This window comes from Schistocerca cancellata, chromosome 9, assembly GCF_023864275.1.
Source record: "Schistocerca cancellata isolate TAMUIC-IGC-003103 chromosome 9, iqSchCanc2.1, whole genome shotgun sequence".
NCBI classification, from domain to species: Eukaryota; Metazoa; Arthropoda; class Insecta; order Orthoptera; family Acrididae; genus Schistocerca; species Schistocerca cancellata.
Window position 1 is genome coordinate 427,922,401 of NC_064634.1, and position 72,089 is coordinate 427,994,489.

The 72,089-nt window shown below is 44.8% G+C and overlaps 1 protein-coding gene across 1 annotated transcript; it reads left to right on the top strand.

Moving 5' to 3' along the window:
* Nucleotides 1–15,516: 15,516 nt before the first annotated feature.
* Nucleotides 15,517–36,615, top strand: LOC126101464 (poly [ADP-ribose] polymerase tankyrase-2-like). The gene is made up of 3 exons (XM_049912116.1): nucleotides 15,517–16,073; nucleotides 27,742–28,320; nucleotides 36,123–36,615. The coding sequence occupies exons 1-3, from the start codon at nucleotides 15,517–15,519 to the stop codon at nucleotides 36,613–36,615; spliced, it is 1,629 nt and encodes a 542-aa protein (XP_049768073.1).
* The last annotated feature ends 35,474 nt before the right edge of the window (nucleotides 36,616–72,089 follow it).

A 72,089-nucleotide genomic window follows, 5' to 3' on the forward strand; every position in this document is an offset into this window, starting at 1 on the left:
GCTCTAATTTCTTTCAGCACTCTCTGTCTGGAACCTGACTATGACCTGAAAACTGTGCCCCTTTGATTCCAGTAATCGCAGGGACTTCGTCTTGTGTACTTGTGGCCCTCCTTACGGTTTCTGCAAGGTGCTCAGCCGGCCGAAGTGGCCGAGCGGTTCTAGGCGCTACAGTCTGGAACCGCGCGACCACTACGATCGCAGGTTCGAATCCTGCCTCGAGCATGGAAGTGTGTGATGTCCTTAGGTTAGTTAGGTTTAAGTAGTTCTAAGTTCTAGGGGACTGATGACCTCAGAAGTTAAGTCCCATAGTGCTCAGAGCCATTTGAATCAACCAAGGTGCTCAACTAATCTTTCCTCCCCTCCCATTCAGAGGCAGGCCATGAATAGTGTATTACCATCCCCTCATCGCAAGAATAATCACGGGACAGATATAAGATTTTCTTTTCGTCAAAAAACAAGCCGCACAGCTCTTTGTTCACACGGCTAACAGCGGTATTAACCCAGGGCTGCAAAATTTCAACAAAGCCCATCCGAGTGTATGTTGTTGGTGTTCCTATTATCTGCAGGTCACGTTTAATGTTGTATTCTAAGTTGCTAGCGAAGCTGTTTCCTGCTCTTCCTACTATAACTACCTTATCCTCACCATCAAAAGCTGTACATAAGGCCCCTATGTCCTCGACAGGAAACCTGGCCAAGCTTGAATGTTTCTCGATGCTTGTAACTCTGGTGTTCTATGCCTAGCTTTTCTTTTAGCAAGTGCCCTACATTCCATCCGTGACTGCTCACTAGTAACAAGACTCCTTTCCTTCTATATGATTTTTCTACGGACCTAAGGTCGTTCCTACGAGTCTAATGAACCCGGTTTAGCACAAAAACGGGTTGATCCTCTTCCCCTACTGCTGATAAAAAGTTAAACTGATTGCCGACCGTAATTTTAAATTTGATATCTGAGGTTTTCACCTTTCTGCATATTGATTGTCATCTTCTCCCAGCTCCCATTGTCTTTTTCCCCTTGAACATATCTACTTCAACATAAGCCGTTTCTAATTCTGCCTGGAGGGCACATATCTTTCTACCCTGTTCCACGAGTTTCCTGTCTCGACTACATAATCTGCAACTCCGTGGAAGAGCCTCATCTGACGCTTTCTAGCTTCTCCGCTGCATTACCCCCAGTGAAACACCAACACACAGGCCTGACATACCAGGCCAATTAACCATACCAATTAACCTAGGCAACATCCACATTTGCCACACGTTACGTCAGTATTAATGAACTAAAAACCACCACAACACACTTGAACTATGAAAGGTCAAAATCAGTTAAATCTTATCTTTCGGTGAATTGTGCAGCTAACTTGCAGGCGTCAAGCAGACGTAGAATAAAACGCCCGAAGTTCGTTGAACGTAGATAGTACCAAACACGGAGTGAATAAAAACTATGAAAGTGCGATATTTTCTAACAACACTATTAAATTGACGCTGTCAGGAAATTATTTAAAGCACTGTAATGGATTCAAGACAACACATAACGTTCAAACAGCGACCGTAAGTTAACAGTAGCTTGTAAACACACCACGATTTTCTCTTAGCGTTGCTTTTGAATCGCAGGAGACGCGAAACGTTTGAAAATTGTAGAAAGCGCGATATTTATAACAACGGTATTAAGCAAGACACAATCCGGAAATTATGGCGGGCTCTGCATTGTATTCCAAATACCTCGTAACACTATGCCATTGTTGTTGTTTAAGTCAGACCGCTATAGTGGTCCGTCTGCCGCAGCTGCCAACTGCCGAGTGGGGATCCCAGACACTTGAGAAGTACTCAAGATGGGTTGCACTAGTGTTCTATATGCGGTCACCTTTATAGATGAGCTACACTTCCCTATAATTCTTCCAGTAACACGAAGACGACCATTTGCCTAACTTACTGCCGTCCTTATGTGCTCGTTCCTTTTCAGATCTCTTTGCTACCTTACGCCAAGATATTTAATTGAGATGAGCGTATCAATCACCACACTACAAATGCTGTATTCGAACAGTACGAGACTGTTTTTCCAACACATCTGTGGTAACTTACATTTGTCTCCATTTAGAGCAAGCCGCCATTCACCACACCAACCAGAAATTTTGACTAAGTCATTTCGTATCCTTCTACATTCACTCACGCAGCTTGGTGTAATATTAAGCTAGGTATACACGTGAGAGTTTGTTTGCCCTGAGAGACCTTTTGCGAGTAATCCGTGCTACGTGAAGGGCGCGACAATCAGCTCACCGACAGTGTGCGAGACGATCAAGGCCTCACATCTCAGATAGTCGCGCTCTCGGAGTTTAGACTTCTCGAGAACTACTCGCAGTAGTTAAGAAAAATTTATACTGACATTGTCATGAGAGTTGAGAATACTCATGAGTGCTGAGCGGCCGCCGGCCGGAGTGGCCGAGCGGTTAAAGGCGCTACAGTCTGGGACCGCACGACCGCTACGGTCGCAGGTTCGAATCCTGCCTCGGGCATGGATGTGTGTGATGTCCTTAGGTTAGTTAGGTTTAAGTAGTTCTAAGTTCTAGGAGACTTATGACCACAGCAGTTGAGTCCCATAGTGCTCAGAGCCATTTGAACCATTTTTCTTGCTGAGCGGCCATGCTTCGTTCAGGGTTTGTGTCATATTTCACAGTTTTACCACTGCCACATCTCAGTAACATATTTTTCTGTACTCATGCACACGTCAAATGAACTTACTCTCGAAACTGAATGTTCTGAGCCATAATTTGTGGTCGTGGCACGTTTCTGAGTGCAGAAACATCTCGTTTTCCTCGTACATGCTACATGAAACGCACCAGCTTATAGCCGGCCGGAGTGTCCGTGCGGTTCTAGGCGTTACAGTCTGGAACCTCGTGACCGCTAAGGTCGCAAGTTCGAATCCTGCCTCGGGCATGGATGTGTGTGATGTCCTTAGGTTAGATAGGTTTAAGTAGTTCTAAGTTCTAGGGGGCTGATGACCACAGCAGTTAAGTCCCGTAGCGCTCAGGGCCATTTGAACCATTTGAACCAGCTTATAGTCTATTTCGAGAACTCTAAACATCTATTTCGAGAACTCTAGACTTAAACAACGCTGTCCACTAAAGAACTTATAAAAGCATCATAGACATGTTATATAGCCAACGGCCTTGCCGTAGATCACGGAAGAGCTGTCGGGCTGGGCTAACACCTGGATGCGTGACCATCCGTCTGCCGAGCGCTGTTGGCAAGCGGGGTGCACTCAGCCCTTGTGAGGCAAACTGAGGAGCTACCTGATTGAGGAGTAGCGGCTCCGGTCTCGGAAACTGGCGTACGGCCGAGAGAGCAGTGTGCTGACCACACGCCCCTCCATATCCGCATTCAGTGACGGCTGTGGGTCCAGGATGACACGACGGCCGGTCGGTTGCGTTGGGCCTCCCAAAGCCTGTTCGGACGGAGGAGGACATCTATGGAATTAATAAACGAAAAAATCGCAACCGGGGAGACGCGATCCTACATTTACATGATGGAAAGACTCGCTCATTGTACACTGCGCAACTAACTGCTCTATAAATGTGTACTAGGATATTCGGCATGAAAATTTGTGCCGATCTTGGGGTTCGAACCCGGATTTCTCGCTTTACGCTAATGGTGGCACTAACTTCTTCGACACGAGCCACAGCCAGAACCAAAGCATCATACGTCGTTGTGCACATGTCATACCTGTACTCGTATATCCCGTTAATGTTATTCCATACAGGAGAGACATTTTAATGTTACTTAAAATCCGTCTTGATTGCAAAAAAAATTGTTTTATTATTCATATGACCGGTTTCGGTTCATTCAGAACCATCTTCAGATCTGATATTTCAGTTACAGGAGTAACCCGTCCAAATCCAGCAACTTTCAAATGCTACGTCACATGTGACGTAGCATGTGAAAGTTGCTGGATTTGGACGGGTTACTCCTGTAACTGAAATATCAGATCTGAAGATGGTTCTGAATGAACCGAAACCGGTCAAATCCAGCAACTTTCACATGCTACGTCACATGTGACGTAGCATGTGAAAGTTGCTGGATTTGGACGGGTTACTCCTGTAACTGAAATATCAGATCTGAAGATGGTTCTGAATGAACCGAAACCGGTCAAATCCAGCAACTTTCACATGCTACGTCACATGTGACGTAGCATGTGAAAGTTGCTGGATTTGGACGGGTTACTCCTGTAACTGAAATATCAGATCTGAAGATGGTTCTGAATGAACCGAAACCGGTCAAATCCAGCAACTTTCACATGCTACGTCACATGTGACGTAGCATGTGAAAGTTGCTGGATTTGGACGGGTTACTCCTGTAACTGAAATATCAGATCTGATGATGGTTCTGAATGAACCGAAATCGGTCATATGAATAATAAAAAAAATTTTTTTTTTTGCAATCAAGACGGATTTTAAGTAACATTATAAAATCACTGATCGCTGTTATCCCATAAGACATTATGTCTATTTTTGCAAAGAGACATTTTAAGTCACAGGCCCAGTATCAGTCGATAGACACGAAATTGCAGCACGCGTTGTGGAAAAATACGATGGAATTTTCCTTCGAACATGAGTGCCTCCGACCGATGACCTCAGCAATTTGGTACCATAAGACCTTAGCTAGAGTGCCTGATCGAAGGGACAGTGTATTCTTCACAACACAAGCACTGGAATTTCCTGTTTATCGACAAAAGAAGTGTCTCCCCTGTACGAGAGTAGCATAAGTATGGTATACGAACACAGATGTGACACATTGTCAACGACATATGGAAGTTTGGTTACGGCTGTTGCTAGCGAACGCAATTGACTCTCAGCCGTGTTGACCGAGCGAGGTGGCGCAGTGGTTAGCACACTGGACTCGCATTCGGGAGGACGACGGTTCAATCCCGTCTCCGGCCATCCTGATTTAGGTTTTCCGTGATTTCCCTAAATCGCTTCAGGCAAATGCCGGGATGGTTCCTTTGAAAGGGCACGGCCGATTTCCTTCCCCATCCTTCCCTCACCCGAGCTTGCGCTCCGTCTCTAATGACCTAGTTGTCGACGGGACGTTAAACACTAATCTCCTCCTCCTCCTCAGCCAAGTTGCAGAGCGGACGTGCGCCAGGCTGTGAGCGGCATTCCGTGAGCGCGCAGTTGTTCACTCGCGCAAGTAGTGTTACTGCAACAGATCACCTTGATCGACGTTGGCGCTTTCGTACAGAAAGGCCACTATAAAATCAATGTTCCGTGTCCGGTGCCCACGACCTAAGGCATACGATGCAGAGCATTTTCTCCGTGAAATAATACACGTCGAAGACCAGCCACTCCGCGGAAACACCTCTCAATCGGGTCTAGCACGATGTACCTGAAATTTGTCGATAAAGCAGCGTGCGAACGGCTTATTCATCGTCCCATCGATATATTTTCCATCATTCGGACGGCAATGTGGGCGTAGTGCCTGTCGACCATGCGGAACTCGGGGCTCGGACCATACGAATCTTCGAGATGCCACAATAGTTATGGACGACCTGCGGCTTCATGGGTAGGTACTAAGACATGTGGAAGAAAAATGGTACACGTTCCAGACGTATCCTGCTCTGAACAGAGTCCTTCAAGTGCGAACTGTAGTGCAAAAACATATCCCATCCTACGTGACCATTTATGGCTACACAACGATCATTATTTATGGAGAACAACCGCCGACTTCTTCACTTAAAACTTCCGGGCTGATAGACCGTGGTCGAACTATAAAACTCTCTCCTGACGTTTCGTCTCCCACTGCGGGAGACATCCTCGGAGGTACAGCGGCGAACTGCGAAGAGAACTCGAGGAAGCGCTGATTATATAGGCAGTACGGAGTGCGCCACTGTCGATCACGTGGCGTCGGCTATGAGATTGTCTCTGGTGATGCCAACATTCTCGACTGAAAGTAATCGATCGTCACGCTTGCGGTGCAACGCTGACATCCAAATTTTATCCAGTTTAACACCTTCGTCTTTCCTGTTAAAATTATTACGATGTTTATCAATCTCGATAGCCTCTCTACACAAGCGTGCATAATAATGCGAGGTTTATGATATGACGCTCGTCTCGCTGAATTTTATTTCATGATCACCTTCCTGGTAAACATGTTCCGCTACGGCCGATTTATCCGTGTGACCCAGGCGGCAATTCGTCTTATGTTCGACAAGACAGGTGTTCACACTTCTCTTTGTGGTACCGATGTAAACCTGTCCACAACTACAAGGAATTTTATACACCCCCCGGTGTAGCCAAAGGGTGTCGTGCATCTTTTGCCGACCTTAAAAATCCTTTCATTTTCCTGGTGGGTCTGAAAATAGTTTCCACCTCATACTTGCCTAAAACTTTACCAATGCGATCTGTGACCTTACTAATGAACGATGAAAAAACTTTGCCCCTGGGCGACTGTTGTTCGTAGTTCCTCCTGATTCTCTGCCTAGAGCGAAGTGCTCGATCTATGTTGTTGTTGTTGTGGTCTTCAGTCCTGAGACTGGTTTGATGCAGCTCTCCATGCTACTCTATCCTGTGCAAGCTTCTTCATCTCCCAGTACCTACTGCAACCTACATCCTTCTGAATCTGCTTAGTGTATTCATCTCTTGGTCTCCCTCTACGATTTTTACCCTCCACCCTGCCCTCCAATGCTAAATTTGTGATCCCTTGATGCCTCAAAACATGTCCTACCAACCGATCCCTTCTTCTAGTCAAGTTGCGCCACAAACTTCTCTTCTCCCCAATCCTATTCAATACCTCCTCATTAGTTACGTTATCTACCCACCTTATCTTCAGCATTCTTCTGTAGCACCACATTTCGAAAGCTTCTATTCTCTTCTTGTCCATACTAGTTATCGTCCATGGTTCACTTCCATACATGGCTACACTCCATACAAATACTTTCAGAAACGAGTTCCTGACACTTAAATCTATCCTCGATGTTAACAAATTTCTCTTCTTCAGAAACGATTTCCTTGCCATTGCCAGTCTACATTTTATATCCTCTCTACTTCGACCATCATCAGTTATTTTACTCCCTAAATAGCAAAACTCCTTTACTACTTTAAGTGTCTCATTTCCTAATCTAATTCCCTCAGCATCACCCGACTTAATTCGACTACATTCCATTATCCTTGTTTTACTTTTGTTGATGTTCATCTTATATCCTCCTTTCAAGACACTGTCCATTCAATTCAACTGTTCTTCCAAGTCCTTTGCTGTCTCTGACAGCATTACAATGTCATCGGCGAACCTCAAAGTTGTTACTTCTTCTCCATGAATTTTAATACCTACTCCGAATTTTTCTTTTGTTTCCTTTACTGCTTGCTCAATATACAGATTGAATAACATCGGGGATAGGCTACAACCCTGTCTCACTCCTTTCCCAACCACTGCTTCCCTTTCATGCCCCTCGACTCTTATAACTGCCATCTGGTTTCTGTACAAATTGTAAATAGCCTTTCGCTCCCTGTATTTTACCCTTGCCACCTTTAGAATGTGGAAGAGAGTATTCCAGTCAACATTGTCAAAAGCTTTCTCTAAGTCTACAAATGCTAGAAACGTAGGTTTCCCTTTTCTTAATCTTTCTTCTAAGATAAGTCGTAAGGTTAGTATTGCCTCACGTGTTCCAACATTTCTACGGAATCCAAACTGATCTTCCCCGAGGCCGGCTTCTACCAGTTTTTCCATTCGTCTGTAAAGAATTCGCGTTAGTATTTTGCAGCTGTGACTTATTAAACTGATAGTTCGGTAATTTTCACATCTGTCAACATCTGCTTTCTTTGGGATTGGAATTATTATATTCTTCTTGAAGTCTGAGGGTATTTCACCTGTCTCATACATCTTGCTCACCAGATGGTAGAGTTTTGTCAGGACTGGCTGTCCCAAGGCCGTCAGTAGTTCTAATGGAATGTTGTCTACTCCCGGGGCCTTGTTTCGACTCAGGTCTTTCAGTGCTCTGTCAAACTCTTCACGCAGTATCGTATCTCCCATTTCATCTTCATCTACATCCTCTTCCATTTCCATAATATTGTCCTCAAGTACATCGCCCTTGTATAAACCCTCTATATACTCCTTCCACCTTTCTGCCTTCCCTTCTTTGCTTAGAACTGGGTTTCCATCTGAGCTCTTGATATTCATACAAGTGGTTCTCTTCTCTCCAAAGGTCTCTTTAATTTTTCTGTAGGCAGTATCTATCTTACCCCTAGTGAGACAAGCCTCTGCATCCTTACATTTGTCCTCTAACCATCCCTGCTTAGCCATTTTGCACTTCCTGTCGATCTCATTTTTGAGACGTTTGTATTCCTTTTTGCCTGCTTCATTTACTGCATTTTCATATCTTCTCCTTTCATCAATTAAATTCAATATTTCTTCCGTTACCCAAGTATTTCTATTAGCCCTCGTCTTTTTACCTACTTGATCGTCTGCTGCTTTCACTACTTCATCCCTCAGAGCTACCCATTCTTCTTCTACTGTATTTCTTTCCCCCATTCCTGTCAATTGTTCCCTTATGCTCTCCCTGAAACTCTCTACAACCTCTCGTTCTTTCAGTTTATCCAGGTCCCATCTCCTTAAATTCCCACCTCTTTGCAGTTTCTTCAGTTTCAATCTGCAGTTCATAACCAATAGATTGTGGTCAGAGTCCACATCTGCCCCTGGAAATGTCTTACAATTTAAAACCTGGTTCCTAAATCTCTGTCTTATCATTATATAATCTATCTGATACCTTTAAGTATCTCCAGGATTCTTCTAGGTATACAACCTTCTTTTATGATTCTTGAACCAAGTGTTAGCTATGATTAAGTTATGCTCTGTGCAAAATTCTACATGGCGGCTTCCTCTTTCATTTCTTCCCCCCAATCCATATTCACCTACTATGTTTCCTTCTCTCCCTTTTCCTACTGACGAATTCCAGTCACCCATGACTATTAAATTTTCGTCTCCCTTCACTACCTGAATAATTTATTTTATCTCGTCATACATTTCATCTATTTCTTCGTCATCTGCAGAGCTAGTTGGCATATAAACTTGTACTACTGTAGTAGGCGTGGGCTTCGTGTCTATCTTGGCCACAATAATGCGTTCACTATGCTGTTTGTAGTAGCTAACCCGCACTCCTATTTTTTTATTCACTATTAAACCTACTCCTGCATTACCTCTATTTGATTTTGTATTTATAACCCTGTAATCACCTGACCAAAAGTCTTGTTCCTCCTGCCACCGAACTTCACTAATTCCCACTATATCTAACTTTAACCTATCCATTTCCCTTTTTAAATTTTCTAACCTACCTGTCCGATTAAGGGATCTGACATTCCACGCTCCGATCCGTAGAACGCCAGTTTTCTTTCTCCTGATAACGACGTCCTCCTGAGTAGTCCGTGCCGGGAGATCCGAATGGGGGACTATTTTACCTCCGGAATACTTTGCCCAAGAGGACGCCATCATCATTTAATCATACAGTAAAGCTGCATGTCCTCGGGAAAAATTACTGCTGTAGTTTCCCCTTGCTTTCAGCCGTTCGCAGTACCAGCACAGCAAGGCCGTTTTGTTTAATGTTACAAGGCCAGATCAGTCAATCATCCAGACTGTTGCCCCTGCAACTACTGAAAAGGCTGCTGCCCCTCTTCAGGAACCACATGTTTGTCTGGCCTCTCAACAGATACCTCTCCGTTGTGGTTGCACCTATGGTACGGCCATCTGTATCGCTGAGGCACGCAAGCCTCCCCACCAACGGCAAGGTCCATGGTTCATGGGGGGGCTCGATCTATATCCTTGCTAGAATAGCCATTCTTCACGAAAGTTGACCGTAGATGTTCAATCTCATCTTTTAAATAAACAGGTTCACAAAGTTTGTACGCCCTGTCTACCAAAGTTTTCATTACACCTCTTTTTTGTCTAGGGTGGTGGTTTGAATCTTTGTGTAGATAACGATCAGTATGTGTGGGCTTTCTATACACCTTATGGCCCAACGTTCCGTCCCGTCGTTTAATCACAGACACATCCAGGAAATTCAATTGCCCATTCCTTTCCGTCTCCCTAGTGAATTGGATTTTCGGATTAATGCTGTTTAAATGTGTCAGGAAGGCATCCAACTCCTCTGCTCCGTGTGTCCATACTACGAACGTGTCATCGACATAGCGATACCATCTGGCTGGTCTCTTACTGGCAGTCTGCAACGCCCGTTGTTCAAAAGTCTCCATAAATAAGTTAGCCACAGCAGGACTGAGAGGACTGCCCACAGCCACCCCGTCAATCTGTTCATAAAAGTTATTATTGTATTGAAAGTAGGTTGTGGTGAGGCAGTGTCGGAATAATGACACAATATCAGTAGGAAAAATATCCGCTATGCATAAGATAACTTCGTTTACCGGAATCATGGTAAATAACGACACAACGTCAAAACTGACGGGCCCACGCTCGTTTCCTTTAACTTGTCGATGAAATGAGCTGAATTTTTAATATGAGTGTCCGTCCTACCAACATAAGGCTGCAGCATTGAGGCAAGGTGTCTAGCTAACTCGTGTGTTGGTCCGCCTATAGCGCTGACAATTGGCCTCGACGGAATCTCAGGTTTATGAACTTTGGGTAAGCCATAAAGTCTAGGTGGATACGTTTCTGTTTTACAAAGCAGCTTCTTATCGTCGGAGCCAAATGAAGACGCTTTCACCAGTCGATTTGTCATTCTTAAAATCTTCATAGTCGGATCTTTCTGGAGTATTTTGTAATTGGAGGCCGGCCGGAGTGGCCGAGCGGTTAAAGGCGTTACAGTCTGGAACCGCACGACCGCTACGGTCGCAGGTTCGAATCCTGCCTCGGGCATGGATGTGTGTGATGTCCTTAGGTTAGTTAGGTTTAAGTAGTTCTAAGTTCTAGGGGACTTATGACCACAGCAGTTGAGTCCCATAGTGCTCAGAGCCATTTTTTGTAATTGGAGGGAACCAAAATATCATTGATTTTTCCATGATAGTCCTTACTTTTCAGTATGACAGTGGCATTACCCTTATCTGCATGAACAACAATAATGTTTTTATCTGCATTTATATCCCTCAGCGCTTTCCTTTGAGCCTGCGACAAATTACTTTTAGGTGGCTTACATGTACGTAAAATCCTAGCCGTCTCCATCCTAACTACGTCAGCGGACTGCTGTGGAAGCTGACGGATACCGGCCTCAATATTTGCTACAATATCCTTTGAGGGTACGTTTTGGGGCGTCACAGCAAAATTGCCTCCTTTCGCTAGTACAGAAATTTCAACTTTTGACAAATCTTTATCAGACAGGTTAATAACAGTTAGAGAATTGTCCTCAACTGAACTTCCCGAAATGTTGTTCTGTAAGTTATTGAACCTCTTCAAATAGGCAGAAGAAGAAGTTCAATAACTTACAGAACAACATTTCGGGAAAGATAGTACCCTCTCTCGCCTTCCTCCCCGTTTCTTTACAGGACCATCAGAGACATTATTCCTTTTTTTGTGTGGCTGGAGCCTGAAACGGTGGCAAAAATCCCTTTTATCTGGCTTTTAGTGTGAAAGTTGTGGTGGCATTACTTGTTTCTTTTGGGTTAGATAGTTTTGGGTGACTATGGGTGTTAGGGGCCAACGCCTGAAGTGGAGGAGATCTAGAGGAATTTAAAAGAAGGTCGGTAGAGAACTTACCCATTTGCCCACGAAAGGCGAAGGTCCCCAGTTCGAGTCTCGGTCTGGCACACAGTTTCAAACTGTCAGGAAGTTTCATTTTTGATATCTGCCAGTATCCTCTGTAAGATTTTTCCAGCAAAATGTAAAACTCAATTCAGAATCCTAGACACCAATGGAAATTATGCATGTGTGAAGGATGATTGTATCGTATTCCTGAACAACACAGTCACGGCAATATCACATTTACCCACCGACACCGGGCAAGCGAATTTCACCAAAAATATCTGACCCGGAAGGAAACGTAGATAATGGAAGTACGAATGCAGGTTGTAGACACAAGGTTGACAAGGTATGGAAGTCTAGGTCTGGCGTGGAGATAGGTAAGGATGGTTCTCGGGTAACTGGATCAATCTTTATTGTCTATAATACAACATACAGTCACCATTAATTTTTATTTTACAGTTTCCATTGCCAACTTTAGCCCATATAAACAAGTACTCGTCAGCATTCAATTTCTTCTTTCTTCTAGTAGTCAACACAAAAGGCATAGATGGAACAAGCGTACCATATGGAACCTTAGCTAAGAGTCCTGTTGTCTCGGCTATACTCCATATTTTCCAGGCTAAAATATTAGCATCTGGGAAGGCTTCAAGGCCACCATAATCACAGTGATTGCCCCACACTACAGCAAGTGTGAGCCATGTACTACCTCCAAACAGAGCCTGTACATCACATGTAAAGTTCAGGCGGAGCCCTCGAAACACATTCGGATCTCCAATCATGGAAAATCATGGAGTATAGCCGAGACAACAGGACTCTTAACTAAGGTTCCATATGGTACGCTTGTTCCATCTATGCCTTTTGTGTTGACTACTAGAAGAAAGAAGAAATTGAATGCTGACGAGTACTTGTTTATATGGGCTAAAGTTGGCAATGGAAACTGATTGGAGGTCCGAATGTGTTTCGAGGGCTCCGCCTGAACTTTATATGTGATGTACAGGCTCTGTTTGGAGGTAGTACATGGCTCACACTTGCTGTAGTGTGGGGCAATCACTGTGATTATGTTGGCCTTGAAGCCTTCCCAGATGGTAAGCGGGAAATCCAGGTTCGAGTTCCGGCCCAGCATAAATTTTCATTGTCGTCATTCCGTTACACATTCCATGTCTTTCATAGCAGCTGCAGTCACCGCAGTGCCTGTTCCTTAGGACATTCACGCATGTTCGAAGGAACTTTGCGCCATACTTCTTCACGACACAGGCACTGTAATTTCGTATTTGAGGCTATTGTCGCATTGATACGTACAGTGAAGTTGATGCCAGCGATGTGACGGCGAAAACGTGTTGAAGAAAGGTGCCGAGAAGTGGACTCGTGACAAAGTTGTGCAATTAATTCATTTTTACGAGAAATGGCCAGCATTAAAGAATGTACAGTTACTGGACTACAGAAACGCAGATAAGTAGCAAAGTTTATTGACTGAAATGGCTACAGTGTTTAAAACGTCGAAGAAATTTACCAGAATATTCACAATTTAATTAATCAGGCAAAGTACATAGACTAATTAACGTAGAGAAACAAGTGAAGTTATGTTTGAAAGTAATCGTTTTGGAATTCCGAAAATTGCCGTTTAACGCCAAGTAATACACCTGTAACTATAATAATTTGTGTGATGTGGCGTTATTGGTTATATTATTATATTGGCTATTGAAGAATGGAACTTCAGGAATTTACGAGTGGTTCTGTAAGTCAATACAAGTAAAAGCTTTTAAATAAATGTGTATCAGAAATGCTTCATGTATCAGATATCCGCCCTATTTGGCTTCTGAACGAGTGTGAGCATCAGGACGAAACACGATGTAATGTTATTTCACTGTAACTGATGCTTTACCAGATATTAAAGAGAATAACCGTACCTGATGCTAAATATTTTAGTGCCACAAGCAGTCTGTCTTTAACGCTAACGGATATAAGTATGACAGGTACTTACTAGGAAATTTTGGGTCGAATTATAAATGAGTATTTTTTCCGTCTCCATCGCTGTCACCCTCGTAAAATTTCGAGAATGTTGTGTATTTCCAGCGCAAGCTTTGCAATGAGCTCATTGCATGCTCCAAAGTCATCCCACCGAATAATCCCCACTCTTATCCAGCGCTAACTCTGTCGTTTACGTTTTTCCTTTCCCACCAAAAGTATTACAAGTACAGCTGCAGTCCGACGCTCTTCCAGACTCCTCCTTCAAACACAGAACTACGACTGAAAAATCTCGCTGGAGCTAAACTCTCACATCTCACAGCCTGCTATGTTTAAACGCTCCGGACAGTTGTATCGTAAGACACTCACATAGTTACAAAAAATAATCACTGATAAACTATCAGACAGTAATTAGCAGCAAAAATTCGGTCCGTAAAGTAAAAAAGTCTGCAGGTACTATCTAAGAGGGCTAATCTGACTGAAATTAATGGGCTCTCAAGTGTGAATTGCACATATGTAGAAGTTAGAAGTACTTCGTTGCCATATCGCAGGGGGAGGAAAGAATCATTTTATTTTATGGCCAAATTCCGCATTACTATTTGCCATATTCAGTGCTATCTTTTGCCAAATTCGGAGTTACTTTTTTCATTGATTCAGTGTTACTTTTTTCCAGATTCAGTGTTACGTTTTCCCGTGTTCAGTGTTACATTTTTCACGGATTTGGTGTTCTTTTTTTCCCAGATTCAGTGTTACTTCTCTGCCTCGTTCGGTGCTACTTTTTTCCTAGATTCGATGTTAATTTTTTCCCAGATTCTGAGTTACTTTATGCCAGAGTAGGTGTTACTTACTTTCACAGATTCGGTCTTGCTTTTTGTTGCTATACTGAATGTTTCGTTTGCCAGCTCTATGTAATTTTTTGCCATTGTCACTGGTTTTTGTCAATTTCGGTGTGTTTATTCTCACTTTCAGTATTTTTTTGCCAATTTCGTAGTTATTTTTTGCCAAATTCCATGTTTTTTGTCAAATTCGATGCTTTTTTGCCGTTAGCGATATTATTTTTTACCAATTTTTGGTTATTTTTTCCCAAATTCGGTGTTGCTACTCTGCTAAATACGGTGTTACTCTTTTTTGAATTACGTGCTATTTTTTGCCAATTTCTTTGCTATTTTTTGTCAAATTGGATGTCATTTTCTCCTAGATTCAGTGTTACTTTTTTCCAGTTCGGTGTTACGTTTTTTCCAGATGTGGACTTACTTTTACGCCAGCTTTAACTTTCTTGGCAGGTTCGGTCTTACTTTTTTTTCCAGATTCCGTGTTTCTTTTGCCAAATTCGATGCGATTTTTTGCCATCGTCGTTGGTTATTTTCCTAATTTCGGTGTGTTTACTGTCGATATCGGTATATATTTTGCCAGTTTACGCGGTTTTTGTCTAATTTGGTGTTATTTTTTGCTTAATTCGGTGTTTCTTGGCAAATTCGGTGCCTTTTGCTGCTTTTTATTATTTTTTACCAATTTAGGTGTAATTCATTTTGACAATTTCGGTGCTTCTTTGAAGCCAAATTATACAATGAAACGCCAAAGAAACTGATATAGGCATGCGTATTCAAATACAGAGATATGTAAACAGACAGAATATGGCGCTGTGGTCGGCAACGCCTATATAAGACAACAAGTGTCAGGCGTAGTTATTAGATCGGTTACTACTGCTACAATTACAGGTTATCAAGATTTAAGTGAGTTTTAACATGGTGTTATAGTCGGCGCACGAGCGATGGGGCACAGCATCTCCGAGGTAGCGATGAAGTTGGGATTTTTTAGCTATACAATAAATGAAATGACCTCGTTGCTGTCCTACAATGTGGTGGCGAACTGTGTTCCAGGAGGACCGCGATGGGGGAGTTGCAAGTGTCGGACCGCAGCCTGTCGGACGACCTGGCAACCCTGCTGGAGTCGGGACGCGGCGCCGACGTGGTGTTGCTGGCCGGCGGCTCGCGCCTGGCCGCGCACTCGTCCGTCCTCGCGGCGCGCAGTCCCGTGTTCGCCGCCATGTTGCGGAAGGCGGGCCGCGGAGCGTGCGTCCAAGTCCTGGGCGTGGAGGAAGAGGTCGCGAGGCAGCTGCTCCGCTTCGTCTACACCGACAAAGCGCCGCGGATCGACGACTTGGCGCTCGACTTGCTCGTCGCAGCTGACAAGATCGCTCTGCCGCTGCTGAAGGAGATGTGCGAAGAGCAAGCGGCTCGGCACATAGCGATAGAGAATGCGGCCAGTGTCGCAGCGCTCGCCTTGGAGAACTACTGTACCGCGTTGACGAACGCCGCGGTCGCTTTCATCAAGAACCATCATGCGGAGGTCATGAGGACTGACGGCTGGACAGACCTGATGCAGAAGAACACCCATGCTGCTACGGAAATCTGTCGCCTTGTAGTCGCCAGTGAGACAGAAAGCAGGTAGGAATGGTACCTCTCTTAACACCTACATTATCTGATCAGAAGTATCCACCCACCCCTGTGTAACTCAGAACTGACTGTTAGGTGACAGCAGAGGCGGACCCGCCAGCGCAAAGGGAGCCAGGAAGAATTTTTAAGAAATTGTTCAAATGGCTCTAAGCACTATGGGACTTAACATCCGAGGTCATCAGTCCCCTACGCTTAGAACTACTTAAATCTAACAACCCTAAGGACACCACACACATCCATGCGCGAGGCAGGATTCGAACCTGTGACCGTAGCAGCAGCGCGGTTCAAGACTGAAGCGCCTAGAACCGCTCGGCCACAGCGGCCGGCCCAGGAAGAATTGTGTTGTCAGTCGAGGTGCAGTAACACGAGAACAGGTAGCTCAGAAGAGCTCAGTGACTTCGAATGTGGATTAGTCACTACATGTCAACTGAGTAACCAATCCACAGGGACACCGGAGGGGGGGGGGGGCAGTAATGCGAAATACTTTTGAACCTGTTTTCTGAAAATTGTCTTGAGCAGCTGGATTGGCAGTCCATACGCAATGGTAATATCTTAGTCCTCTTAGATGCAAATACGCCGGAGTTTATCGAAAATGTCAGTATAGAAAAGGGTATTAGCAATCAAAACGTCATTATAGCAACTTAGGTTGCGAAAGTCACTAAAACAGTCAAGAAGACTTGGAGAGTCTTTCTACTAGGTAAGCAGTCGTTAGTATCTCACTTCGACAGTGAACTGACATCACTTAGTTCCAGTAAGATGGACGTAGACGAATTACAGTCAAAGTTTAAGCACATTGTAAATCGTGGTCTGGTCGGTTATAGGCCTAATAAGTAGTGCATAAAGGATGGAAAAATGGTTCAAATGGCTCTGAGCACTATGGGACTTAACTTCTGAGGTCATCAGTCCCCTAGAACTTGCAACTACTTAAACCTAACTAACCTAAGGACATCACACACATCCATGCCCGAGGCAGAATTCGAACCTGCGACCGTAGCGGTCGCGTGGTTCCGGACTGAAGCGCCTAGAACCGCTCGGCCACCCAGGCCGGCTGGGACACATTTCAGACGACTTACGAAGTTAACAGCACTATCATATCTGGATTTGACACTTGAAGAAAAATGAGCTAAAATTTCTCCACTGACATTCAGACACCTCGTCGAAAGCAGCCTCTCAAGAGCCTAAACTGTCGTAAATCCGTAGGATGCTCACACGCCAATACCGTCCGGATAGTTTTGATCAAATACTTTATGTATGTACGCTGTAGACCACTCTGTCATGCATGATATTAATGTACCATATGGTCACGATTTCCAGTTTTTGGTTATAAAGGACATGCTTATTATTTGCGGTAATAATAGACCTGTCGCTAACGGTACCCCCCTCGTGAGAAGTGGATGTTACTATGTAAGGTAAATGAAGATTAGAATACGCACAGCTCGTAATTAAACGAGCTGAGCCATTGTCAATCCAAATTATATTTTTCAATAATGTGTTGTTGTTATTGTTGTGGTCTTCAGTCCAGAGGCTGGTTTGATGCAGCTCTCCATGCTACCCTATCCTGTGCAAGCTTCTTCATTTCCCAGTACCTACTGCAACCTACATCCTTCTGAATCTGCTTAGTGTATCCATATCTTGGTCTCCCTTTACGATTTTTACCTTCCACCCTGCCCTCCAATACTTAATTGCCCCAGAACATGTTCTACCAACCGATCCCTTCTTCTAGGCAAGTTGTGCCACAAATTTCTCCTCTTCCCGATTCTATTCAATACCTCCTCATTAGTTATGTGATTTTCCCATCTAATCTTCAGCATTCTTCTGTAACACCACATTTCGAAAGCTTTTATTCTCTTCTTGTCTAAACTACACTACTGGCCATTAAAATTGCTACACCAAGAAGAAATACAGATGATAAACGGGTATTCATTGGACAAATATATTATACTAGAACTGACATGTGATTACATTTTCACGCAATTTGGGTACATAGATCCTGAGAAATCAGTACATAGAACAACCACCTCTGGCCGTAATAACGGCCTTGATACGCCTGGGCATTGAGTCAAACAGAGCTTGGACGGCGTGTACAGGTACAGTTGCCCACGCAGCTTCAACACGATACCACAGTTCATCAAGAGTAGTGACTGGCGTATTGCGACAAGCCAGTTGCTCGGCCACCATTGACCAGACGTTTTCAATTGGTGAGAGATCTAGAGAATGTGCTGGCCAGGGCAGCAGTCGAACATTTTCTGTATCCAGAAAGCCCCGTACAGGACCTGCAACATGCGGTCGTGCATTATCCTGCTGAAATGTAGGGTTTCGCAGGGATCGAATGAAGGGTAGTCACGGGTCGTAACACATCTAAAATGTAACGTCCACTGTTCAAATTGCCATCAATGTGAACAAGAGGTGACCGAGACGTGTAACCAGTGGCATCCCATAGAATCACGCCGTGTGATACGTTAGTATGGCGATGACGAATACACGCTTCCAATGTGCGTTCACCACGATGTCGCCAAACACGGATGCTTCCATCATGATGCTGTAAACAGAACCTGGATTCGTCCGATAAAATGACGTTCTGCCATTTGTGCACCCAGGTTCGTCGTTGATTACACCATTGCAGGCGCACCTGTCTGTGATGCAGCGTCAAGGGTAACTGCAGCATGATCTCCGAGCTGATAGTCCACGGTGCTGCAAACGTCGTCGAACTGTCCGTGTAGATGGTTGTGTCTTGCAAAGGTCCCTATCTGTTGACTCGGGGACCGAGACGTGGCTGCACGATCCTTTACAGCCATGCGGATAAGATGCCTGTCATCTCGACTGCTAGTGATACGAGGCCTTTGGGATCCAGCACGGCGTTCCGTATTACCCTCCTGAACCCACCGATTCCATATTTTGCTAACAGTCATCGGATCTCGACCGACGCGAGCAGCAATGTCGCGATACGATAAACCGCAATCGCGATTAGCTACAATCCGACCTTTATCAAAGTCGGAAACGTAATGGTACGCATTTCTCCTCACACGAGGCATCACAACAACGTTTCACCAGGCAACGCCGGTCAACTGCTGTTTATGTATGAGAAATCAGTTGGAAACTTTCCTGGTGTCAGCACGTTGTAGGTGTCGCCACCGGCGCCAACCTTGTGTGAATGCTCTGGAAAGCTAATCATTTGCATATCACAGTATCTTCTTCCTGTCGCTTAAATTTCGCGTCTGTAGCACGTCATCTTCGTGGTGTAGCAATTTTAATGGCCAGTAGTGTATTTATCGTCCACGTTTCACTTGCATACATACATAATGTGTTACAGAACTTAAATTACCATGAAGCATTTTGAACATTTCCCATACAGATTTAAATGATAACTTCGGACCTTTTAATTTCGGAAGATGTTTTTCGACAAGATATTACTTAGTCATAAGCAATCATAAGAAATCATGATCAGCTCCATGTAATACATGTTTTGGGGCGTGGCTGTTAAGGAGTAAAGGTCTTATTGGCTTTAAGAAGGCTTACTCGGGGCGTCCTACCAATCTCCACATGACTTTCACGTTCTCCTACTTACAATAAAACGGAATCAACAGAACTGCTGAATTCTTTAAACGATTTTCTGATGCCTTCTGCTGAAACTGATTAACGATTATACAATTTCGGTTTTAAGCTCTTTTCAGTTTTCTGAAACAGAACCATTACGCATTGGATGCGTTACTATCAGTTACGAATTTATCGTAAGAATAATCGATATCCCAGGATCTACTAGGAGGATTATAACTTACTTTACATAGCAGTCGTTAATATATCATGCCATGTACTGTTTGCTCCTACGACTGCATATAATTTTCACAAAAAAAAGTTCTTCGTAATTTTAAGAGTACTTTATTTTTGAGCAGTTGTTGCAAAGCTGTTTTGTATAGGGTGGATATTTTGAACGTACTAAAGCTAAGAAGATTATAATTATTTTTCAGAAATTCACTAATTAAGTCACATAGATTAGGTCCTTATGTATATTAACTCTCGTTCGTCATTGGTGTAAATAATGACAGCATAATGACAGCATGAAATTTCCGTAAAGTGAATTGGAAATATTTCTTCTGTTGTTATGGGAGCACGTCACTTCCGAATAACTTTTAGAAGGTTCTTACACATATAGTCGATCACAGTAGTGATACGAAACATTGATGAAAATTGAATAAAATCTTCAATGATCTGCTTAATTGCGCGATATTTCGCATTACAGTCATGTTTTATTAATGAGTATAACTGTTCTTATATGTTCTATTGCTCTAGGCTGTCCAATCACAGTAACGTTATGACCTGGCAAAAGCCTGAATAACCATCTTTTATAGAGCAGGAGGAGAGTCAGTGAGGTACTGCGAGGTACTGAGAGGGTTGAGCCATGCCGACTCCGTTGCCGAGGCCAGCTGCGTTAGGTTTCTAGGCTGTAGATTCATGGCGCGTACTGCCTGATCGCGGTTGTCACGCGGTTTCTCGTTCGGTTTCAATACAGAGAGTTTGGTGGTCAGAGGAGTACGGTAAACTCGTACTGGTGCTCTTCGAACCACGCGTGTACAGTGCGAGCTGTGTTAGACTCGTTACATTATTCTGCTGGTAGATGCCATTGTGCCAGTAAAAACAAACTGATAGATGCTCACTTATGCTCACACATGTTTCTCTGGACCATCATAAAGATCAGGAAGACTCAGAATTCGCTACATATTATTTTACTGGACATCCCTTGACCTCAAACTGAGAGGAGAGGTACGTAAATTGGAAAGTCGTTTTTGGCTATTTCTGTGGGAAAACCTCTCTAATCTACTCCAAACATTCTAAAATACACATTCACGCTTCCATATCACGCAGAAAAAGAAATCAGGACCTAGAAATGGAAAGGATAAGGCTGCTAATCTCAGCAGAAAATAAAACAAAAAATCCCACTGTATTATTCTGTCAATCATAGACATCTGTTCAAGACATGATACTCAGAGCAACAAAATCGTGCCATAAGAAAATCATGAAATCATAAAATTATGAAAAGGTGGCAATAGACGTACCTCTTTCTATTTGAATATGTTCTCTTTGCGACATTCGTTACGCCTTCTTCAACATCTTGGCAGAATTAGTCTCAGAGTATGAATTTTTCCTACCTGATGAGAAAGAGTGGTGAGTTAATTTTGTCTTATTATTAACCCTCACTGAAAAATTGCTGGTGCTTAACTTGATGTCCTTAGGTTAGTTAGGTTTAAGTAGTTCTAAGTTCTAGGAGGCTGATGACCTCAGATGTTAAGTCCCATAGTGCTCAGAGCCATTTGAACCATTTTGCTCAACTTGATTGTTCATTCCTTTTAACTGACACTTGATATGTTTACTAGACCAAATACAATACATTCAACTAGTATTCACAACACTGGAACACATACAACCCTCAATATACAGGGTGTTACAAAAAGGTACGGCCAAACTTTCAGGAAACATTCCTCACACACAAAGAAAGAAAATATGTTATGTGGACATGTGTCCGGAAACGCTTACTCTCCATGTTAGAGCTCATTTTATTACTTCTCTTCAAATCACATTAATCATGGAATGGAAACACACAGCAACAGAACGTACCAGCGTGACTTCAAACACTTTGTTACAGGAAATGTTCAAAATGTCCTCCGTTAGCGAGGATAAACACATCCACCCTCCGTCGCATGGGATCCCTGATGCGCTGATGCAGCCTTGGAGAATGGCGTATTGTATCACAGCCGCCCACAATACGAGCACGAAGAGTCTCTACATTTGGTACCGGGGTTGCGTAGACAAGAGCTTTCAAATGCCCCCATAAATGAAAGTCAAGAGGGTTGAGGTCAGGAGAGCGTGGAGGCCATGAAATTGGTCCGCCTCTACCAATCTATCGGTCACCGAATCTGTTGTTGAGAAGCGTACGAACACTTCGACTGCAATGTGCAGGAGCTCCATCGTGCATGAACCACATGTTGTGTCGTACTTGTAAAGGCACATGTTCTAGCAGCACAGGTAGAGTATCCCGTACGAAATCATGATAACGTGCTCCATTGAGCGTAGGTGGAAGAAAATGGGGCCCAATCAAGACATCACCAACAATGCCTGCCCAAACGTTCACAGAAAATCTGTGTTGATGACGTGATTGCACAATTGCGTACGGATTCACGTCAGCCCACACATGTTGATTGTGAAAATTTACAATTTGATCATGTTGGTATGGAGCCTCATCCGTAAAGAGAACATTTGCACTGAAATGAGGATTGACACATTATTGGATGAATCATTCGCAGAAGTGTACCCGTGGAGGCCAATCAGCTGTTGATAGTGCCTGCACACGCTGTACATGGTACGGAAACACCTGGTTCTCCCGTAGCATTCTACATACAGTGACGCGGTCAACGTTACCTTGTACAGCAGCAACTTCTCTGACGCTGACATTAGGGTTATCGTCAACTGAACGAAGAATTGCCTCGTCCATTGCAGGTGTCCTCGTCGTTTTAGGTCTTCCCCAGTTGCGAGTCATAGGCTGGAATGTTCCGTGCTCCCTAAGACGCCGATCAATTGCTTCGAACGTCTTCCTGTCGGGACACCTTCGTTCTAGAAATCTGTTTCGATACAAACGTACCGCGCCACGGCTATTGCCCCGTGCTAATCCATACATCAAATGGGCATCTGCCAACTCCGCATTTTTAAATATTGCACTGACTGCAAAACCACGTTCGTGACGAACACTAACCTGTTGACGCTACGTACTGATGTGCTTGATGCTAGTACTGTAGAGCAATGAGTCGCATGTCAACACAAGCACCGAAGTCAACACATCCTTCCTTCAATTGGGCCAACTGGCGGTGAATCGAGGAAGTACAGTACATACTGACGGAACTAAAATGAGCTCTAACATGGAAAGTAAGCGTTTCCGGACACATGTCCACATAACATCTTTTCTTTATTTGTGTGTGAGGAATGTTTCCTGAAAGTTTGGCCGTACCCTTTTGTAACACCCTATATAACAGTCTTTCTGCTTACCGCGACAGGGCAAAATGCATACAGCAAAGAGAATAGAACACTGACAATGTATCCGCCCCTGGTAGCTGAATGGTCACTGGCACGGTGGCTCAGCGTGTTCAGTCAGAGAGCTGGTTGGCCTCTGCAGTAAAAAAAACTGAGTGGAAGGATCAACAAACGAACTTGAACGGATGTCATGTGACGTCCGGAATGACCAAACACAACGATCAATAACGAACAAAATGAAAAAAAAGGTCAGCGTGACGAATGGTCAATCCTCTGAGTCCGGGTTCGATTCCCTGGTCCAGGGACTAGGTGTTGCGCTATCCTCATCATCACTATATCATCCTCATCGACTGCAGGTCGCCGAAGTGGCGTCAAATTGAAAGATCAGCACCCGGCGAACGGTCTGCACGACGGGGGGCCCTAGCCATACGATTAAATAAACACTGACTTTGTGAAAACCTGTTCTTTAGGTAGTCTGAAAGCTTTAATTAACAACATAAATGACAATAACTTCAAATGTAACTGCGTAATAGAAACATTTCTAAATAAATTGATTATGGGAAAAAAATTTGTTTTCTTAGAAAAACGGCATTTTTCGCATTCAGTTTCTATTTACATCCGTAGTCTGTATAAAAACACAAATAAACGTCGTTTAAACTACAAACCACGTGCATAAAAATGAAGTTGCAGGTTGATCTTTATTGGCTTGCTAGTAAATATACAGAATGTATCGTGTTGTTTTCTAAATGTGATAGACTGAAAGGGAAGGAAGAGATGAACAGGCAGAGACGAGAAGGGGGGGGGGGGAGGGGGAGCTGGTCACAGACAGGGGGAGGAAGAGATAGACAGAGAGGACGAAGATGGACAAAGAAGTGGTGGAGGAAACGGACAGAGACAGGGAAGAGAAGAAGATGAAGAGAGGAGAAAGGAGAGAGGGGAAGATGGACAAAAGAGATGTGGAAGAGTAGGTGAAAAGAGAGTGGAGGAGAAGATGGTCTTAGAGGAGAGGAAGAGGAGGTAGAGGTGGGGAGGAGGAGATGGATTTAGAGGGGAGAAGGGAGTGATAGAGGATTGGGGGAGATAGAGGGGGGGGGGGGGGAGAAGCAGATGGACAGAGGGGCAGCGTATCATTGACCAGATCCATTAAAGCCAGCCTTCCAAGGTGAGGCGGCAGCAATAGCGGACGACAGCAGCTGACAACGGTCAATAACTGCGCTCGTGTTTTCAAAACAATGTACGTCATGCCTCTGCACTAGAGTACGCGGAAACGGAATTTTACTTCAGTTACCCAGCATATGCATCGTACCTTCGAAAAAGCTACAATCCCCTCTCACCCCTCCTCCCTGACCCATCCGCGCCCCTTGAAGGTGTCCACAGATAGAAGCGAAACGTCTGCTTTCAACATATTATAAAAGTGTATGTATGTATATACGTACGTATGTTCTACACCTCTTTTTGAACTACTGGGTAGATTTCAACGAAACTTTGGATATACGTTACTTACTGTCTTAAAAGAACAACTGTGAGGGTGAGAACCACCAACCTCTCAAAGGGATAGAGGTGGGGGTGAAAAAGAAGCGTAGCTGACGACGTGCAAAAAGCCTGACTATATTCGTCCATTCAGTGAGAATGAGAGGACATAATGACTTGTAACTAACTTTACACATAATTACAAACCTTAACGAGACTATATCATCGACACTTCATTTTCGTTGCTCATGCACCAAAACTAATGCATGATCTTTTAATTTATGACTTCTGTACAACTGACTCTACTCGAAACACATTTTGCACACACTATTCAGATATATGACTGAATGTACTTGCAAAAATATAGCATTGAACGACATATAGTTCAGGAGCTATTACGTCTTAAACACCAAGATGCGTGAAAACTATCAGATCATGCATGACATTTTTATTCAGTACTTCTTTCTTAATGACTCTACTCGCAAAAAAATTCTTAGCCTGTATCCACATATATCACTGTATGTGCCTGCAGAATTACATCACTGTACGACATATAGTTCAGGAGATGAGACGTCATAATGATTGATCTGCGTGAAAAGAAACTTATGTCTGTCTGCGTGAAAACTACCAGATCATGCATGACATTTTTATTTAGTACTTCTTTCCTAGTGACTCTACTCGCAAAAAAATTCTTAGCCTGTATCCACATATATCACTGTATGTGCCTGCAAAATTACATCACTGTACGACATATAGTTCAGGAGATGAGGCGTCATAATCATTGATCTGCGTGAAAAATAAACTTATGTCGAAATTCGCAAGAGACAGAGGTAAAATATGTGTACAAATACGTGTAAAATATGATAAATATATGCGACGTATATAAAACTTGTAGAAAAACTGGTAATAAAAAGGGGTTAGGCAGGGATCTAGTCTTTCACTCCCACTGTTCAATCTATGGATCGAAAAACCAATGACGGAAATAAAAGAAGGTCCCAGAATGGGATTAAAATTCAAGGTGAAAAACTGGTAATAAAAAGGGGTTAGGCAGGGATCTAGTCTTTCACTCCCACTGTTCAATCTATGGATCGAAAAACCAATGACGGAAATAAAAGAAGGTCCCAGAATGGGATTAAAATTCAAGGTGAAGGATATGAATGATAGGATTTGCTGAAGACATTGCTATCCTCAGTGAAACCGAAGAAAAATTACAGGATCTGTTGAACAGAATGAGGAGTCTGATGATTATAGAACATGGATTGAGAGCAAATCGAACAGGGAGGAAAGCAATGAGAAGTAGCATAAATGAGAACAGCGAGAAACGTAATATCAAAATTGGGGATCACGAAATAGACGAAGCTAAGAAATTCTGTTACCTATGCAGCAAAATAACCCATGACGGATGGAGCAAGGAGGACATGAAAAGCAAACTAGCGCTGGCAAAAAGAGCATTCCTTACCAACACAAATTTTTCTAGTATCAAACGTAGGCCTTAATTTGACGAATAAATTTCTGAGGATATACGTTTTTAGGACAGCATGTATAGTCATGAGATATGGACTGTGGGAAAATCGGAACAGAAGGGAATCGTACCATTTGAGATGTGGTGCTGCTGAAGAATGTTGAAAATTTAGTGGTCTGATAAGGTAAGGAATAGGAGGTTCTCCGCAGAATCGGGGAGGAAAGAAATAATAGAAGATAAGAAGAAGGGAAAGGATGACAGAACACATGTTAAGAAAATGGTTCAAATGGCTCTGAGCACTATGGGACTTAACTTCTGAGGTCATCAGTCCCCTAGAACTTAGAATTCCGTAAACCTAACTAACCTAAGGACATCACACACATCCATTCCCGAGGCAGGATTCGAACGGTCGCAGGTTCGAATCCTGCCTCAGGCATGGATGTGTGTGATGTCCTTAGGTTAGTTAGGTTTAAGTAGTTCCAAGTTCTAGGGGACTGATGACCTCAGAAGTTAAGTCTCATAGTGCTCAGAGCCATTTGAACACATCCATGCCCGAGGCAGGATTCTAACTTGCGACCATAGCAGCTGCATGGTTCTGGACTGAAGCGCCTAGAACCGCTCGGTCACCGCGGCCGGCACACGTGTTAAGGGTATGACTTCCATGGTACTAGAGGGAGCTGCAGAGGGTAAAACAGTGGAGGAAAACGGAGATTGGAATAAATCCAGATAATAAACGAGAACTTAGGATGCAAGAGTTATTCGGAAACCAAGAGGTTAGCGCAGGAGAGGAATTCGTGACGGGCCGTATCAAAAAAGGCAAAAGACCGATGACCCCCCCCCCCCCCAAAGAAAAAGTGACACGTGTGTACATCGGCAAAGTCACAGGTAAGAAGCTCCTCCTAAATCCTTGGATCGATTTGAACCAAACTTGGCATAAATATTAGTTACTGCCTGGAAATAAATATTTTGGGCTAAGAACCTCAGAGAGATTGCAATACATCCAGCAGATAGTTGAGACCATAAGTTGCAAGGGCTAATCTGAGATGAAGAGGTTGCCACATGAGAGGAATTCGTGGTGGGCCGCATCAAACCAGTCAAAAGACTGATGACTCAAAAAAAAAAAGGCTGTTGGAATGAAATGGTAAGCCAGAAAGAGAAAGGAAGGAGGAGATGGACAGGCAGATGAGAAGGTGGGAGATGGACACAGATAGGGGGAGGAAGAGATAGACAGAGAGAGGAGGAAGGAGATGGACTAAGAGGGGGTGGAGGAAATGGACAGACAGGGAAGAGAAGAAAATGAACAGAGAGAGGAGAAAGGAGAGAGAAGAAGATGGACAAAAGAAAGGGGGAAGAGGAGGTGAAAATTGAGAGGTGGAGGAGGAGATGGTCTTAGAGGAGAGGAAGAGGAGATAGAGGAGGGGAGGAGGAGATGGATTTAGAGGGGAGAAGGAGGTCATAAAGGAGTGGAGGAGGAGATAGAGGGGGGAGGAGCAGATGGACAGAGGGGCAGGAGATGATCGACAGAGAGTGGGGGCTGAGTAGGTAGGCAGAGAGAGGGGGAAGGACGAGATGGGCAGAGAAAGGGAAAAGAAGGAGATGGACTCATAAAGATTGGAATTAATACGGTAACTCTGAGTCCTCAGGTAGTATTTTAATGATGTTTCCAGCCTTGATAGCTTAGATTTTACAATAACAGTAGTATGTTTGCAGTGCTGCGACGAGACGGCTTCGGGACGGCAGAGGCACGCTGGCGGCCGACCTGTCCGCACTGCTGGAGTCCGCAGACTTCTCTGACGTCAACCTGGTGGTGGGCGGCTCTCGCCTTCCAGCCCACAGCGCGCTGTTGCGCTCCCGCAGCCCAGTCTTCTCCAGCATGCTCGAGGATGCTTCCGACGGCTGCCTCCACGTACACGACGTAGAGGAGGGCACGCTTCGGAGGCTGCTGAACTTCCTGTACACTGACCGGCTGCCGCCGCCGGAGGCTCTCTCCGATAGCATGCTCACGGCGGCCCACTTGTTCGGCCTGCCCGTCCTTAAGAAGCACGCCGAGCTCGAGTCCGTCAAGAGGCTCGGCGTGGAGAACGCGGCCGCCACCGCCGTGCTGGCCGCGACCCACGGCTGCCCCCTGCTGGAGACCGTGGCCGTCGACTTCATCAGGCGGCACATCACCGAAGTCATGGCCACGGACGGCTGGAAGGCTGCACTGCGCAACAACACGGAAACCGCTGTGCGGATATGCAGTCTCGTGGCCTCGGCAGGAGCACCAGCTGGCACTGCGACTTCTGGCAGGTTCGAATTCTGTGTCTGCATCTGTTGTATTTTTCCTTCATTTGTTATTTTATAGTCCAGCACATTATAATGGCGTGCAGATAAGAAGCTGGTGATGGGATGGTGCTCATTGCCGTCACATGAAGCCCCAGGCAATAGAATCATTTTGCCGCACCTTTCTGTGGCGTACGCTTTAGAGTGCGCGTAGAACAGAAATGCAAAAGAGTCTTTAATAGCCACTTTTTTCTTTATTTAATGACAATAATAGGTAAGTTAGATCATCAGATCCACCTGGAAAAGATGAAAAGAATGTGCAAACTTATCAGTGAGAGCGTTTTAAGTTACAACAGTGTTATTAGTATTCTTGCCGTACATGGCCTGAGAAGAAGCTAAAAATACACTGCCAAAAAATATGCAACATCCTGAAGGGTTTGTCAGTGACACCAGGATGTAATACATGCTTACTGAGAGGCTATAGTGTTAGTGATTCATTTGTGTTGCGTTGTTTTAGGGGGGGGGGGGTGACCAAACAGCGAGGTCATCGATCTCATCAGATTAGGGAAGGACAGGAAAGGAAGTCGGCCGTGCCCTTTCAATATAACCATCCTAGCATTTTCCTCGAGCGGTTTAGAGAAATCACGGAAAACCTAAATCCGGGTGGGCGGCCGCGGGATTGAACCTTCGTCCTCCCGATTGCGAGTCCAGTGTACTAACCACTGCGCCACCTCGCTCGGTGGTGATACATTTGTCACGGTCATTAGCGATCAGATGGCGTTCAGGAATCCTGTCTGTACTCTCACTGCTTTGACACTGTAGGCAGTAACTGGTCGAGTTTATAGGTGAACAGTGTCTGCAACATTCATTCTGGAGTATAGTCATGCCCCACTGACGAGTGCGAACTCCTGTTGAACAGTTCCAAGCATTTGAAAGGGGTCACACGGAGGGCCAGCAGGAAGCTTGATGGCGTACCGATGGACTGCTGTGCATGTTGGGCTTAGTTCACCGGTGTGCGTCACTGCTTTCAGCAGTGGTCTTGCGGAACATTCACACAAGCGCCGACCAGGTTCTGGATGTCTTCGTAGTACATGCCCCAGTGGAAAATCGTAACAAACATACCGCTGCCCGATCGTCGAACAAACTCCCGTATGGACGACATAGTAATAAACATCCCTGGCGTAGAGAAACAACTGAAAAAGTTGAAAAGAAATAAGTCACCTGGCCCGAGTGGAATTCCAGTTCCATTTCACGAAGAGTACTCGACGGCATTGACCCCTTACTTAGCTTGCAGCTATCGAGAAACTCTCTCCCAGCACAAAGCCGCAAGCACAGGTGACTCTTGTACCTAAGAAGGATCAAACAACGGCCCCACAAAATTATGTATATACTCTTAACATCGGTTTGTTGCAGAATTCTTGTACATATTCTCAGTTCGAATATAGTAAATTTCCTCGAGACCGAGGAGCCTATATCCACGAATCAGTACGGTTTTAGAAAGCATGGCTCTTGCGAAACTCAGCTTGCCCTGTCCTCAGATGACCTGCTGTGAACTATGGATGAAGGATCACAGGTAAGTAACAAATTTCTAGATTTCCGAAAAGCTTCTGAGACGGTGCCCCGCTGAAGATTCTTAACGAAGGTATGAGCATATTGAATAGGTTCCCTGACATGTGACTGGTTTGAAGATTACTTAAGTAATTGGACAGTATGTTGTTGTTGACGGCGAGAGCTCGTCAAAGACAAGGGTATCGTCAAGAGAGCGCCAGGGAAGTGTAATAGGATCGCTATAATTTTCTGTATACGGAAATGATCTGGCGGATGTCAGCCCCCAGCAGCTGAGTGGTCAGCGCGACAGAATTTCAATCCTAAGGGCCCGGGTTCGATTCCCAGCTGGGTCGGAGATTTTCTCCGCTCAGGGACTGGGTGTTGTGTTGTCCTTACCATCATCATTTCATCCCCATCGACGCGCAAGTCGCAGAAGTGGCGTCAAATCGAATGACTTGCACCCGGCGAACAGTCTACCCGACGAGAGGCCCTAGTCACTCGACATTTACTATTTTATCTGGTGGACAAGGTAGGTGTTTGTTTTTTGATGATGCTGTGGTGTACGGAAAGGTGTCGAAGTTGAGTGACCATAAGAAGATACGTCTTACAAAAAATTTCTATTTGGTGAGATGAATGGTAACTAGCAATCTAGAAAAATGCAAGTCGATTCTGATGAGCAGGAAAAACATACTCGTAATGTTCGGATACAACATTAATACTGTCCTGCTTGACATGGTCACGTCGTTTAAATATCTGGGCGTAACGTTACAAAGTGATAAGGAATTGAACGAGCGTCCGAGGATTGTGGAAGGATAGGCGAATGGTCGACTTCGGTTTATTGTGAGAATTTTAGGCAAGCGTGGTACATATGTAAAGGAGACCGCATATAGGACGCTAGTGCGACCTATTCTTGAGTTCTGCTCGAGTGCTTTGGATCCGCACCAGATTGGATTGATGGAAGACTTCTAAGCATTTCAGAAGATTCATGCTAGATTTATTACCGGTGTATTCGAATATCAGGCTAGTAATACGGAGATGTTTCGGGAACTCAAATGGGAATCCCTGGAGGGAAGGCGAAGTTCTTTTCGAGGCACATTGTTGAAAGGATTTAGAGAACTGGCGTTTGAAGCTGACTGCAGAACGATTCTACTGCCGCCAACATGTAGGAACCACGAATATAAGATACGAGAACTTATTCCTCATACGGATGCATATAGACAGTCGTTTTTTCCTCACTCTGGTTACGAGTGGAACAGGAAAGGAAGTGACTAGTAGTTCTCAAATGGCTCTGAGTACTATGGGACTCAACATCTGAGGTCATCAGTCCCCTAGAACTTAGAACTACTTGAACCTAACTAATCTAAGGACACCACACACATCCATGCCCGATGCAGGATTCTAACCTGCAACTGTAGCAGTCACGCGGTTCTGGAGTGAAGTGCCTAAAAACGCACGGCCACCACGGCCGGCACTAGTAGTTTTACAGAGTTTCCTCCGCCGCATACTGTAAGTGGCTTGCGGAAAATGTATGTAGATGTAAATGTGTACAAAGATGCATCATGTTAGTACTGATAGCCGACTAAACATCATCCACGGACTGTGCCATCAGGGACCGTTGGGAACCGTCCTCTTGCAGCAGCTCAAAATGGTTCAGATGGCTCTGAGCACTATGGGACTTAAGATCTGAGGTCATCAGTCCCCAAGAACTTAGAACTACTTAAACCTAACTAACCTAAGGACATCACACACATCCACATCCGATGCAGGATTCGAACCTGCGACCGTAGCAGTCACGCGGTTCCGGACCGAAGAGCATAGAACCGCTCGGGCACAATGGCCAGCTCTTGCAGCAGCACTACGAGTGACAGAGTCACTGCTACCTCACCTGCGAACTCATAGTCTCACTATCGATAGCTCTGACTTTGGTCATCTTTGGTGGCACTAGTGTTCAGTGTGTGTGTTATCTTTCCCGCTTCAGTCCGAGAACCGAGGTTTTGAATTTGCATGTACGCCTCCTGTCCGTTGCAGTTTGCCTTGAAAATGGCGGGGTATTCTCCCGCCGATATATCGGCGGTCGCTGAAAGTGTTACCTGGCTGAATTCTTGGAAGTTATTTGAAACTAAGATGACATATGAATTTCAGCAGGCTAACAATGAGACAACGACACCACAAAGCATGGCTACTCAGGTGTCATTAGACAGTCGGCTGGAAAGCGTAATGGCCTTCTGTTGTCGTCAGTGATGACAATATTTTATGCCTGTATGCAAGTATGGACATCCACGTATGAGTATGTGGCGTAGACCTGGTAAGCTGCCTATTCCGGAATGCATTCGTCCACAAGACATGTGCCATCCCAGGTCTCATCGTGCAGGAGCCCTCAGTTACAACTCGCAGTCGCTATTTTTTGTTTGTGCAGGTTAAAGTAACCAGTGCCCCCTACATTTCACAGGCTGTTATCCCCATGGTACTGCCATCTCTTCAACAGCAATCTATCAAAAACCGAAAAAAGTGGTCCAACTAAAACATTTCTTTACGTACTACATGAATACATAATACAAAATGGGGGTTCCTATTCAAAAATACGCAGTTGATATCTGTTTGACCTGTTGAGCGCCCATAAACCCCCCCCCCCCCCCCCTGTTTGACCTATGGAAGCGCCATCTAGCGGGACACCCATAGCGCCATCTGGTTGCCCCCTTCAAGCTAGACGAGTTTCGTTCTTTGTAGTTTTTTCGTTTGATTCTTATTTCGTGAGATATTTGACCCGGTCACTATCAATGGAGCACCCTGCATACGGACAGTACGCTCACTGATACTACATTCACCGCGAGTGTGCCTGAGTAGCAGTCATTCCTCGCCAAGTGACGCTGCTATCTCCTGGTTGGGTTTGTATCGATAGAACGTCGGTGATCATAATGTTCTGGCTGATCAATGTATACATAGTATCTACATCTACACTCCTGGAAATTGAAATAAGAACACCATGAATTCGTCGTCCCAGGAAGGGGAAACTTTATTGACACATTCCTGGGGTCAGATACATCACATGATCACACTGACAGAACCACAGGCACATAGACACAGGCAACAGAGCTTGCACAATGTCGGCACTAGTACAGTGTACATCCACCTTTCGCAGCAATGCAGGCTGCTATTTTCCCATGGAGACGATCGTAGAGATGCTGGATGTAGTCCTGTGGAACGGCTTGCCATGCCATTTCCACCTGGCGCCATTTTGACCAGCGTTCGTGTTGGACGTGCAGACCGTGTGAGACGACGCTTCATCCAGTCCCAAACATGCTCAATGGGGGACAGATCCGGAGATCTTGCTGGCCAGGGTAGTTGACTTACACCTTCTAGAGCACGTTGGGTGGCACGGGATACATGCGGACGTGCATTGTCCTGTTGGAACAGCAAGTTCCCTTGCCGGTCTAGGAATGGTAGAACGATGGGTTCGATGACGGTTTGGATGTACCGTGCACTATTCAGTGTCCCCTCGACGATCACCAGTGGTGTACGGCCAGTGTAGGAGATCGCTCCCCACACCATGATGCCGGGTGTTGGCCCTGTGTGCCTCGGTCGTATGCAGTCCTGATTGTGGCGCTCACCTGCACGGCGCCAAACACGCATACGACCATCATTGGCACCAAGGCAGAAGCGACTCTCATCGCTGAAGACGACACATCTCCATTCGTCCCTCCATTCACGCCTGTCGCGACACCACTGGAGGCGGGCTGCACGATGTTGGGGCGTGAGCGGAAGACGGCCTAACGGTGTGCGGGACCATAGCCCAGCTTCATGGAGACGGTTGCGAATGGTCCTCGCCGATACCCCAGGAGCAACAGTGTCCCTAATTTGCTGGGAAGTGGCGGTGCGGTCCCCTACGGCACTGTGTAGGATCCTACGGTCTTGGCGTGCATCCGTGCGTCGCTGCGGTCCGGTCCCAGGTCGACGGGCACGTGCACCTTCCGCCGACCACTGGCGACAACATCGATGTACTGTGGAGACCTCACGCCCCACGTGTTGAGCAATTCGGCGGTACGTCCACCCGGCCTCCCACATGCCCACTATACGCCCTCGCTCAGAGTCCGTCAACTGCACATACGGTTCACGTCCACGCTGTCGCGGCATGCTACCAGTGTTAAAGACTGCGATGGAGCTCCGTATGCCACGGCAAACTGGCTGACACTGACGGCGGCGGTGCACAAATGCTGCGCAGCTAGCGCCATTCGACGGCCAACACCGCGGTTCCTGGTGTGTCCGCTGTGCCGTGCGTGTGATCATTGCTTGTACAGCCCTCTCGCAGTGTCCGGAGCAAGTATGGTGGGTCTGACACACCGGTGTCAATGTGTTCTTTTTTCCATTTCCAGGAGTGTACATCTACATCTACATACATACTCCGCAATCCACCATACGGTGCGTGGCGGAGGGTACTTCGTCCCACAACTAGCATCTTCTCTTCCTGTTCCACTCCCAAAGAGAACGAGGGAAAAATGACTGCCTATATGCCTCTGTACGAGCCCTAATCTCTCTTATCTTATCCTTGTGGTCTTTCCGGGAAATGTAAGTTGGCAGCAATAAAATTGTACTGCAGTCAGCCTCAAATGCTGGTTCTCTAAATTTCCTCAGTAGCGATACACGAAAAGAACGCCTCCTTTTCTCTAGAGACTCCCACCCGAGTTCCTGAAGCATTTCCGTAACACTCGCGTAATGATCAAACCTACCAGTAACAAATCTAGCAAGCTGCCTCTGAATTGCTTCTATTTCCTTCCTCAATCCGACCTGATAGGGATCCCAAACGCTCGAGCAGTATTCGAGAACAGGTCGTATTAGTATTTTATAATCGGTCTCCTTTACAGATGAACCAAATCTTCCCAAAATTCTACCCATGAACTGAAGACGACTATCCGCCTTCCCCACAACTGCCATTACATGCTTGTCCCACTTCATATCGCTCTGCAATGTTACGCCCAAATATTTAATCGACGTGACTGTTTCAAGCGCTACGCTACTAATGGAGTATTCAAACATTATGGGATTCTTTTTCCTATTCATCTGCATTAATTTACATTTATCTATATTTAGAGTTAGCTGCCATTCTTTACACCAATCACAAATCCTGTCCAAGTCATTTTGTATCCTCCTACAGTCACTCAACGACGACACCATCCTGTACACCACAGCAACATCAGCAAACAGCCACATAATGCTATCCACCCTATCCAAAAGATCATTTATGTAGATAGAAAACAACAACGGACCTACCACAGTTCCCTGGGGCACTCCAGATTATACCCTCACCTCTGATGAACACTCACCACCGAGGACAATGTACTGGGTTCTATTACTTAAGAAGTCTTCGAGCCACTCACATACTTGGAAACCAATCCCATATGCTCGTACCTTAGTTAGGAGTCTGCAGTGGGGCACCGAGTCAAATGCTTTCCGGAAGTCTAGGAATATGGTATCCGTCTGATACCCTTCATCCATGGTTCGCAAGATATCATGTGAAAAAAGGGCGAGTTGCGTTTCGCAGGAGCCATGCTTTCTAAAGCCGTGCTGATGCATGGACAGCAACATCTCTGTCTCAAGGAAATTCAATATATTCGAATTGAGAATATGTTCGAGAATGCTGCAACAAACCGATGTTAAGGATATTGGTCTGTAATTTTGAGGATTCGTCCTTCTACCCTTCTTATATACAGGCGTTACCTGCGCCTTTTTCCAGTCGCTCGGGACTTTACGTTGGGCAAGAAATTCGCAATAAATGCAAGGTAAGTAAGGAGCCAACGCAGTAGAGTACTCTCTGTAAAACCGAATTGGAACCCTATCAGGACCTGGCGATTTATTTATTTTCAACCCATTCAGTTGCTTCACAACCCCAGGGATGTCTATCACTATGTCCTCCATACGGGAATCTGTACGAGACTCAAACGGCGATCCTCCTGCGTGAAAGATTTCTCAAATGCTAAATTTAAAATTTCAGCTTTCGTTTTGCTGTCGTCCGTTGCCAGGCCAGAGTGATCAGTGAGTGACTGGATGGAAGCCTTCGACCCGCTTACCGATTTTAGGTAATACCAGAATTTCCGTAGGTTTTCAGCAAGATCTTTTGCTAAGGTATGATGATGGTAGTGGATGAATGCTTCGTGCATCGCTCTTTTTACAGCAGCACGAATCTCTACTAACTTTTGCCTGTCCTCATTCTCCAGATCTTTCTTGTACCGCGAGTGCAACTGTATTTGCTTTGCTTCATCAACATTGGAAAATCTGTCATTTTGCAGGACAGTGCCGGAAGAGAGAGTCGGCGCCAACTTGACAGAGAGACTGCACGAGGCGGCGGGCCTGGACGACGTCGGGGAGCTGCGGACACTGCTAGCTGCGGGGGTGGCGGTGGACGCCCGCGACAGGTGGGGGCGGACGGCGCTGCACTGCGCGGCCGAGGGCGACGGCGAGAAGGCGGCGCGGTGGCTGCTGCACGCTGGGGGCGACGCGAGCGCGCGCAGCCAATCGCAGCGCACGCCGCTGCACGGTGCTGCGGCGCGGGCCGGCGCGCAGCTGGCGCGGCTGCTGCTGGGCGCGGGCGCGGAGGTGAACGCGTGCGACCAGCTGCTGATGACGCCGCTGCACTGGGCCGTGGCCAACCCCAGCGTAGAGGTGGCACGCCTGCTGCTGGCCGCGGGGGCCGACCGCCACGCCAGGGACTGCTGGGGCCACACGCCGCTGGACCTGGCTGCCGCCTGCGACCGGCAGGCGCTCGTCGACGTCCTCAAATGACACGGAGGTAGAAATTTCTCCTTGCGAACACGACGCGAATTCCACGAGGGTGCTGTACACGCACGGCCTGTTTACAGCCAGAGAATAAACTGCGACGTTTGCGACGTTGCCGGTCGGCTCTCTGCCTTTTTTGCTGCCTATAGTCCATTTTACATGAGCGACTTTCTTGTCAACGCCGTGATGACTTTCTTGAACTGGGTTCCGTTTATGCCAAAATAATAAAATGAATGTCCACTACAGTAGAGGATATCTACAGGGTGAAAAGTATTTAAACCGACAAACTCTGGGAGGTTGTAGGGAACACCAAATCAAATATTTTTCCTTAATGTCATTTTTTTTTTCCTATGAGGAGTATTTAAACCAGCAGAGGAAGATTTCTCTGGCGGCAAATCAATTAAACCAACAAACACTTTTCCATTTTTTTTATGACCAAGATGTAACAGATTAACACAAACCAGTTTCAGTTACAGTAGATTTTCAAAAATGCCTCCACTGACACGTAAACAAAGGTTACACCGTCGGTCCATGATCTGTCTGACACCGGCAAAGACCCCAGGAGTATCCTGAATTGTTCCTGCTGCTGCTACTATCCGGGCAACCGGATCCTCTTCTGATGCAACAGGAGTTGCGTAAACAAGGTTGCGCATCAATCCCAATACACAAAAAAAGTCCAGAGGGGACATATCTGGGGATCGAGCAGGCCATGGTACAGGACCACCTCCGCCAATCCACGTTTCTGGGAACCGTCGGTCCAGGAATTGACGCACACAACGGCTGAAATGTGCCGGCGCCCAGTCGTGTTGGAACCACATGCGTTGTCTTGTAGGGAGCGGGACGTTTTCCAGCAATTCTGGCAGTGCTCTGGCCTGCCATTTAATGGCCTAGGTAGCAGATACGGCCCAGTTAAACAGTCCCCAACAACACCGACACACACATTAACGAAGAACCGCACTTGATGAACGTTAGCAACTGTGGCATGTGGGTTATCCCCACTCCAAACATGCGAATTGTGTATGTTGAAGACTCCATCACGACCGAACGTTGCTTCATCGGTAAACAACACAGAGGATGGAAATATAGGATGCATTTCACAGTGTCTCAGGTACCACTGTGAAAACTGTGCTCTGGCTGGATAATCACCTGGTTCCAGGTTGTGGACACGCTGTAAGTGAAATGGATGTAACAATTGCTCTCGAAGGACTGTTCTTACATTCATTTGATTCGTCCCTATGTTACGTGCAATTGCACGAGTGCTGATTGAAGGATCCCGCTCCACATGCTGCAAGACAGCTTCCTCAAATTGCAACGTTCTTGCCGTGCAACGGCTTCCCTGTCCAGGTAATCTGCTAAATGACCCGGTCTCATGCAGACGTTGGCACACAGCAGCAAAGGTCGCATGATGCGGGATATGGCGATTAGGATATTGTTGTTGATAAACCCGCTGTGCAGCTCGCCCGTTGTGGTGCGCTACATAGTACGCACCGAACATGACAGTGTACTCACTCCATTCCATTAGTAAACAGAGACAATGCACTACTACACTGGTGGACAGCAGTTGCCTACAACTGAAGAGCATAATACGCCCTCTAACAACTGAAGATCATAAAACGGCCTCTAACAACTGAAAAGCGTAATACGGCCTCCATCGGTTTAGATACTCCTCATTGATGTCCCCTTCAACCTCCCAGAGTTTGTCGGTTTAAATACTTTTCACTCTGTATATACAATAATGTGAAACGCAGTATGTCAACAAATGCAGTCAAATGGTGTCGTATTTGATGTCAGTAGTACAGTGCACGGCAAGGCATCAACGATTCAGGTGCTAGATGTTGGACCTCAGTATAAAGGCAATTCGCTCTGTGCAGTGTTATTGTGTACGTACGTGCACTATTAGTGACACTATTAGTGACAGTCTGTGTTGTGTACATAAACAATTGTGAAAATGCCACTCGGAAAGTAGTTATCGTGTGATAAAAAATCCAAAATCGATGGTACAAGAAGTTGAACTCTTCAAGTACAGTGGTTGATAATTTCGATACATTCGGCGCACAATATGGACAGAAAGGAAAATATGGGAAAGTAAAAAATCATTTGAGTGATAGAAAAAGTTACTTTTGCGCAAAGCAAGGGCCAAGAACCGTTATCTGTCTCAATTTTGTTGTTGATTTACAGTTGCCACTAACTGCCACACGAGTACGACAAATTCTGTCACACGATAAACGTCTTACATTTAAGTAACGACTTGCAGCAACCCGCTCTAACGGCCAAACATAAACAACCTGTATTAGAGTTTACTAAAAAAAGTATCAGGTTACCTTCCATTCGGAAAGTGGGTGAATTCAGCACTTTTATGTGAATTATAAATTATAGAGTGCAACAATCAGTCTAAAAAAGGACAACTGATTGCTGCACTCTATAACTTATAAAAAAAGTCATGGAATTCAGAATGGAATAAAGTGATCTTTAGTGATGAGGATTAATTAAGATAGATTTCAATATTGTTGGTGTGATCTGAGAAAAGCATAGAAGGTAAGAATGAGTAGCAATTTTGATGGTGCAGGTGTAATCATTCCGGCAACATGCTGCGCTAATGATAAGTGACACAATGTTTGGATAGAGACTAGAATGAAGTCTAACAAGTACAATGAGATGCTAGAGACAGAAATAATTTGAGTAAATGAGGACCTAGGGGACGAAAATCTAATGTTTCTACAATGTAATGCATCTGTGTACGTTTCTGCTACGATCAAAAAGTGTTCAGAAGATAAAGATATCGAAGTGTTGGCCTGGCCAGCACGTAGCCCACATTTAAACTCCGTCGAAAACCTTTGGAAAATACTTGCAAGGTGTGTTTATCGCAGTGGAAGACACTCTGAGGCCGTATGTAAGCTGAAGTGAGTGGATGACAGTATCACTACAAGAACTACAAACGCTAACAAAAGCAATGCGGAATAGAATTTTTGACGTAATTACGAAGAACGGAGGTTGGCCAAACTACTAATAATGCAATAAAAAAACATGACAGGAAGTGCCTTTATACTAATTTCCTTCCAGGAAATGCTGAAGCCTTATTTTGTTACTCATGTTATGAAAGAAACTATGTAATCTCATCATGAATATTTATGTCTTACGCATATCTTCTACCTTCGTAGTAAATTCGATAGAGGTCATTACTTGCCACTCGTCCTTCACATTGAACAAAATGTAATATAAAGTGAATAAATAGATAAAGAAACAAGATCAGTTCAGTTACATAATTGCTAAAAGAGATATATTTGGAATCCTTATCTGAAACATACTATTCATGGTAGTCACGTATCTGTACTTTACCTCTCCGGCATTCTGTTATCTGATCTTATCTTTGCCTTCCGTCCCTCCACCACATCTCACCGTATCAGTGCACCTCCGTGACTGTATCAATATCAGTTCGAGCGAGCGCAGGCATTTACCTGCAGGGCAACAGCAACCGTTCTAAATTAAAATTGTAGAACTGCCGCAAGTCACATGCAACTTTTACTTTTTTCCTATAAATGTTTCTTATGTAATTGCGTGGCTGAGAGACACTAGTTACAAATATCTGGGTATGTGTAGTGCCGACATCATACGAGTACATGAAATTATGTATGAAAGCGGCACTTTACACAGGCCGATATTCATAACGAATGGCCCTCGGCCACGTGATATCTGAAAATGCTCGCGTTTTCGATTGAAACATGTAAAAAAAGAAAAAGTTACATGCAACTTGTGGCAGCTCTACAATTTTAATAACAATTTCGTAAGGCAATGGGTCGTATGCAGCCTGTAAGATATGTGCTTCAGTTGGCAACAAAAATAACGAATCAGTCCCTTCTCCGAACAGTAAGAATTTTCAGGAGTCACAGTCAACCAAAATGCAGAACTATAACAAAAACTCGAGTGTTCCAGAATGAATTTCCACTTTTCAGCAGAGTGTGCGCTGATTTGAAACTCTGAGGCAGATTAAAACTGTGTGCCCCACCAAGACTTGAACTCGGAACCTTTGCCTTTCTTGGTTAAGTGCTCTACCAACTCAGTTTTTTTATGTATAATGAAAAAAGTGACCCAGTCATGATAGTTTTTAAATAAGGAAGTATCACAACGAATGTCACGGGGTAGGGGTGGGGTGGTTGAAGTGAGTGGGGGTCGCAACCCAAAATCTGGCCATTACGTTCCCTTCACCCATGGCGATCCCTGTGTCAAGTTAGGAAATGTATTGATGTGTTCGAGAATGGGCGTCATTAATTAATTTATTTTTTTAATTTTATTACTTTTTAAATTTTGTGCTACTTCTTTATTTATTTCAATTTTTATTTTTTGTCCCAGCTGTGCTAAATAAGGGGAGGGTTCCCTGTTGGCTCAAGGAACGCAAACATTGGTGCATGGGAAGAAACAGAAACAAAAAACGAGAAATGAAGGAGAAAACAAAGAAAGGTAAGACGGGAGATGTAGTGTGCATTTCTTTGAGCACGTCTCCCGCTCACTGACTGGGACTGGGCTGTTACACCGTAGCGTTCCGAGAAATGGTGCCGTGAGGTGTCAGGGATGTCGAACGTCGGAACGGCCCAACTGGCAGTAGAAGTTGGGGGGGGGGGGGGGAAGGCAGAGGTCGTAAATTTCACGGTATAAGACCAACTCAGCTACCGTGAAGCACAACTAACACCCTGCCCTCACAGTTTTACTTCTGCCAATACCTCACCTGCTATCTTCCACGCTCCAAAGAAGTTTGTGAGATTCGTCCAGTTTCGGAATGTGTTTTTATTTTCTAAATTTTATGCTCACTAGAACTCAGTGGTAGATAAAATTCGCTGCCTTTATCCGAGCTGCAGAATATGATGTCAGCGAGTCGGAAGATGGATCCCACGAAGACGGTGGTGGCGAGTGGACCATTTGGCGCAGTAGTAAACCTTGAGAGCAAATCTTGGTCAGCAGTAATACATAGCAGAACCACAAGTTTTCTGACAAGAAACTCAGAATTTTCTTTATTAAATACTGGTTATTAAAGACCATTTTGATGTAGGAAATGCCAGGGGGAGCCTACAGGGTCATCAGCACTTTAATACCATAATACCGCTATGCAGCAAACCAGTTAACTCAGTAGACAAATGAAATTATTAAATTACTGAAGTTGAACGAAGAGCTACCACGCTTTATGTAATAAAGTTTATGACACAAGCAAGAGATTTCGGTTGCGTGCCGGTCTCACCTGTCGTCGTTAAGTTATACTCAAACTCTGATCATATACGAAAGTCGGCTTTACTATGCTCTCAAATTTCACTAACTTTTTGAAATGAATCGTTTCAGGCTATTAAACTTTTACTGTTTTGCGGTGTTTGCTAATAAATTAATCGTAATGGCATCCCGAGAATCCCGAGACTCATTTCAAGTTTTGTACTCTCCGGTAAGAAGGCATGACCAGTTATGCTGAAATGAAATGATCGTATGGCTTGATGGCTGGAAGTCACCACTTAGGAAAGTGAGGCCAGCGAGTTGCAAAGTCTTTCCAGCTGATCCCAAACTGGTTGACTTGTGTGTCGATGACGATAAAGACAATACAGCACCCAGTCCCCGAGCGGAAAATATCTCCGACCCGCCTGGGAATCGTACTCCGGCTCCCTGCATGACAGACGCGTTGATCAGTCAGGGGACGGACTGTCAGTCACATCGTACGTTACCTACGAGGTGCGACAATAAAGTAATGAGACTGATGTGAAAAAAATGTTGTTTTCCGTTTTATTCAAGCTTAGTGTTGTCTCCTTCTAAGTAGTTCGTTTCTGATGGCACACACTTTTTCCAGCGCATCTGCCATTGGTGGTAACATTTCTGGAACTCATCTTCTGCAATATTCTCCAAGACCCCCGTCACAGCTTTTCGGACATCTTGTGTTGTTTTTAATGGTGTCCCTTGACCGCCGTTTTGACTCTTGGAAATAGAAAAAAAGACACACAGAGCGATATCTGGTGAATGAGGTGGCTGTGATAGTAGTGAAATTTGTTTTGAGGTTAAAAATTGCTGTACTGACAGAGCAGTATGGGATGGCGCATTATCATGATGAAGAATCCAATTACCAGCAATGTTGGCAGGGACACGAGGAACTCTTTTACGATGTCTTTCTAAAATTTCTTTGTAGTAATATTGGTTAACTGTTTGTCCAGGAGGCACCCACTCTTTATGAACAATTCCCTTGGAATCAAAGAAGCACACAAGCATGCATTTCACTTTTGACTTTGACATGTGAGCTTTTTTTTGGTCTGGGTGATCCCTTCAAGCACCATTGCGAACTTCGGCGTTTTGTGTCTGGATCGTACTGAGAAAACCAACTTTCATCACCAGTGATAACACGGCTCAACAGTTCTGGATTGATTTCTGTTTTCTTTAACAGATCGGCTGACACATTTTTTCATGTTTTTCGCTGTTGTGGTGTGAGATTCCTGGGAACCATTTTCGCACAAATCTTTCTCATACCAAGATCTTCAGTTATTATTAGATTAACCGATTCTCGATTGATGTTCAGTTCTTCTGCAATCATTTTCACAGATATTCTTCGATCAGATCGTACGAATTCACACACCTTGGCCAAGCTGACATCCGTCCGTAAGGATGATGGTCGTCTACTGTGGTCTTCAACATTCGTTCGGCCTTCACTAAACATTTTATGCCAATGAAAAACTTGAGCTCTTGACATAACCTCTTCCCCAAAAGCCTTCTGAAGCTTACCGTGAGTTGTCGTCGCGCTTTCACCCAATTTAACGCAAAAAGAAATGGCATACCGTTGCGCAATATTATGCGGTTCCATTTCCGTGACAAGACACAAACACGTGATAACTTATTACAGCACAACTCACGACTGGGCAGTTGCATCGATGTGCCGCTTGGACTAGAAGCAGCTTATAGGCCAAGGTCAAAGATATTGTGCCTATGCAAGCCTGCAGGGTTGCCACATGTTGCAAAGAAAATTAGTCTCATTACTTTACTGTCGCACCTCGTATACCACTTTCTACAGAATCACAGCTAAATTGTAAAACTTTTATATGGTTTGGCACAGCGAGGGATTTTGCAAGTTCTCCGAAAAATTTCCAGGTCAAGCACTCCGGAAAGAAAGGATATTGAGGAGACATGGCTTAGCCACAGCCTGAGGGATTATTTCCGAAATGAATTCCTACTCTGTAACGGAGAGGCAAAAGTCGCAGATTCGAGGTCCGGTCCGGCGCAGAGTTTTCATCTGCCAGGAAGTTTCAAATCTAGTGTAATGTGTTTTCAGGTATAATTCATATGTAACGTCATAGCACACTGCCTTGCATAATCAGTTCACCGTAAAAAATATTAGTCACATCCATAAAAGAGCACACTTTCACTTTGAAATGTTGTAGCTGGTATAGACTCAAATGGTCTCAAGTGGACATGTGACCGCCACTGCTGACGTAAGACATCGTAGTGAAGTAGATGTATGTGATTGTCAGTTGTATGCAGTCAGGGCACTAAGGTAAGTCAAGGTGGAGACATGACAGAATGGTAGAAAGGAATTAATATGTTTGGATGTGCACATGCCCACACTGTGAATTAAGTTGCCAAATTTGTTGGTGTACCAACACGGACTGTCAAAAAAATGGTTCAAATGGCTCTGAGCACTATGGGACTTAACATCTATGGTCATCAGTCCCCTAGAACTTAGAACTACTTAAACCTAACTAACCTAAGGACAGCACACAACACCCAGCCATCACGAGGCAGAGAAAATCCCTGACCCCGCCGGGAATCGAACCCGGGAACCCGGGCGTGGGAAGCGAGAACGCTACCGCACGACCACGAGATGCGGGCAACACGGACTGTCGAACAGGTTTACAAAAAATGGTGTAGCACTTACAGCCATGTAACACAGTGCAATAACAATGACTGTAAAAAAGATCCTAACCAACAGGGACCAGAGACGACTGTCACATCTTGCCAGTGGCAATCGGTATCGATCACGAAACGAATTTCTGCCGTCATCTCATCCAGTTTGCGTACAAACATTTAGGGGGGGACAGTACACGATCTATTTCTGGGTGTGGGTATCTCGCAAAACACATTCCTGTCTCTAGCACACAGAGCTTCACATCTGTAGTGGGACAAACATTACAGAATATTGACAGTAGCTAAGAGGAGTTGTGTAGTGTAGCCCAACGGGTTGAGATGCTGTCTGTTTTCCAAAGGTTTCAAGACGTCGAGTACACGGAGGGGCCAAGAAGGTGCTTAACATGCAGTGTGTAGGTCATATTAGAGATGGCTCAATGATGTTTCGAAATTTTGTACATAACTGGAGCAGCAAATCATTTGCAAATTGGAAGGTTTATGAAAACTCCTTTACCATGGTTTCAACGCTTATAAAATGGTCTTCTTCCGAAGGAAATATAGACAGCTGGATTACAAGTTGTCGGAGAGGTCGTTAAAATATAGCAGAAAGGTGTCAGTCAAACATTATAATTTCATCTCCATAATAAATTAAAACGTACACAACATGGTTATTGTCATATAATGTTTCCTCTGCAACAAATACACTGGAGTGGAAATATGACAACAACCATGTTGTGCATGTTTTAATTTATTAGGCAAGTTAAATTTTAATATCTGGCTGACACCTTTTGGCTACATTTAAACGTACATCTGCCACAACATGAATCCAATGGGTATTTATTTCTGAAGAGGACGGCTTTATAAACGTTGAAACCACGGAAAAGGAGTTTTCATAAACCTTTTAATTTGCAACTAATTGTTTACTATTTCTACAAGAATGATGTTTCGCTTGAGTTTTTCGTACCTGGGTCCAGTCATTTAGTTTACCGTGACTGTAGATCAGGATATTTGTTTCAACATTGTCGGCCATTTCTTCTACATCTTCATAAGTATGCTTGTAACATTTCCATCTTCCAAAATGTCAACAGCCATTGTCACAAGGCTGCACATGTGGATTCCTGGTCTGAAAAACTGTGGCGTAGTGTACCATACCTTGACTGGTGCACGAAATCATCCTATATAAATCCCAGTGAAAGTTTTCGAAATTAATTCACTGACTGCGAATTCCTTGACATCAGCTACATTAGGTAACTATTTCTCACTAGCAGCAACTGATAACATAAACTTTATCTCCCCTTCCTTTTATATTATTTTGTCGAAAACCAAGTATTTATCAGAAGATATGTGTTTATAGTTCACATTTTATTTGTAAAAAATGCACCCATTCAATTTGTAATGATCTCGTGATTTTATAGCTAGAGGGCATCATTTGCCACGCTCTGTTCTTTTGTATCAGATTTTTTTACACCTTACCTTAAACAGTATATGTTGCAATATTTTGTATCATATTTTTAATCGTTTCCTTTTAAATTGTTATTGTACGTTTATTAGTCTTGATTACTTTCTTTTTTCTGCTTACAAATCTGAATATGACTCCAGTTAAGCAATACCAGTCGATATCTATCATTCTATGAATAAAACAACAACATGAATAAAAACAGTGCCTGCCACCTGGATAAATAAAATAAACCAGGTCTGTCTACAATTATTAATTTTTAAGATTTTCTGCAGTTCCCTCTCATCTATCATACACTCATCAAAGAAAAGTTTTGTATCAGCTCGGTTCCGATAGTTACGGAACCTGTACAGAAAACTGGAATAGAGATCAATATAATATCATTTCCGCGCTTTTTATTACTCATGAAAACCACACATTGCATGTTGTACCACCATACAGCGAGATCTTCAGAGTTGGTGGTCCAGATTGCTGTACACACCGGTACCTCTAATACCCAGTAGCACGTCCTCTTGCATTGATGCATGCCTGCATTCGTCGTTGCATACTATTCACAAGTTCATCAAGGCTCTGTTGGTCCAGATTGTCCCACTCCTCAATGACGATCCGGCGTAGATCTCTCAGAGTGGCTGGTGGGTCACGTCGTCCATAAACAGTCCTTTTCAATCTACCCCAGATATGTTCGATAGGGTTCATGTCTGGCCACTCTAGTCGAGTGATGTCGTTATCCTGAAGGAAGTCATTCACAAGATGTGAACAATGGGGGCGCGAATTGTCTTCCATGAAGACGAATGCCTCCCCAATATGCTGCCGATATGATTGTGCTATACGTCGGAGAATGGCATTCACGTATCATACGTCAGCCCCACATAATGCGACCTCAGAACAGCAGGGAACCTCCACCTTGCTACACTTGCTAAGGCGTTCAGCCTGACCGAGTTGCCTCCAAACACGTCTCCGACATACGACACTCATCCGTGAAGATTCAAAAATGGTTCAAATGGCTCTGAACACTATGGGACTTAACAGCGGAGGTCATCAGTACCCTAGAACTTAGAACTACTTAAACCAAACTAACTTAAGGACATCACACACATCCATGCCCAAGGCAGGATTCGAACCTGCGACCGTAGCGGTCACGCGGTTCCAGGCTGAAGCGCCTAGAACGTCTCGACCACTCCGGCCGGCGTTCATCGGTGAAGAGAACTTGTGCCAATCCTGGGCGGTCCATTTAGCATGTTGTTGGGCCCATCTGTACCGCGCTGCACGGTGCTTGTAGCAGTGACGGAAAAAGTACTCCCCAAAGGAAGCTAACAGTTCTGGTAACTATGAACCTTCACCACAAAATGAATCCAGAACTGTTAAAATTTTAACAAAATTGCAAAATTGCAAAGATGGATCTCGCCATGGACGTCGGGAGTGAAGTTACGCATCATGCAGCCTATTGAGCACAATTTGAGTCGTAACACGACGTCCTGTGCCTGCACGAAAAAAATTATTCAACATGGTGGCGCTGCTGTCAGGGTTCCTCAGAGCCATAATCCGTAGGTAGCGGTCATCCACTGCAGTAGTAGCCCTTGGGCGGCCTGAGCGAGGCATGTCATCGACAGTTCCTGTCTCTCTGTATCTCCTCTATCTCCGAACAACATCGCTTTGGTTCACTCCGAGACGCCTAGACACTTCCCTTGTTAAGAGCCCTTACTGGCACAAACTAACAATGCGGTCGCGATCGAACCGCGGTATTGACCGTCTAGGCATGGTTGAACTACAGACAACACGAGCCGTGAACCTCCTTCCTGGTGGAATGACTGAAACTGATCAGCTGTCGGAATCCCTGCATCTAATAGACGCTGCTCGTACATGGTTGTTTACATCTTTAGGTAGGTTTAGTGACATAATGGACTGTGTCTGTGACACAATATCCACAGTCGACGTCTATCTTCAGGAGTTCTGGGAACCGGGGTGATCAAATGTGTGTATTTGGACCTTATTTCTCCATCTACCGTCCAGAATAATATATTATCCTGACTTCATATCATTTCGATGTTTTCTTATCAAAATTGAATCTCAGTATCCTTTTCAGGTATTCATTCATTATTGTTGTAAGTATAATAAAACTGTTTATGTGTCTCGCAGGTTCCATTTTAATCCCCTACACTGGCACCAACTGGCCGCACCTGAAGATTACCACATCACTTCATCGTATTTCACAGTAGCTTGCGGAGTGTTCGTAGATGTAGATAACATTGCGGACTCTGATAAGAATCAGGACCCGCAGCTTTACTTCGAGTCCAAAAGTTTCACCACTGGCCATTAAAATTGCTACATCACGAAGATGACGTGCTACAGACGCGAAATTTAAACGACAGGAAGAAGATGCTGTGATATGCAAATGATAAGCTTTTCAGAGCATTCACACAAGGTTGGCACCGGTGGCGACACCTACAACGTGCTGACATGAGGAAAGTTTCCAACCCATTTCTCATACACAAACAGCAGTTGACCGGCGTTGCCTGATGAAACGTTATGATGCCTCGTGTAAGGAGGAGAAATACGCACCATCACGTTTCCATCTTTGATAAAGGTCGGATTGTAGCCTATCGCAATTGCGATTTATCGTATCGCGACATTGCTGCTCGCGTTCGTCGAGCTCCAATGACTGTTAGCAGAATATGGAATCGGTGGGTTCAGGACTATAATACGGAACGCCGTGCTGGATCCCAAGGGCCTCGTATCACTAGCAGTCGAGATGACAGGCATCTTATCCGCATGGCTGTAACGGATAGTGCAGTCACGTCTCGATGCCTGAGTCAACAGACGGGGACGTTTGCAAGACAACAATCATCTGCACGAACAGTTCGACGACGTTTGCAGCAGCATGAACTATCAGTTCGGAGACCATGGCTGCGGTTACCCTTGACGCTGCGTCACAGGCAGGAGCGCCTGCGATGGTGTAGTCAACGGAGAACCTGGGTGCACGAATGGCAAAACATCATTTTTTCGGGTGAGTCCAGGTTCTGTTTACAGCATCATGATGGTCGCATCCGTGTTTGGCGACATCGCGGTGAACGCACATTTGAAGCGTGTATTCGTCATCGCCATACTGGCGTATCATTGGTTACACGTCTCGGTCACCTCTTGTTCGCATTGACGGCACTTTGAACAGTGGACGTTACATTTTAGATGTGTTACGACCCGTGGCTCTACCCTTCATCCGATCCCTGCGAAACCCTACATTTCAGCAGGATAATGCACGACTGCATGATGCAAGTCCTATACGGGCCTTTCTGGATACAGAAAATGTTCGACTGCTGCCCTGGCCAGCACATTCTCCAGATCTCTCACTAATTGGAAACGTCTGGTCAATGGTGGCCGAGCTACTGGCTCGTCACAAGACGCCAGTCACTACTCCTGATGAACTGTGGTACTGTGTTGAAGCTGCATGGGCAGCTGTACCTGTACACGCCATCCAAGCACTGCTTGACTCATTGCCCAGGCGTATCAAGGCCGTTATTACGCCCAGAGGTGGTTGTTCTGGTTACTGATTTCTCAGGATCTATGCTCCCAAATTGCGTGAAAATGTAATCACATGTGAGTTCTAGTATAATATACACTCCTGGAAATTGAAATAAGAACACCGTGAATTCATTGTCCCAGGAAGGGGAAACTTTATTGACACATTCCTGGGGTCAGATACATCACATGATCACACTGACAGAACCACAGGCACATAGACACAGGCAACAGAGCATGCACAATGTCGGCACTAGTACAGTGTATATCCACCTTTCGCAGCAATGCAGGCTGCTATTCTCCCATGGAGACGATCGTAGAGATGCTGGATGTAGTCCTGTGGAACGGCTTGCCATGCCATTTCCACCTGGCGCCTCAGTTGGACCAGCGTTCGTGCTGGACGTGCAGACCGCGTGAGACGACGCTTCATCCAGTCCCAAACATGCTCAATGGGGGACAGATCCGGAGATCTTGCTGGCCAGGGTAGTTGACTTACACCTTCTAGAGCACGTTGGGTGGCACGGGATACATGCGGACGTGCATTGTCCTGTTGGAACAGCAAGTTCCCTTGCCGGTCTAGGAATGGTAGAACGATGGGTTCGATGACGGTTTGGATGTACCGTGCACTATTCAGTGTCCCCTCGACGATCACCAGTGGTGTACGGCCAGTGTAGGAGATCGCTCCCCACACCATGATGCCGGGTGTTGGCCCTGTGTGCCTCGGTCGTATGCAGTCCTGATTGTGGCGCTCACCTGCACGGCGCCAAACACGCATACGACCATCATTGGCACCAAGGCAGAAGCGACTCTCATCGCTGAAGACGACACGTCTCCATTCGTCCCTCCATTCACGCCTGTCGCGACACCACTGGAGGCGGGCTGCACGATGTTGGGGCGTGAGCGGAAGACGGCCTAACGGTGTGCGGGACCGTAGCCCAGCTTCATGGAGACGGTTGCGAATGGTCCTCGCCGATAGCCCAGGAGCAACAGTGTCCCTAATTTGCTGAGAAGTGGCGGTGCGGTCCCCTACGGCACTGCGTAGGATCCTACGGTCTTGGCGTGCATCCGTGCGTCGCTGCGGTCCGGTCCCAGGTCGACGGGCATGTGCACCTTCCGCCGACCACTGGCGACAACATCGATGTACTGTGGAGACCTCACGCCCCACGTGTTGAGCAATTCGGCGGTACGTCCACCCGGCCTCCCGCATGCCCACTATACGCCCTCGCCCAAAGTCCGTCAACTGCACATACGGTTCACATCCACGCTGTCGCGGCATGCTACCAGTGTTAAAGACTGCGATGGAGCTCCGTATGCCACGGCAAACTGGCTGACACTGACGGCGGCGGTGCACAAATGCTGCGCAGCTAGCGCCATTCGACGGCCAACACCGCGGTTCCTGGTGTGTCCGCTGTGCCGTGCGTGTGATCATTGCTTGTACAGCCCTCTCGCAGTGTCCGGAGCAAGTATGGTGGGTCTGACACACCGGTGTCAATGTGTTCTTTTTTCCATTTCCAGGAGTGTATTTGTCCAATGAATACCAGTTTATCATCTGCATTTCTTCTTGGTGTAGCAATTTTAATGGCCAGTAGTGTAGTTTTAAATGTCTGACAAATGATGCTAATTAAAGTCTTACTTTTTCCGCTGAGTTTTGCATGTGTACGTTCTTACTACTTTTCAAATATTCGGAACTTATAATAAAAATTTCATAATCCCCACTGCGCTCTAATTCCTCTCGCTACCTCCCGTTAGCAATCTGAGCAGAAGTTGGCACCACAGTGACACAACGAACTGTCACAAATCAGTTACTGCACGGACACCTCCGAGCCAGACGCCCCGTAGCGCTGATTCCACGGACACTAAACCAGCGTTATTTGTGTGGGATCCTGCCCACTCGTCTAATATAGGGTGCTTAGGCAACTGTTTCCTCGGATAGCTAGACAACAATTCAAGCAAATCATATTAATGGAATTTATTACAGTAAATTATATTGAAAATACTGAATTTTGCCTTTTTACAAAGAGGTGTCGCAAGTAACTGGCGACATGCACATAATCAGTGTCCTTCCATATATACATGCAAGCGATTAATATAGGTCACAAGTCACGGCTAAATCGTTTGGATCACTGCTCGTCTTCTAGCGCGGCTCTTGTAGTGCGCGTCTTCTAGTGCTGCCGGGGCTAGTTGGAGCGGTGTCGTCCTAGTCAGCGTTCTACTGGCTGAGGTCGTCTCACAGCCTTCTCTGCATTTACAGGGTGTTTCAAAAATGACCGGTATATTTGAAACGGCAATAAAAACTAAACGAGCAGCGATAGAAATACACCGTTTGTTGCAATATGCTTGGGACAACAGTACATTTTCAGGCGGACAAACTTTCGAAATTACAGTAGTTACAATTTTCAACAACAGATGGCGCTGCAAGTGATGTGAAAGATACAGAAGACAACGCAGTCTGTGGGTGCGCCATTCTGTACGTCGTCTTTCTGCTGTAAGCGTGTGCTGTTCACAACGTGCAAGTGTGCTGTGGACAACATGGTTTATTCCTTAGAACAGAGGATTTTTCTGGTGTTGGGATTCCACCGCCTAGAACACAGTGTTGTTGCAACGAGACGAAGTTTTCAACGGAGGTTTAATGTAACCAAAGGACCGAAAAGCGATACAATAAAGGATCTGTTTGAAAAATTTAAACGGACTGGGAACGTGACGGATGAACGTGCTGGAAAGGTAGGGCGACCGCATACGGCAACCACAGAGGGCCACGCGCAGCTAGTGCAGCAGGTGATCCAACAGCGGCCTCGGGTTTCCGTTCGCCGTGTTGGAGCTGCGGTCCAAATGACGCCAACGTCCACGTATCGTCTCATGCGCCAGAGTTTACACCTCTATCCGTACAAAATTCAAACGCGGCAACCCCTCAGCGCCGCTACCATTGCTGCACGAGAGACATTCGCTAACGATATAGTGCACAGGATTGATGACGGCGATATGCATGTGGGCAGCATTTGGTTTACTGACGAAGCTTATTTTTACCTGGACGGCTTCGTCAATAAACAGAACTGGCGCATATGGGGAACCGAAAAGCCCCATGTTGCAGTCCCATCGTCCCTGCATCCTCAAAAAGTACTGGTCTGGGCCACCATTTCTTCCAAAGGAATCATTGGCCCATTTTTCAGATCCGAAACGATTACTGCATCTCGCTATCTGGACATTCTTCGTGAATTTGTGGCGGTACAAACTGCCTTAGACGACACTGCGAACACCTCGTGGTTTATGCAAGATGGTGCCCGGCCGCATCGCACGGCCGACGTCTTTAATTTCCTGAATGAATATTTCGATGATCGTGTGATTGCTTTGGGCTATCCGAAACATACAGGAGGCGGCGTGGATTGGCCTCCCTATTCGCCAGACATGAACCCCTGTGACTTCTTTCTGTGGGGACACGTGAAAGACCAGGTGTACCGCCAGAATCCAGAAACAATTGAACAGCTGAAGCAGTACATCTCATCTGCATGTGAAGCCATTCCGCCAGACACGTTGTCTAAGGTTTCGGGTAATTTCATTCAGAGACTACGCCATATTATTGCTACGCATGGTGGATATGTGGAAAATATCGTACTATACAGTTTCCCAGACCGCAGCGCCATCTGTTGTTGACAATTGTAACTACTCTAATTTCGAAAGTTTGTCTGCCTGAAAATGTACTGTTGTCCCAAGCATATTGCAACAAACGGTGTATTTCTATCGCTGCTCGTTTAGTTTGTATTTCCGTTTCAAATATACCGGTCATTTTTGAAACACCCTGTACGTTTCAGGCCGGCGCGCCGGCGATTGATGTTACACCGCAACAATTTGCGACTTCAGTTTCGTCAACACAGAGCTCACTGGAGGGCAGGGTGGAGATCTGTCGTCTTTTCTGATGGAAGCTGGTCCTGTCTCGGTTCCAGTGATGGCGATTTGTTGGTTACGAGGAGGCTAATTGAAGACCTGCAACCAACTTGTCTGTGTGCAGGACACTCTATAACTACACCTGCAGTTACGTATGGGATCCGATTTCGTATGACATCATGAGTACTCTCGTGGTTATACCATGCACCCTGATTATAAATTTGTACGTCAGTATGGTCATTTGACCTCTTTGCTACCATCCATGAACAGCATTCCAGGGAATTTTTGGGCCATGATAATGCTCGGGAACATACCGCTGTTGCAACCCAGCATTCTCTACAGATCTGTCTCCGATCGAGCACATATGGGACAACATCGAACTCCAGCGTCATCCACAACCAGCGGTAACAGTACCTGTATTGACCGACTAAGTGCAACAAGGATGGTACTCCATCCCTCAAACTGACAACCGGCACCTGTGCGACACGTGTTCATGCTTTCATTCAACATTCCGGAGGTTACGCCGGCTGCAGTGTTAATCTCTTGAACTTGTTACCTATTTCCAAAATTTCCTTAACCCTACATTACTTATTTTTTCGTGTTCCGTCAAGGTTCATTGAACGACGCTTTCTCATAGGGAGTAGATGGGCCACATGATGCAAGGCGACTGACAGTCGCCGATGCAGATGGCGGGCGTGGCTGTGGAGAGGCCGTGCGGCACCTCACAAGGGGAGTTGGAGTTGGCAGCACTCGATGGCGGTGAATGGCTCGCGAGCCACGCATTGCCAGTCCTGCGTTACACATTCGCCTATGGGAACACTTGGTAACATGTTGTTGTTGTTGTGGTCTTCAGTCCTGAGACTGGTTTGATGCAGCTCTCCATGCTACTCTATCCTGCGCAAGCTTCTTCATCTCCCAGTACTTACTGCAACCTACATCCTTCTGAATCTGCTTAGTGTATTCATTTCTTGGTCTCCCTCTACGATTTTTACCCTCCACACTGCCCTCCAGTACTAAACTGGTGATCCCTCGATGCCTCAGAACATGTCCTACCAACCGGCCCCTTCTTCTTGTCAAGTTGTGCCACAAACTCCTCTTCTCCCCAAGTCTATTCGATACCTCCTCATTAGTTATGTGATCTACCCATCTAATCTTCATCATTCTTCTGTAGCACCACATTTCGAAAGCTTCTATTCTCTTCTTGTTCAAACTAGTTATCGTCCACGTTTCACTTCCAGGCATGGCTACACTCCATGCAAATACTTTCAGAAACGACTTCCTGACACTTAAATCTATACTCGATGTTAACAAATTTCTCTTCTTCAGAAACGCTTTCCTTGCCATTGCCAGTCTACGTTTTAATTCCTCTCTGCTTCGACCATCATCGGTTATTTTGCTCCCTAAATAGCAGAACTCCTTTACTACATTCAGTGTCTCATTTCCTAATCTAATTCCCTCAGCATCATCCGAATTAATTCGACTACATTCCATTATCCTCGTTTTGCTTTTGTTGATGTCCATCTTATATCCTCCTTTCAAGACACTGTCGATTCCGTTCAACTGGACTTTTGGTCAGGTGAATACAGGGTTATAAATAGGGGTAATGCAGGAGTTGGTTAAATAATGAATAAAAAATATGAGTGCGAATAAGCTACTACAAACAGAATAGTGAACGCATTATTGTGGCCAAGATAGACAAGAAGCCCATGCCTACTACAGTACTACAAGTTTATATGCCAACTAGCTCAGCAGATAATGATGAAATTGATGAAATGTATGGTGAGATAAAAGAAATTATTCAGGTAGTGAAGGGAGACGAAAATTTAATAGTCATGGGTGACTGGAATTCGATAGTAGGAAAAGGGAGAGAAGGAAACATAGTAGGTAAATATGGATTGGGGGTAAGAAATGAAAGAGGAAGCCGTCTGGTAGAGTTTTGCACAGAGCATAACTTAATTATAGCTAACACTTGGTTCAAGAATCATAAAAGACGGTTGTATACATGGAAGAATGCTGGAGATACTAGAAGGTATCAGATGGATTATATAATGGTAAGACAGAGATTTATGAACCAGATTTTAAATTGTAAGACATTTCCAGGGGCAGATGTGGACTCTGACCACAATCTATTGGTTATGTTCATAACCAATTAAAACTGAAGAGAACTTCGTAACATACGAACCGGTTAATGTTCTCTCACAAGGGAACCTCGTCTGCCCGCCAACTCCGATTTCTTCTAAACTCATGGCATACGTGGGGCTTATCCAGAAATGAAAGTGACAGAAGCTGGAGCTCCAGATGGCCAAGCGTTTAGAAAAACGCCGTTTTTGGCGCGGGTCGGGTGGGACACAAGTATTTTGCGTTAACGCAACATACAGGCAGGTCGGTGCTGCGGAAACAGTACAGTGTAGTGGTTGGCGTTCCTTCCGTGCGGCTGTCCAGCGGCTGACGGTTTCCGCCAACAAGCAGTGATCGGAGCCCTTGCACTGACTGGCCCGACCGCATATATGTGTTACCAAACACAATAATTTCATACACCTGAAGATGAGATTCTAAAATCCAGAAACCGATCGTAGTTTGAATAAATATTAGTACAACTGAAGCGGATCTCTCTAAATTAATTATCATGCCTACGTACCAAATCTTGTACAATGCAGGACATTAGTCCGAGGGTCGTGAGTTCGAGTCCTTCTGCAGAAACGTTTATTTTCAGTTTTCACGTTACTTACACTGCAAATGAACGTAAATAATACTCGGTATATAGTTTTTCTTAGTATTTTCATAATAGGGATGAAAAGGAAAAGAAAAGAAAACTTTAATGGGTTCAAAATAGCTCTGAGCACTATGGGACTCAACTGCTGAGGTCATTAGTCCCCTAGAACTTAGAACTAGTTAAACCAAACTAACCTAAGGACATCACAAACATCCATGCCCGAGGCAGGATTCGAACCTGCGACCGTAGCGGTCTTGCGGTTCCAGACTGCAGCGCCTTTAACCGCACGGCCACTTCGGCCGGCAAACTTTAATGGGTCATTACATCCAAAAAAATACACGAAACTTACATCAACCTCATACAAAAAATTTTTGACTGGTGTATGGAGCCTTACGTGTAGGAAAACAAATGTTTTTCTGTTGACTGACTCGTGGGGAGGAGAAAAAAAATTCCATGACGAGGTTTTTCAAGATGAAGGATTGCTATCATGCAGTAGTAAAATGATCCACACATTCCCCAAATGAGACCCTGTTATTCCTATTTTTATCGTCAGGTAAATAATTTGATGAAATATCTTCAAAACTGCTCATATTTCATCGAGAGAGGAAAAGAAATCACATGCTGAGAAGACTGCATCAAAATACATTCCATTGCCAGTACTTGATTCAATGATGTGTTGCACATGGTTTGCTGTGCGATGAGAGATGACCTTTTATGAATTTAAACTAAGTTCGTGTTTCTACAGAACCTTTAAAATACCAAGTAATTGTAAAAACGTGGAGTTTATAACATGTGCAAGCTGCCATGAAAATTACTGCTTCCCCTGTTTTTACGATGAATATGACCACGGCACAAAGGTATCCAATTTTGTATGCCGTGTTCTCATGTACCTCGTAAATCCCTTCCTGGAAATTTATTTGCAGTTACAAATTTTCATTCACCTTGCCTTTTCATGCCTTCACACGTAGCTCATAGATTCTGGTACTTGAACAACATAACAGAAACATAATTAAACACTCCAATCATAGCACATCACGTAACACAAGTACTTAGAATACGAAACGCATCCCCTGCTCATGACTGTATTACCTACGTCAAAGAATTCTCTTTCTTCTTTCTCATCACCCTTGCAACTCTGTATACCACTGCCCTCTCCACATGCTGCTCTCCTGACCTGTGGAAACCTCCAGAATTCTCCTTTCCCTCAAGCCAAACAAACCCTCCACTGGTACTTCCTCATACTGCCCCATCTGCCTCACCTCAGTATTTAGCAGGGTCTCTGAATCCATCCTCTCCCGACACATCCACTGCCATCTGCACCAACGCTATTTGGTTCCTATTACCCAGTGCGGCTTCTGTCCCTCCTCTGCTGATGATGAACTCTTGAACCTCATCCTCTCCTATCCCAACTACACAACATGTATAAGTGCGCCATCTTTGTCTCCCTTGACCTAGAGAAACCACATGACTGTGCATAACATTCTGGTCCTCTTCAAGCTCTAGACTTATGCACTTTCAGTCAACTTCGTCTGCCTTTTTCATTCTTCCTCTCCAATCGCCCATCCTATGCCATTTTTAACAACACCAATTCCCATACTTCCCACACCACTGCAGTAGTGCCCCAAGGTTCCGTTTTCTGCCTTCTCCTTTACCTCTTATATACTGCTGATATGCCCAAACCGCCTCCTCCCATCCACCCCCTTCATTATGATGGTGATGACACCACTTTCCTTGCACTGTATCTTACGCTCCATAAATCCCAACAATCCCTCTAAATCCATCTGAATCAGTTTACCTCCAGATAACCAGTGGCTCCTTAAGATCAATCCCTCGAAAACCCAGGCAATAATTATAAGATGCACCATCTACACCTTCCATTTCCATGATTTCTACCTCACCATTTATGATTATGCCATCTAGCTAACACACTAAAATATCTCGGACTAATCTTTTATTGGGAACTAACGTGAAAATCTCACCTACAGATCATCCAACAGAAAGCTCAAAATACATTAAAACTAATAACTGGCCGTAGATGGGGAATACACACCTCCACTGTCCTTCACATGTGCAAATCCATGATCTGCCTAACCCTTTGAGAAGCAAATGTGGTAGGGATATCCGCCCCTCCCAAGTTCTATACGTCCCTCCAGATTGTCGAACACCATGCTTGCCACCTTGCTTGACACATACACTTACATTCCTCTACTAGGATCCTTTACCAACTCATTAAATTCCCAGCTCTCCTCACTCACATTGAACACCTTAGAATAACATACACCATTCAAAACTCGGCTCCAATAATCTTATTGTGTCCAACCTCCTTCCCAATCCAATTGTGCTCTTGTACCTCTACCTTCACATCCCAACCCTCCACCTGCAAACTCTTCATATCTTCTCCCAAAGAAATTTCAACCATCTCCTTATGCCACACTACAAGCTCTGCTCTGCCCTGACATATATACCCATCCTACCAACTCTGAATCCACCTGACACTATCCACCCTCTCCCCCCACTCCCTGATAGGCTTCCTTCTCGCCCTCTCTCCATACAAGACCTCTTCTTTCCTATCTTTCCTGACACCCCTATCGGTTTTCTTCTCAGATCTATAGATTCCAATACCAGATACCTCTTTCCCCTCGTTCCCAGCAGCCACCCCTATCGTGTCACTACTTATTACCAGTTATTAGTCCTCATCACCACCACTCTCCTATCTCCCTCCATACCTGCCTTTCATTTCATCAATCATCTACCATTCCAGGGCAGTGAAAGTGTACGGTGTTTTGTTTTTAATGGCCAGTGTATCTTCTGTCATGTTTGGTGTTTTTGAAGTGTTTTTTTCAAATGTTTAGCATTTTTCAAGTGTTTTTAACTGTGCTGTCTCTCCATATTTTTATCACTGATTTTAAACAATTCGTGAAGACATCAATATGTTACTTACACTCTCCCATTGACATCACATCTTAAAGCAATTTTGAAATTACAGGGTGTTTCAAAAATGACCGGTATATTTGAAACGGCAATAAAAACTAAACGAGCAGCGATAGAAATACACCGTTTGTTGCAATATGCTTGGGACAACAGTACATTTTCAGGCGGACAAACTTTCGAAATTACAGTAGTTACAATTTTCAACAACAGATGGCGCTGCAAGTGATGTGAAAGATATAGAAGACAACGCAGTCTGTGGGTGCGCCATTCTGTACGTCGTCTTTCTGCTGTAAGCGTGTGCTGTTCACAACGTGCAAGTGTGCTGTGGACAACATGGTTTATTCCTTAGAACAGAGGATTTTTCTGGTGTTGGATTCCACCGCCTAGAACACAGTGTTGTTGCAACGAGACGAAGTTTTCAACAGAGGTTTAATGTAACCAAAGGACCGAAAAGCGATACAATAAAGGATCTGTTTGAAAAATTTCAACGGACTGGGAACGTGACGGATGAACGTGCTGGAAAGGTAGGGCGACCGCGTACGGCAACCACAGAGGGCAACGCGCAGCTAGTGCAGCAGGTGATCCAACAGCGGCCTCGGGTGTCCGTTCGCCGTGTTGCAGCTGCGGTCCAAATGACGCCAACGTCCACGTATCGTCTCATGCGCCAGAGTTTACACCTCTATCCATACAAAATTCGAACGTGGCAACCCCTCAGCGCCGCTACCATTGCTGCACGAGAGACATTCGCTAACGATATAGTGCACAGGATTGATGACGGCGATATGCATGTGGGCAGCATTTGGTTTACTGACGAAGCTTATTTTTACCTGGACGGCTTCGTCAATAAACAGAACTGGCGCATATGGGGAACCGAAAATCTCCATGTTGCAGTCCCATCGTCCCTGCATCCTCAAAAAGTACTGGTCTGGGCCGCCATTTCTTCCAAAGGAATCATTGGCCCATTTTTCAGATCCGAAACGATTACTGCATCACGCTATCTGGACATTCTTCGTGAATTTGTGGCGGTACAAACTGCCTTAGACGACACTGCGAACACCTCGTGGTTTATGCAAGATGGTGCCCGGCCACATCGCACGGCCGACGTCTTTAATTTCCTGAATGAATATTTCGATGATCGTGTGATTGCTTTGGGCTATCCGAAACATACAGGAGGCGGCGTGGATTGGCCTCCCTATTCGCCAGACATGAACCCCTGTGACTTCTTTCTGTGGGGACACTTGAAAGACCAGGTGTACCGCCAGAATCAAGAAACAATTGAACAGCTGAAGCAGTACATCTCATCTGAATGTGAAGCCATTCCGCCAGACTCGTTGTCAAAGGTTTCGGGTAAATTCATTCAGAGACTATGTCATATTATTGCTACGCATGGTGGATATGTGGGAAATATCGTACTATAGAGTTTCCCAGACCGCAGCGCCATCCGTTGTTGACAATTGTAACTACTGTAATTTCGAAAGTTTGTCTGCCTGAAAATGTACTGTTGTCCCAAGTATATTGCAACAAACGGTGTATTTCTATCGCTGCTCGTTTAGTTTTTATTACCGTTTCAAATATACCGGTCATTTTTGAAACACCCTGTATAATACATATGTCTCCTCCTTTTTTTGTTTTGTTTAAGCATGTAAGTTTAAGTTCTCATGGTGGAAGAGTGAGTTGTTTATTCCACTGACAGCCCAGCTCCCGAGCTCCCGCCACCCACGTGGGGCGAGGAGGATGAAATAACAATAAACAAAAAAGGTCAATAACATTGCTCAATAATATTGTGCAATATTGCCCACATCCCTCTTTGACAGCTTAATGAATTTTTCAATAATATTGTGCAATAATACTGTAATTCGGAATATTGGACGAAAAGGCACTGCTGCTGCGACAATTGCTCTACTTTATATATTTTTTAACATTGACATTCACAACCACGACCTTGTAATGTCCCCACAGAAAATACCCTCTAACACGCACCAATTAATCATTTTCAATCAAACCATCCACATTCATTCACTTTGGAAAAGTTATCTGATCTGATTTTCTCGTAATATATGCGGCGACAGCTCGATGACGCCAAAGTATTTTCTAGTGCGTTTATTCTTTGAAATAACAGAGATGCATATATACATTCTACATGGTTGTTAAGATTGGTAACTAGGACAGCTTCTGAAGTATCTGCTGAGGGATTGACGTGTTTCTGAGAGATACATATTCTGCTTTTCTTCTCGCTAAAGCGATCGAATTAACATTTGTGCCGCTAGCGGTTTGTTTGAAGAGAAAGAGACTGTAAACGGAAAATAATCAAGGCGTGAAATCACCGGAGATCTGGACATGTAATGGAAATGGATTTAATACACAATTTCCTCCATAAATAAGGTTTGTGACTTTTTTGTTCTGGAGTGAATGAACGAATGAGTTTTTTCTGAATCATTTGATGATCACGTTGGCCCTGTAATTAGTGGGGAAGTTTCAGCTGTGTCGAAGAGAGCCTGCAATCACTGAGTCTGTGTTAGATCGTCCAAAAAGGCTTCGTACACATCTGGAATTCACAATCTTTCGTAAAAGGAACAAATTGTCCAAACGATTGATTCTCCCGACTGACTGCAGTGTTTAACAGTACTAATAAATGTAAAGATCTCTTACAGCAAGCCAGCCGCTGATTACCAAGACGAAGGACTCCACCAAAGATCCTATTTGGCTAATTTCACGTAATGAAATATTATATTAAAAACTGTACATAGATAAAGGAGAGAAAGAGAGAGAGCGAATGAAAATAGAGATAATAGTAATAATCCTCCATTAGTCTAATTTTTCGCCTGTCTTAGCACGGATCAGCCAAGAACGGGGAGGGCCTTACTTTACTGTATAGATTTATGTGTGAAGGTGAAGGGATCTTGAAGGCAACAGATACACGTCTATACAGACAAGACATTACACAGAGATAGATAAAGAGACGGCAACTTATTATCCGAACATTTAAAAAAAAGGTTAAAACCTCTCATCCAGTATGGATAAAATCAAATGCCTGCCGCTGTTCGTCAGTGAGTAAAGCGCACATAAATGCTTGTGTTAACTTGTGTGCTGTCTGGCGACCTGATGTCTGTGCAACCGTCTGCATCTGCCGCGTGGCTAACACCTGGTAGACGCCGCACCCGCAATTGCGGCTGCGTCGACGATTTCCGGATCAGTATCAGATTCATCGCCCCAGTTTCCTTGCTGAAGGTCTGTCTCTCTCCGTGTTTCTCCCGCTGGGCTGATCGAGGGTAAAGATGTTGCTGCGTTGGATGGACGGGCTCCTACCGGCGGATCTCCATCTGGTGGTTCTGTACTCAGCCCCTGTCACGTGTGATTCGCGTCGTACTGCTTTCAGGAAAGAAGAACCTTCCGATGCGCATCCGGTTTCACTGTGTCATTGCTGTACGCTGAGTTTATTAAGAAGGTGTCCGACGGCGCTAGCCGTCGTTTGTTGTGGCGCCTCGGCGGTCGTTGTCTTGGAGTGTGCGCCTCTGTGTCCGAGTGCGGAAGTGACTCCTGGCGCTCAGGAACGAAAGCAACTTCTGTTCTATAATGGCATCAATTTCCATCCCACCTACCGATCCGTTCTCGTCGGTTAATGGCGTCACCAGCGCCGGAGTGGCCGGAATGTACGTCGTTTCTTCACATGTGGCAGTCTCTGCTGAAGGCAGTTGCCGTATACTGTTAGGATGGTGGACCTGGTCATTCTTTGGGATGGGATCTGTTCGAAGCGCGTCAGCATAAATTAGTGTCAGCGTGGATAGTGGCACGGGTTCGTCAGTTGGAACTTGCACAATACTCCATACATTCTGAACGAACGTGTCCTTCTTTCCTGCATTCATAGCATGTTTCGGGTTTCCATCGCACATGACTATTGCTCTGCATCCGCCGATTAACAAGTATTAGGGTACATGTTACGTCAGTTCTATTCTGATCTGTCGTACCCCACTAAGAACGGGGTTGATCATGAAGTTCGATCATTTGTTCTCCACATGACGGAGCGCTCTTCCATATGGGCTTAGGACATCAATCAGTCAGACAAAACTTTGTATTCCCAGTTCCGGATGATCAATAGTTACCTCTCTGACATGCCCATCGGAGTGACGAAATTTGAGACCATATTTAGTATCTCGAATTATTTTGTCACACAGTACATCATTAACCAGTTTGACGTAGACGACACTGCTCACTATCGAGAGGTGAATTCCAGTAAGTTCGTTGTAATCAAGTGTAACTTTGTCTCATAGGAACCTTTCAATTTCATAGGCTTTCGATCGCGCATTTTCGTTCGAAAAACAAATCTTGAGAGTCGATTTTGGGTATACATGTTCCATTCTACATCGGTTGCTTCAAAACCTGCGAGTACGCCAGATAGGTAAAAAATCGTGCGCGCTGTAGGGACGTAAACAGATGTCCGAGCACTGCCGAAGCTAAGGAGGCGGAAACAGACACGCAGTGATCTTAGAAAGTCTGTGCAAGTCCACAGACTCTTGTTGTGCGCTAAGGGAAACGTGTAAACAGACACTTTATCAGCAATAACTCTGTCAAATGCGAGGGAAAAGAGGGATGCTTCCTCATGCTATCTATGAAAACCAGAAAACGTTACAGCGTCTTTCTTCCCCTCATTTCATACATATCGTTAATACCACGGAATAATACTGTCTTGCACAGGCCTTTTTCTCAGACACTGAGCCACGGATCCCAAACGCAAGCAGCCGAGATGGTAAGGGGCACATTCCGGCGCGTTGTGCAAAAGCTGCTCAGCAGTGTACCTAGTATCTGCTGCTGTGCAAAGTACACTCCTGGAAATGGAAAAAAGAACACATTGACACCGGTGTGTCAGACCCACCATACTTGCTCCGGACACTGCGAGAGGGCTGTACAAGCAATGATCACACGCACGGCACAGCGGACACACCAGGAACCGCGGTGTTGGCCGTCGAATGGCGCTAGCTGCGCAGCATTTGTGCACCGCCGCCGTCAGTGTCAGCCAGTTTGCCGTGGCATACGGAGCTCCATCGCAGTCTTTAACACTGGTAGCATGCCGCGGCAGCGTGGACTTGAACCGTATGTGCAGTTGACGGACTTTGAGCGAGGGCGTATAGTGGGCATGCGGGGGGCCGGGTGGACGTACCGCCGAATTGCTCAACACGTGGGGCGTGAGGTCTCCACAGTACATCGATGTTGTCGCCAGTGGTCGGCGGAAGGTGCACGTGCCCGTCGACCTGGGACCGGACCGCAGCGACGCACGGATGCACGCCAAGACCGTAGGATCCTACGCAGTGCCGTAGGGGACCGCACCGGCACTTCCCAGCAAACTAGGGACACTGTTGCTCCTGGGGTATCGGCGAGGACCATTCGCAACCGTCTCCATGAAGCTGGGCTACGGTCCCGCACACCGTTAGGCCGTCTTCCGCTCACGCCCCAACATCGTGCAGCCCGCCTCCAGTGGTGTCGCGACAGGCGTGAATGGAGGGACGAATGGAGACGTGTCGTCTTCAGCGATGAGAGTCGCTTCTGCCTTGGTGCCAATGATGGTCGTATGCGTGTTTGGCGCCGTGCAGGTGAGCGCTACAATCAGGACTGCATACGACCGAGGCACACAGGGCCAACACCCGGCATCATGGTGTGGGGAGCGATCTCCTACACTGGTGATCGTCGAGGGGACACTGAATAGTGCACGGTACATCCAAACCGTCATCGAACCCATCCTTCTACCATTCCTAGACCGGCAAGGGAACTTGCTGTTCCAACAGGACAATGCACGTCCGCATGTATCCCATGCCACCCAACGTGCTCTAGAAGGTGTAAGTCAACTACCCTGGCCAGCAAGATCTCCGGATCTGTCCCCCATTGAGCATGTTTGGGACTGGATGAAGCGTCGTCTCACGCGGTCTGCACGTCCAGCACGAACGCTGGTCCAACTGAGGCGCCAGGTGGAAATGGCATGGCAAGCCGTTCCACAGGACTACATCCAGCATCTCTACGATCGTCTCCATGGGAGAATAGCAGCCTGCATTGCTGCGAAAGGTGGATATACACTGTACTAGTGCCGACATTGTACATGCTCTGTTGCCTGTGTCTATGTGCCTGTGGTTCTGTCAGTGTGATCATGTGATGTATCTGACCCCAGGAATGTGTCAATAAAGTTTCCCCTTCCTGGGACAATGAATTCACGGTGTTCTTATTTCAATTTCCAGGAGTGTATATACGAAGATTGCAATAAGTGAAGCAAGGTAGAACAAGGTCTTTATTTTTGTTTTTTGTTTTTTTGTTTTTCCCTTAACATTGGGTCCAGAAGACCTTGCAGTCGTCCTGTTTAGTAATTGTCATCGGTCCATGATACTTATCATTCTAGTGTATAAAGGTTATGTTTTGAGAATAAACATCGTTCAGTGTGTAAGTAGGCTGTTTAGGTTTTCATGTTGGTAACGTCACGTAGCGCTCTGTATGAAAATCACTGGCTGTGCTGTGTGCAGTCTGTGGCTGGTTTGCATTGTTGGAATTTGCTATTGTAGTGTTGGGCAGTTGGCTGTTAACAGCGCGTAGCGTTGCCCAGTTGGAGGTGAGCCGCCAGCAGTGGTGGATGTGGGGAGAGAGATGGCGGAGTTTTAGAGCGGATGATCTGGACGTGTGTCCATCAGAGAGAGTAAATTTGTTAAGACTGGATGTCATGAACTGATATATATATATTGACTTTTGAACACTATTGAGGTAAATACATTGTTTGTTCTCTATCAAAATCTCTCATTTTCTAACTATGCCTATCAGTAGTTAGTGCTTTCAGTAGTTAGAATCCTTTATTTAGCTGGCAGTATTGGCGCTCGCTGTATTTGCAGTAGTTCGAGTAACCAAGATTTTTGTGAGGTAAGTGATTCATGAAAGGTATAGGTTATTGTTAGTCAGGGCCATTCTTTTGTAGGGATTATTGAAAGTCAGATTGCGTTGCGCTAAAAATATTGTGTGTCAGTTTAGTGATGATCAGAATAAGTAAAGAGAGAAATGTCTGAGTACGTTCAGTTTTGCTTAGCTGTTTGAAAATCAAATAACGTAAGGGGTTTACCAGCACAGTAATTCACTAATTTTTCTAAGGGGACGTTTCAAGTGTACCAGTTACACTCAACAGATGTTTATTAGCACATGTTAAAAGATAGATAAAATAGTGCAGGATATCAACTCACAAGGCATTATAGGGTCCGATCCCAGGCCCCTAGAGTTGTCAGGAGAGAGCCAGGCAGGGTGCAGTGGTGAGCACCTACCTATGCTCGAGAGTGCCAAGGAAACGTTATTAACAGTAATACAATACAGGACTGTTTCCCAAGGCGTTGTACCACAGCCGACTGGCACAGCAGTGGCCTCCTCAGCAGGTAGAGGCCAGTATGTGCTCCACTTGCAGTTCCACTGGTGCAGCGAGGCGTCGGGAGGCAGCAGTTACATTGTTGAACGGCCATCAACCTGTATTCACCGGTGGCCTCCTGCTCTAAAGTGTTCATTTTGATGGCGAAGATGCAATCAGGAGACACATCCCCAGGTCCACCTGGAGTACACGCTGTTAAGCATGAGCCGGCCCTCAGCCCCCATTTGGAGCACAGGAGTCGGCAGCATTGATGCCTGCCACAGAAATGGGATGAGTAGTAGCAGTGACTCTCCCTGTCAAAGGTAGATGACGGACAGCATCCTCGTCATACAGGTCAAGCCTCGAGCAGGCCTGCAGGAGGAAAGCAGTCTCCGTGACCCAGCATTGCCATGAAAGTTCGCACTGCAGATAGCAGCAGCAGAGTCCTTCCAGAAGGACTTGTGGCTCCATTGATGATCGAAGACGGCTAGGCGTGTCAAGGGTCAACTGCAATAGCTTCCCCTCTCACTGGACAGCTGTGACTGAGACAAGGACTGAAACTACTCACTGGGCAGTCAGCACTCAGCAAATGAGACATTCGTTAACAAGGGGTAAGTATTTATGATGGCGCTTTCATTGCGCTACCTTTTCAGCTTTCCTTGTGGCTTCAGACTTCCGCAACTTCATCTTTTAGAGGCTCTTTTCTGTTGGTTCGGCACCTCAATACTTATTGTTGCGTTGCGCCTAGGCCTTCCTTGCCACTCGTATGACACTCAGCCACTACAATGAAATTATGCTTTGCTTCCAGTGTGCTCGGTTGTTCCTTGATGCTGCAATAGCTTCCGTTTTGCTGCAACTCGCTTTGCATTATCCCCTAGCTGGCAGTAGGCTGGTCATTGACACAGGCGATTCACCTTCTGGGAGTTGCCAAGGTACAAGTTGAACGAATTTTTTAGCGCCTGCCAGAGATGATATCCTGGGGCGCAACATCTCCCCTTTCCTTCAGAAAATTAGTCTCGAATTTTTCAATTTGGAGTACCTGTAACAACCTCATCTTAGATACTTTGCGTCAGTAGTTGCACATTGTACAATTCCAATTATTCTTTTATTACCATTCAACTAATTTGTGCCGGTCGCGGTGGTCTAGCGGTTCTAGGCGCTCAGTCCGGAACCGCGCGACCGCTACGGTCGCAGGTTCGAATCCTGCCTCGGGCATGGATGTGTATGATGTCCTTAGGTTAGTTAGGTTTAAGTAGTTCTAACTTCTAGGGGACTTATGACCACAGATGTTGAGTCCCATAGTGCTCAGAGCCATTTGAACCATTTTTTGAACTAATTTGCGTTATTTTCAGTAGTTGACAGATCGAATCGATAACGTAGGTCTTTGCAGAAGTCATTTCTCAAGCACTAACACAATTATTTACGTACTTACAGGCTCATCTATCAAATTAGTTGTAATTCTCTTACTATATCTGAGCTTTATTTACAAATCAGTCAACGGGTATTTGGTGCACAGATAAATCAGAATGGTGTACTGACTTTTGTTTAAAACAGGAGTAGATTACACAAATCGCAATCAGTCACACAATCAAGCTTATAGTCATGATATTACGATGCTGCCTATCGTAGTATTACCGTATGTGCTGGAACATTAGTCAGATTGTAATCCTCCATTTTTACGCTGCTACTAGCTCGTCTAGTGAGAGTAGAATGTCTGGTTTCAGAGTGTCGTTTAGGAAGGTTAAGTTTTGGGTAGGCAGCACCTCTGGCTGCTGCTCGGACCAGTACAACATAGGTTCTTCCCACTTACGTGTCGTCGTACCATCGATGATAGCTAGTGGAAGAAATGTCGCATCTGTTAAGTCACAAGTCGTAACGTTTGTTATTATTCCGCTATCCTGTAATTCTACTCTATTCACGCCTGTTTGTTTCCCGTGTTCATAACAGTTTACTATCACCATTTCTGGAGAAAAAACTGAGCAGGACCAGTGGGTGTCTAGTCTCTGGAAACGTGGACATGGTGTTAACACTTCCCTTTGACATTCATTTGCTTCGGCTTTTCACAGGAATAACTGAACCTCGCATGCCTGTAAGCAAGTGTGTATCAGCCTACTTGGTCAGATCGTAACACTTTCCATCTGGCATCTCTGCAGGTCTTCCAACGACATTAGGGCATACCCATCTCTTTGCTCTGCAATTATTAATAGATCTTCGGTACGTACCTGTACCCATCTGTTTACCACTTGATTGGATAGCACTGATACCGCGCATTGACCCCTGCTACTGGGAATCGAATTGACATAAATGTAACCTTGTACCATCGGAACTCATTTCAACGATAGATCCGTGGCATAGTAGTGCCAAATTTCCTTCTGTTGGTTCTATTATGTGCCGTAATTCTGTTGTAAATTCTGTTCCCGCTTCGCGTGGGCCGGTTAGGAATTGCTGTGGTGGCAATAATGGAGAACATAGCTGTCCGTCTTGCACTGCTTCTCGTAGCGCAGTTACTCCCCAAGGCAACTAGAAACAGTCAGATGGGTCATTCCGGATGGGGGAGGGGGGGGACGCGCCGCTATTGGCTAACGCGTGTGACGTCATCTGGAATACTGTTTTACCACGAGAGTCACACCACCTTCACGAATTGCGTCTTGTTCAGTGCTGACGCACATTATTAAACATCGCTTAAATCTAAGATTATAAGCGCTATGGTCGCAGGTTCGAATCCTGCCTCGGGCATGGATGTGTGTGATGTCTTTAGGTTAGTTTGGTTTAAGTAGTTCTACGTCTAGGGGACTTTTGACCTCAGATGTTAAGTCCCATAGTGCTCAGAGCCATTTGAACCATTTTTTAAGATAATAAGATATAAACACTAGTATATTATAATAACAGCCACCTTCAAAGACGTAATATTAAGAGCAAGGATATATTACTACAGTCACAGCTACTCACTTTAGCTCAGGACGATGACGACGCAGCCCACTGATGATTTTTCTTCGCGGCAAGTTTTTTTTCTTTTTTTTTAGATTCTCTGTTACAGCCTAGTTCTAATGATGGTTCTTGCCCTTACGTGTGAGTAACCACTTTTGTGATGCATTTCGGGAAACTCTGAAATTATTGCAGAAATTAACTCTAGCATCACTCCGTCACACTCAGCTACATGTCTCCCATGAAATTTGCAAAATATCCTTTCAAACTCCTTTATTTTATTGAAACAGTCAATTGAAGGAGAAGTGAACCCGCTTTTGGAGCTTAGGGAGATGCCTGTGAGATAATTTGAATCTTTCTGTGACTGTATCCAAGGAACAGTCAACGTGCTTGCATTTAAATGCTTTGTAGCTTGCAAGATATTACAGTGCATCCTGGGATTCACAGTCATCACTGGACTGCTCGTTCATCACTAATAAATTGCAACAGATCTAGTTTTTTTTTTCACTGAAATTAGTGTAGTCCAAATCAGCTGTCATATTTCCAGTTATGTTAGTAAATAACTCGTTTGTGATTAACTTTATGAAGTCCTATTCAGTTTCTTCAGTTGGAGAAACATGCGACGGCACCTCACTAGTAAGCACTGTCCATCACGGTTGTGTTTGCCAACAAGGGGATGTCTTCCGTATTTACAGTCAGTATTAGAAGACGAATTCAGTTTTTCACTTTGAAAGGTGTTGGCTTGTTGTAAAACGCTCCTAGACGGCGAATTTTAGAAGAAAAGTTTCCAAGAAGTCTTGGTTTAGCCTACAAGTCAAGATATATAAATCTCTCATATTCTTTATGTCACTGTAAAGTCCAAACAGAGACTTTATTAAAAGTATGACACCCTTCTGGAATGGCAACAGGCATTGCTTCTTTCCAGAACGCTTGTTAGAATAAACTTCGATGAAGCTTTTTAGTGTGTTCTCCTGTCTTTGAAAATTAAGGCCATGGCCACGTCGAAGCGGTGTCTTCTCATCCTTAGGAACCCTTGAGTTTAAAGCATCATAGGTGTCGTTGGTCAATTAGTTAAATTTCCTTCCTGTTCGTTGTTTAGCAGATATTTAACAGCTCGGGTACAACGGTGTGAAAACAGATGTGCTGCCATTCGTACATTCTGCCGAACTAATCCTCTTACTTCTACACGAACGTCCGTAACGTGATGTATAATACTTTAAATCACTGCTCTGTTGCTAACATATTTTCAGAAAGATTCTTCTTTAAGACTGTGATGTTGCGCAGAGTTACTCTGTCATCTAAAACATGATTTCTAAGGAATTTCAGCAAATGCGGGATGTCGCAGAAAACCCACACTCTCCTCACTGGATGCATAGGGTGTGGAAAGTAGATTTTTACCGTGGAAACTCCAAGTTGCTTCCAGACTTTTGGGTTCTTGCCTCCAACATCACAAATTACTGCTGCAGTTTGATTCCAACCACTTCCAACCTCTTTGTAATTTCAGGAGTAATTCACAAGTCATGGTACTATTCAAGGTCAAAACATAGGACAGGTTGTTTCCATGATGACAACGAACCACGAGCCATTACCACAGTAACGTTTCTGTTTGGTCCTCAAATTACATCATTTGATGAGTCATAGCAAACGCCATCATCTCTGTTCATCTCGTCAAAACATCAGCCTCCTATTTTTCTAAAGATGTGAATGCTTTTGTCTTACTTACAAGTAAGTGTACGCTTTCGCTGAAAAAGCTTCCAAGATGAGAGCATTTGCGATATCTTTTGGTTCCTCTTCACTCTCTCTCTCTCTCTCTCTTTTTTTTTTTTTTTTTTTTTTTTTTTTTTTTTACTGAGACAAAATGCTGTTTACATTATCTCTAATTTGTTGTTTTATAGCAGAAGAAGAACGTCTCTTTACTTCCACTGTGCACTTCGAGCACTTGGCTTTTCAGGATCTTGTTACTTCTTTTCAAAGCGTACTTTTCTTCCTCAGTTTTTTTATCTATTTCCTCTTTTGTTGTGACTTCTGCGGCCAAAAACAACCTCTGTGCTGGTCGACTGACCATTTTTTTTCTTTCTGGAGATAAGCTTCTCAAGTAGACAACACTCGCTTTCGTACTCTTTTCTTGCTGATGTTATCTATTAATAACCAAGTCTATACTAGAATATTATTATTATTCTTTCTTTTCTCAGACGTTATGTCTGGTCAAAAATAAAAGTGACGCGGACCTTGATCAAGCGTGACTTCCTTTTAACTGTACGGTATATGTTACATTGTATTTAGGAACTTTTGGGTTACTGAACACGTATCAAAAATTACGGATTTCTGTAGTTGTATATATACGTTTGGATGTAGCTGTATTGCGTTGATGTACTGGTGGATATTGTGTGGTATGACTCCTGTGGTTGATAGTATAATCGGTATAATGTCTACTTTATCCTGATGCCACATGTCCTTGACTTCCTCAGCCAGTTGGATGTATTTTTCAATTTTTTCTCCTGTTTTCTTCTGTATATTTGTTGTATTGGGTATAGATATTTCGATTAGTTGTGTTAATTTCTTCTTTTTATTGGAGAGTATGATGTCAGGTTTGTTATGTGGTGTTGTTTTATCTGTTATAATGGTTCTGTTCCAGTATAATTTGTATTCATCATTCTGCAGTACATTTTGTGGTGTGTACTTGTATGTGGGAACGTGTTGTTTTATTAGTTTATGTTTTATGGCAAGTTGTTGATGTATTATTTTTGCTACATTGTCATGTCGTCTGAGGTATTCTGTATTTGCTAGTATTGTACACCCGCTTGTGATGTGATCTACTGTTTCTATTTGTTGTTTGCAAAGTCTGCATTTAT

What these genes read in the sequence shown, in the direction of transcription:
- LOC126101464 (XM_049912116.1), top strand. Translation starts at nt 15,517, where the DNA reads ATGGGGGAGTTGCAAGTGTCGGACCGCAGCCTGTCGGACGACCTGGCA. An exon ending in GCCAGTGAGACAGAAAGCAG is followed by an intron (nt 16,074 to 27,741) that starts GTAGGAATGGTA and finishes GTATGTTTGCAG; the next exon opens with TGCTGCGACGAGACGGCTTC. An exon ending in GGCACTGCGACTTCTGGCAG is followed by an intron (nt 28,321 to 36,122) that starts GTTCGAATTCTG and finishes GTCATTTTGCAG; the next exon opens with GACAGTGCCGGAAGAGAGAG.